A 72,089-nucleotide genomic window follows, 5' to 3' on the forward strand; every position below is an offset into this window, starting at 1 on the left:
TTATAGATTACAAAAGACGAGCTCTCAAACTTGCCTCACCAAGTTTTCTACCTTTCTCTCTTAATTAACCTAGAATATAGTCAGGTCTTTATATAGTATTATTTCACCCAAAACTATATACCTAAACTAATTAGGAAATTAAACAAAATAAAATAAAAGATGAAAACCTCACGTATAATGACCAAAAACAACTTCCATAAGGAAAGTGGGAGGCCCAGTAATTTCCTAAAAGCCAAACCAAAATCGCGTAGCAAAGAATGAAAAGCTGATGCCATATTCCAGGCATACGTTTGATCCGCGTACTCGGACTTTGCTCCCTTATTATTTTCTTCCTTAATCTATTTTTGCTCCATTTTTTAATCTCACTCTCACATATCCAAAACCGAACACGACTCCGACGAGTCATATTCAAACAATCTCCACCTTAACTCGGACAGTCGGATCTACGAACAACTTCCAGTCAACTGAGCCCTCCACCATAGTCACACTATGATTGCCGATACCAGTCTCAAACCATGAGACACCGTGCTAGCTCCACCTTAGCCAAGATGAGCTACACTATAGCCAGAACCTGACCCACGCCGGAGTCAAATGCCTACGCCGAGGCATGGACGCCCCCGTCGGGGCTCCTTACCTGTGCTCGCGCCGGAGCACTCACGCCCTCCCCAGGGTGATCCCGCATCCTCACCCGGACGCGCTAGCTAACTGGTGACTCCCCATAAAATCACCTCTCGACCCAACATCTTCTGGCTTAGACTTGTTGTGCGAGACAAAATAACTACCTTTTAGTATACAAGGCTCGAAATTTCCATACCTTATCACACCACTCCGCAACTGAAAGACTCTTTATTGTTCTTCTTGACGATCTGTTTTATCAACCCGACCTTTAGGAGTATCCCCTAACTATACATTCCCGTTGACACAATCATCCTCAACAAAAGATGAACTCTTCAATTCGGTTGTTGAACTTCTTCTTGTTGATTCTGATCCATCGACCACTAGAGCCTCGACAAGCTCCACCTCACCTTCGACATCATCAACTATCAAACCAGAAGCAAGATTCAACCCCTTTGGACCAACATGCCTAGTATGACTCACCTCTACATTACCACAATGATTAGATGGTGACATCCCCCTATCCAATGTGTTACCTTGTAAAAGAAACAATTTACCTGCACATGACTTTACACCACAAAGCAACTCCCATGGACCCTTGAACACACTCAATACTCCACCTTTTCCTTGAAATCGAAAACCCATCCGGTCTAACATTCCAAGAGAAATAAGATTACTCTTAAGTTGTGGAACATGCCTTACACCCTTGAGATATCTAACCTTTCCATCATGCATTAAAAACTTCACGGAGCCTACTCCAACAGTGTAACACCCCCATACTCCAAGTGCCTTACCAGGACCACTCAGGTATGAGGATGTCACCATCTCGGTTGCCCGAGGCATGATAATCATAAGACAATGAAGAAACATACTTTATTAAATAAGTTTAAGTGATTACATTACAAACCAACTGTAAGCAAAATACAACTATTCTCAAACTATAAACCAACTGAAAGGAACTGTTCTAATAAACACAGCGGAAGACTAAAGACTCTGATGTGTGATGACTCCATCCCTGACTAGATCCCACGCGTATCCAAGATATACCGCAAGCAATCGCTCACCACCCCGAATGGATCACCACAGTTTTTAAAACATTTAAACGGGGTCAGTACTAATCACACAATTAACATACATGTCACAATAAGATAAGCGAGATGACTTAAGCGTCACACATACACAACCAACCCAACTCCAATCATCTCAATCACCGATCGTCCTTTGGACCAGCCACGCCGATGGGGGACCGCAGCCGTTCCCACCTAAGCCCCGCTCATCATACGAGCGATAACCCCGTCCCATTAATGTGCACATCCCCTTCCGTGGCGGGTTCCACGAAGGGCGAAACTAGGGCGTGAGATCACTCCCGCAAGTGACCCCACTCAACCGAGAACGCATCTCGAGAACCATCAACAAACACAACCACAATCACAATCACAATCACAATCATCATATCAAACAACTAACTACAACACATCACCAATATCCCATTATGGGACTAATACCGAGTAGGAAATCCTACCTGGAAAGCACAACACGCAGACGGTATCTACAATTTGTATCAAAAACGGCTCCTCTACGAATTCTCCTCCTACCATACAACACATAGATGCTACCATTCAAATACTACTCATAAAAACCCCAATTCCTAAATTAGGGTTTCATCAATCTTAACAAAACATTATAGAAATTATATTAAAAGCTTACCCTCGACGCAAGGAATCCAACGACACGAACTACGATACGAACCGACCGTCCGAACTCGGAATTGTCAAGAACGCGATTAGGAAGAAGAACTAGTTGCTTTCTCTCTTAAACGGGTTTTAGGTTTTGTAAAAAGTGATTTAAAACAATGACGAATATGTTTAAATACCTTAATCGCGTAATTAACAAAACCCGAGAAAACTCCCCCGTAAAAACCGGACACTCGATCGAGTACCCAAGGTACTCGATCGAGTACCCCCTACTCGATCGAGTACCCCCTACTCGATCGAGTACCCAACAGTCGAAACTATTTTATTTCGCAACACACCCTTACTCGACGAGTAAGGCCTACTCGATAGAGTACCCCAAGACTTATAAATACGGAGTATTACGGTCTTCCCTCCTTAAAAAGAACTTCGTCCCCGAAGTTCAACCCATACACTAAAAACAACCATACTAACTCGACCCAGACACAACAACATAACTAAGAACTCAACAACTCGACCAAACATAAAACATGAACTCTTAACACCCACTCCACCAACTATGTTTACTTCCTTAACATGACTCACGATATCGTATCCACCACATATATATCTCTCACGACACCAACTTCATACATAACCAACCACCATCCACTAACACTGATAGCTCCATAATATCATCCACTATCAAATCCAAAATCAAGACACTCCTAGACATCAAACGGAATGTTACATTCTACCACCCTTAAAAGGAACTTCGTCCTCGAAGTTTACTCGGACTCTAACATCATCCTTCAATCGTCAACACTATATAAAATATTCCCACACTCTGAAGCATCACACTACTACAAGCACGGCCATGGCCTTTTATAAGTATTGTCCACAAAACAAATCCCTCCTTTACTCTACGCTAACATTCTACTTCCAATTATATTACCGCATGCACCACCATGAAACTCTCTTTTATTGCATCCTGCTCCTCTTAAGACAAATGTTACGTCCTCGTAACTCACTAATACTAAACCCTTAGCTATATTATCTCATTATCCTCATCACCACCATATGTCAAAGATAACTGCCTATAACCTCATTTCTATAACCAGTCCTATTTCCAAGGCTCTCTTACTTAATCAGTCCTCATACTTCAACTCATTCGGTACACCACCTAACCTATACCATGAAACTCGTAGCAAAAACACCATACTAATTCTCCATTATTACTGCAACACACCATACCTCTCTATGTAAAGCACCTATCTCCCAAAAGCATAACTCACGATCCACACTCGTTACGTTTCCTTTCACTAGATCCTCAAGTTCTTTCCTTCATTACCGCAAAACTCATATATAACTTAATATGACACTAATTCCCCCAACACCCTACCCTCACTGTCTCAACCAAGGATTATAAACCACCTGCATCTTTCAGGTCATTACCACACATGCTCCACGAATCATTTTCCATTACCATGTCTACTAAAGCCTTATCTAGAACAAGATCAAAATTACTGTAACAACCTCTAACAACCGTGTCCCATCAATAGAACATCACTATACCATGACAACAACGAAAACATATTCAACTCTATTTCATATCATACTCTACCTCATTCTTAACTTAACCTGGTAAAGAAAACATCAATAAGCAAGACAACTGTCTACATGTTCAACCAAAACTCACAAAGAACAACAGCAAACAAAACAACAATCTATGTATAACTGGTATGCACTTTCGAAAACTCGTATCATAATCATCCCGCCTACTCCACCACAACCGGTGACGGCATCACAACACCGCCACCAACAGCCACACCACAATGCGAAAATACCCGCATCACAATACTAAATACCGTGCCCGGATCACCACCGGAGGCACCACAATCACATCGATAGACATCACAGCTACATACAATTCCATAAATACTGACTCGGAAATAAACTTTCGAACAAGAAAACTTACTCAAATCCACTTTACTCAATCACAACGCAACATATTATATGAATTAAACAGATAAGCATCTCATGAACATCATCTCTACCATTTCACGGAATACACATGTGTTATTAATACACATAAAATTATAACTAGCCATGTCAAATTAATCAAATTATTACCTTTTTGGATATCATTCAATTAAACTGTCGTGTCCAACATATATATTACAAAACATTCATAAAACAGCTTTATAATTATCACACCATACCACTCCTTGTGAGGTCAGAACCTCACACAAACATTTACACATATCATAGACCCGTAATCACAACCAACTAGTCAATCCCGACCACGTAAGTTACCACTCAACAAAGGTTACCTGCTGTCCGAGCTTAACTCGCATGCCCCTCATCACATTCTTCCATTCGCATCACCAAAGACCTTCTCGCCATACATAACCATACAGCTAACACTCATTATGAGAAACCACCTCCTAAGACTATGTCTTATACTTCCTGACAACCATACTTTTATCAATTCAGTCTTTACAAAATCAGCCTCTTTAGAATTGCCACTTTTCTAATATACCCTTAACCTTAACCACTAGTCAAAGACCATAACACTACCACTTTGTCCAGGACATCAAACCTCTTCACTCATCTCTAAACATCATGATTTCTTTTCTATCTTTGGTTAACATCCCAAACAACGAACATCGAATCCATGAACAAAATTGCCTCAACATTCTTCCCAATATTTTCCTTAATTGAATCATCATCCATTTTTCCACCAAAATCTCATATCATCCAGATATTCTACTAACTTCTTACTTTCCTTAATTTCTCGAAACTCATTATTAAACATGTTGTCCTGAAGCTCCCATATAACCATTAACTAACATCCTCATGATAATATCACACATTTCGATGATTCCTTACCTTTATATCACATAACTCAGGTGAATATTTTCCTCACTTACTTTTATCCTTCTTTTCTCTTTACACTCAATAATACCAATTAATAGTTCAACTCCTTATTCCTTCTAGCTAACTCTTTAGAAATCCAGTTACCCTTTCGTTGCTCCAAAACTCAAATTCCATTATTTTCTACCGACATCATCCCACTCTTTCTTACCATGGATCTTCTCTTATTATGCTATCACTCACACTTGCCACTAATCTATCCATAGAATCAACGTTTAATGTTCAAACAATTGCATCTCCCTTTTTACATCTCTAGAAATCATAATTCATTTAATACCGTTAATTACCCAAGGAAATCACACAGTAGTTTCGTCTCTCGATAACACAAATTTCCAAACTCAGTCACTACCTGCAAATCCACGTCGCGACATGTCCCATTAAGTTCGCTATATACCACTATTTCCAAACGATCTTTCATTACATATGTTCTTACTCAACACTATTTCTAGCCATCTCCCTCCATAATTTATTATACATCTCAGGTTGCTACTATCCACATCCTTTCTTTCAATCTTTTCATTCTCACGTTCCTTAAACTTACATCATGCCTTGCCCACATTCACTTACATTTTCGTTACTCAACATATAATCATGTCACTCATCTCGTCTCACACAACATGCTCTATGCCTCAATTAAGTCTTACTAATCCCAACACATATAAATCATGTCCTCCCCACCGAACTCATACTCATCATAGGTGCCACTCTTTACACCACAAGATTGGGTAACTTACGTGTCAAGACCAACATACATGTAAAACAATGCATAAAGAAGCAAAATAATAACTTTGAATTAAACATAATATGCAACGAAGTCAAAAGATAAGCATATGACCCAAAACAAGGGTCACTAGATCGAGTACAGGCCACTCGATCGAGTAAGGGACTTACTCGATCGAGTAGGTCAAGATCAGAAGCACGTAAAACAAATCACCAGGGCTACTCGATCGAGTAACTAACGTACTCGATCGAGTTCCCCCTTACTCGATCGAGTACCGAGGATACTCGATCGAGTGTACCCCAATTCTCAAGACTTTGTCAGTTTTTCGTAAAAGCAGTCATAACTCACTCATTTCTTGGTCGTTTTGGACGTGTGACCTATCGTTAGAATCGTAAAAGAACAAGCTATCACCTCCAATTGGAATCACATTAAAATCGTTTACGCATCTCAAGTTATAACAGTTTAAAGACAACTTTGCTGTAATCAGACGACATAATTATTTGATTTTTACTTCCAAACAACTTAAACAACAACCAAGTTAAACGAAAACAACCCAAAACTCATAAAACCAGTATTCATAATCATATGTTACTATTTTCAAAAGCCAAACAACAACATTCATCATGCACTGAGCTTATCTAACTTGCCAATTATGACTTACCCACATGTTTTTATTCTACCACTTTTCGTAAACAAAATCACAAATACATGACATCAAGTCCCCTATTCAAATGTTACTACCACGATGATTCATCTTTTCCACTAATTCATCCATCATACCACATATTTATCCACCATATACGTTCAACATATTCACCCAAAGACATGTTCAATTCATACTCCTAACCTTCGTACTTTTACTCAACACGACAACAACAACATGTATACTTACACATCGCTTTATATATATATATATATAGACAAAACACTTTTCCTTGCGTAATTATAACATGTCAAATTACATGTATCAATAATTATACTTTCATGCTTTACAATCAACCAACATACAATTCACGTCATTATCATCTTTCATCCATCAATTCATACAACATACTACTACATAAATACACACAGCACACAATAAGCACATAACGATCCCGACACATATCCCATGGTGACCGGTTCAAAATTGTAGGGCGAGTTCGCGACTTTAGGACGTCTCCCAAGTCTTTGCATTAGCTCCTACAACCTTTACCCCGGGTTCATTTTAATTGACTCCCTAGATTCATTAGATTCATTGGTTACAGGTTTCAGGATCGTCGCTCTGATACCATTTGTAACACCCCCATACTCCAAGTGCCTTACCAGGACCACTCAGGTATGAGGATGTCACCATCTCGGTTGCCCGAGGCATGATAATCATAAGACAATGAAGAAACATACTTTATTAAATAAGTTTAAGTGATTACATTACAAACCAACTGTAAGCAAAATACAACTATTCTCAAACTATAAACCAACTGAAAGGAACTGTTCTAATAAACACAGCGGAAGACTAAAGACTCTGATGTGTGATGACTCCATCCCCAGCTAGATCCCACGCGTATCCAAGATATACCGCCAAGCAAATCGCTCACCACCCCGAATGGATCACCACAGTTTTTAAAACATTTAAACGGGGTCAATACTAATCACACAATTAACATACATGTCACAATAAGATAAGGACATGCCTTAACTGTCACACATACACAACCAACCCAACTCCAATCATCTCAATCACCGATCGTCCACTGGACCCATTACGCGATGGGGGACCGCAGCCGTTCCCACCTAAGCCCCGCTCATCATACGAGCGATAACCCTGTCCCATTAATGTGCACATCCCCTTCCGTGGCGGGTTCCACGAAGGGCGAAACTAGGGCGTGAGATCACTCCCGCAAGTGACCCCACTCAGCCGAGAACGCATCTCGAGAACCACCAACAAACACAACCACAATCACAATCACAATCACAATCATCATATCAAACAACTAACTACAAAGACATCACCAATATCCCGTTATGGGACTAATACCGAGTAGAAATCCTACCCGGAAAGCACAACACGCGAGACGGTATCTACAAATGTATCAAAACGGCTCCTCTACGAATTCTCCTCCTACCATACAACACATAGATGCTACCATTCAAATACTACTCATAAAAACCCCCAATTCCTAAATTAGGGTTTCATCAATCTTAACAAAACATTATAGAAATTATATTAAAAGCTTACCCTCGACGCAAGGAATCCAACGACACGAACTACGATACGAACCGACCGTCGAACTCCGGAATTGTCAAGAACGCGATTAGGAAGAAGAACTAGTTGCTTTCTCTCTTAAACAGGTTTTAGGTTTTGTAAAAAGTGATTTAAAACAATGACGAATATGTTTAAATACCTTAATCGCGTAATTAACAAAACCCGAGAAAACTCCCCCGTAAAAACCGGACACTCGATCGAGTACCCAAGGTACTCGATCGAGTACCCCCCTACTCGATCGAGTACCCCAGCTACTCGATCGAGTACCCAACAGGTCAGAAACTATTTTATTTCGCAACACACCCTTACTCGACAGAGTAAGGCCTACTCGATAGAGTACCCCAAGACTTATAAATACGGAGTATTACAGTCTTCCCTCCTTAAAAAGAACTTCGTCCCCGAAGTTCAACCCATACACTAAAAACAACCATACTAACTCGACCCAGACACAACAACATAACTAAGAACTCAACAACTCGACCAAACATAAAACATGAACTCTTAACACCCACTCCACCAACTATGTTTACTTCCTTAACATGACTCACGATATCGTATCCACCACATATATATCTCTCACGACACCAACTTCATACATAACCAACCACCATCCACTAACACTGATAGCTCCATAATATCATCCACTATCAAATCCAAAATCAAGACACTCCTAGACATCAAACGGAATGTTACAAACAGCCTCACAAACCGCTCTATCACCCATGGTAACGGTGCTCCTATGATGACTATATGTCAGAAACATCCCTCGTTTAGAACACATGTGAGATGTGCATTCACTATCAAGAACCCATCTATCACCTAGATACTTCTTTTCTTGGACCACAAATGCTACATCATCCTCAGAGTCGTAATCACTTTTTGATTGTTGTGCAGCTGCAAAAGAAGCAAAATTTCCCTTCTTTGGCTTAGGACATTCTAACGTCCAATGACCCTTTTCCCCACAGTTATGACAATAATCACTAGAACTTGGTCCCTTTGACTTAGGCCTATAAGACTTCTTCTTTTTCCCTCCAGTATGAATCGTTTCCTTTTCAGCTTTAGCAACCAATCCCAAAGCCCGATTATCTACCACAACATTAGTTGCCTTCTGGCGTAACTCCCTAGTGTGAAGCGACGACTTCACCTCCTCTAGGGTCAAAGTCTCATTACCCACCACAAGTAACTCTACAAAGTTCTCATATGATAACGGTAAAGAAACTAACAAAATAAGCGCAGCATCCTCATCTTCTATCTTAACATCTAAATTACGTAGAGCTAGTAAAATAGAGTTAAGCTTATCTGGATGATCCCGAAGTGACATACCTTCTTGCATTCTGAGGCCAAACAAACGTTGTTTCAATAACAATTTATTGGTGAGTGTTTTAGTCATATAAAGACTCTCCAATTTTGCCCATAAGCCGGCTGTAGTTTCCTCACCTGCAACTTCTGTAATAACGTCGTCTGCCAGACATAACAAGATTGTAGCATGAGCCCTTTCCTCCATTGTTACCAACTCAGGATCCTCAGTCACCGTGACTGACGACTCAGCACTTGCCACCGCCCTTGCGGTAGTCTTTAATTTGTCACCTTTGTGGAGAAACCCGACGTCAACAGTCTCCAAATACACTGCTGCTTAAGCAAAGCCTTCATCTTTATCTGCCATAGTCCGAAATTATTCCTTCCTGTAAATTAGTCGATCTTTGTAGCTAACTGTTGTGCCATCATCTCTCCCAGATCAAATAACCTAGCTCGGATACCAATTGTTATGAGCGGAAGCGTGTTGAGACGATGCAAAAACAATAGCAAAATAAAGAACACAAGAATTTACGTGGTTCACTATCAATATGATAGCTACGTCCACAAGGCCAGGGAAATATTTCACTATGTAGGGAGAGAATTACAGATTATAAAAGACGAGCCCTCAAACTTGCCTCACCAAGTTTTCTACCTTTCTCTCTTAATTAACCTAGAATATAGTCGGGTCTTTATATAGTATTATTCCACCCAAAACTATATACCTAAATTAATTAGGAAATTAAACAAAATAAACTAAAAGATGAAAACCTCACGTATAATGACCAAAAAGAACTTCCACTAGGAAAGTAGGGGGGGACTAATTTCCTAAAAGCCAAACCAAAATCACGTAGCAAAGAATGAAAAGCTGATGCCATATTCCAGGCATACGTGCGATCCGCGTACTCGGACTTTGCTCACTTATTATTTTCTTCCTTAGTCTATTTTTGTTCCATTTTTTAATCTCACTCTCACAAGTGGTATCAGAGCTCAAGGTTCTACTTGGGCTATACATGGAGATTTATCAGTCAGGACCAAGACTTGAAGGTGGACGTACACTATAAGGCGTGGACCTCATATAGCTCGAGGGAGAGCTAATATGTTCGCGAGAAGCGATATGGTCTCAAGGCTTTGAGACGGCAGGCCGTCCAAGAGAAGATCGTCAGCGACCCGGCGAGGTGGGCTGAGGCTTAATGGAGGCAACAAAAGCGGTACATGGTAAGTCCAATGGCGGTTCCGGGCCGACGCACTGAGGCACTGGATACGGACCCAGTCCAAGGTATATTGGATGCAGAGGAGTTTGGTACGCAAGTGTAGCACAAGCCCCATGAGACACATGGTGTGTCGTTTAAGGGGAGGTTATCAAGACTTGGTGATACGATTGTTAGGGTGCAAACTCATGTACCACATCGGTAGAATAAAGATGGAAGCTCATCTTTATAAGTGTCTACAAAATATAATAGTACGAGGCCTTTTGGGAAGGAGCCCAAGAGTAAATCTGTGAGGGCTTGGCCCAAAGCGGACAATATCGTACTATTATGGGTTGTGGACATAGATGCAGCAGAGGCCCAACACAAGGTATTCACGCTTCCGCACAACAAACTTAAATTAAATCCAAAAGAATAGGGTCTTAGTGGAGTTGAACTGAACTGAATGAAGCTAGGCTGAACTGAACTGATTGAATAGGAATTGAACAAAAAGATCAGGACATTACTCGTGTAATTATTGAGATTTTTCGATAAGGGACAACCAAATAATAATCAAATTTGCAAACGTGGAGTTGTACGGCATAATGAAGAGAACCATAAGTTGTGACTTGTGAAGGACCCTCATGTTTATTACTTAGATACCCAAAAAAATAAAGAGAATCCAAAGTGTATTCAACTATACAGTGATAAGAAGCCCAATAAGCAGAAGGAAGTGGCCCAAAAAGTACACTAAATTGTCGGCATTACCAGCTTTCACCTACACTGACGGATAGTCACACTACAAATAAGTGACCTTTGTGGTACAACTTCCATGACTATGACCACCATAAACCCACCCTTGTTCCTTCATTATTATTCACCTCTTCACTCATGAGTCATGACTACCCGAGAGACTTATTAAAGTGGATTTCATAATGTCGTAACGATTAGTCGACTAGTCACGACCTGGATTCAAATCCAATTGGTATCAAAAATGGTTGTTACAGCTCGCTATACCTCTAGGGGGAAAAAGTAGATGATAAGTGTCATTTAGCGTATATGTAAAAGTTAATGACTCAGCCATCATGTAGAAATTTGACTCATAAATGATTTATTTTTAATCTAAGCGCATCTAAACGTTAAGAAAATATCTCGATCTAGACTTTTTAGGATCACATTCAACAAATTGTGATCCTAGTCATTCATGTGTAATGTATGGGTGTTATAAATAAGACTCGAAACATGATAAGAGTTTTCACATAAAGTTGTTCTTAAATAATAATATCTCGAAATGGGGTAAAAAAGAAAGGTTGACACTTACCACTCAATCGGTCTACAATGAACATACCATGTGGACATACGGTATATATATTGAAAAAAAGAGAGCGAATATTTGAATCCATTTTAATATCTAAATATCACACATTATTTATCGAAATTTGTTCCATATATGTCAGCCACATATAAAATGCTTGTACATCATAGTATCATACATATTGTACAAGTAACAAAACGAGTGTCACCTATGTTGTAAATATATACTCCCTCCGACTTAACAAATTATTTCCAATTTTTAACACAAACCAGTTGAGTGACATGCAATGTATGGTAATGTAGTAATTAGTGAGGTTGGCCCAACTGAAGTCTATCAACATTTAGGCCCAAATATTTGGGCCTTTCTTTAGAAAGTGCTAGCGTTCGTACATACATTAGTGGGCTAACTCAGACTGAAATTAATTTTACAGCAACTCTCCTATAATACCAAACATGGAATTTGGGCCATGGGACTATTTGAGCCACTGCAGTTAGAGGCGTGCGCCGGCCAGATCAGGCTGGGCAGGGCCAAGGGCGGGCTGGTCTGGGTGGGTACGGCTGGAAGTTTGGAACAGCACTAAATAAGGGTCGGGTTGGGTCGGGCCAGTGTTAGGCCAGTTTTGAATAGCACTAGTCCGGCTCACTGAATAACAGGCCAGGGTCGGGCCGGGTTGTGACTTTATATGTATTTTTTTATTGGTGTTTGGGTTGGGCTGGACCGAGAAAGTTGAAGCACTAGCCCGACTCGAGGAGATATACGGGCCATGCCGGGTTGGGCTTAGTGCTGGTCGTGCTGCTAAATGTTGACCCAGGATGCCGATCTAGGTCGGATTGGCCCGCTACGTTTAACAACTTTACATGCAAATAAGACTAAGGGGTCTTTGGTTCACAATGGGAAATTGCAATGCGCAGAAAGATCCAATTACTATGTTATTCTATTTCATGTGAATTTGGAAAAGTTGGTTGGTTGCATGTGGGAACTCCAATTCCACAGGAACTTGCACTTACCTAGGGGGGTCTAGCTAAGCAACTTCCTCCATTATGCAGGAATTAGAGTTACTAGGAAGTTCCAATTCATGTGAATTGAGGCAATCAAACAACTAGTTGTTTTTACACTTCTCATGAATTACAATTTACGTGTTTTGAGGGCAACCAAAAGTCCTACTAATTTCTTCTTTTTTAATTTTTTTTTTTTTTTTTTTTTTAGAAATTGTAACATTTACTTTTTGAAATCAGCAACTCCTCTGTAAGACAATCACATAGCATAAAACTGGTTCAAAAGTAATATAGTGAAAAATTAAAATTTAATTTGATTTATATTTTAATTCTATTTCGATAATCTGACATTTTATAGTAAATACCAACATATTTAGCTATGAAAGTTGGCAATATAAAAATAGTAGATTTTAAAAATAAAATATGTTAATACATATTTATTAACTAATTTTATGGGCTTTTTTTATTGGGTTAATCTTAACTCTTATGTAGAAAATGATCTTTACAAAACAATTTGTGTTTTGAAATTCATAAAGTAGTACTCATACTCCCTTTGTCTTAATCATTTTTATTTGTTTTTTTATTCTTTGTGAGTTTTTTTTAATCAAAGGCAAAATAATTAGGACGAAGGGAGTATCATTTTACCCGCAAAAACATCATCAAAGTAGAAATGTTGCAATTGTATGAATTGACCAAAGAAAGGAAAATGTTACTCCTTCAGTCCCGGTCAATTGTTGTCCTTTGTTTTTTGGCACAAAGAGTAAGGAAAGAGGAGGTGACCTATTACTAAATGACAAGTGAATCAAATTGAGTGTGAATGATCAAATTGTTCATCAAGTTCATTCTTAGAATAAAAAGAATAACAATTGACTGAGACACTCCAAAATAGAATGGAATGGAATCCCCCTACTACTAAGAGAATAAAAGCTCTCTAAAATTTTCCCGCTCAACTGAAATGCTCTATGATTGGTCCTCACTCTACACAATATATCATAATTATATCATATTAATTACATACCATAAATAAGAGATATTAATACTAATTTTTAATTTGTAAACACACATTATGTCATTGCATTAATAATATGCATGAGACATCATATGCTACATAGTTTTATTGTATAATTAAGTCATATTTATTTTTGTAAATGTAACCGTATAATAATATACTCCCTAATGTATATAATTAGGTTCAGTTAAAACGTCAATCTTATTTAGTGTGAAAATTATCAAATAATCTCTCTGATTACACCGCTTAAACATGTTACCAATTAGATATATAATATTTAATGTCTTTTTACATTATTATCTAAAAATCCGCGCATTTGCTCGGGATCTACACTAATAAGACAACAAATAAACAGGACAAAGAGAGTACAATCTTAAAGAATTGGGAGGGAATACATTAATACGTGGCTATTAACTTTTAATCCATTATTAGTTAGGTCCGTTAAGTAGGTAATTGGGCGTGACATGGTGATGGACTGATGGTTAGACAAAGCTTGAGCAATGTCATTGAAAGTCCAACCAAAAACAATGAAATCATAGGAATGGATTGAAATGAAATGAGATACCATGAGGGGATGGATTTAGAATCCCATACCTAATATTTATTGTTTGGTTCAATCTCAAATCATATAGAGGGGAAATGGAGTTAGAAACCTGAGTGGAAAGGTGGGTATGAGATTCCAAGGGGTTGGGATGGAATTAGAATCCATCAGGATTCTAACTCCATTCCAAAATGCCCCAACCAAACACTAGAATCACTTAAATCCATTCCATTCCAACACTCCCAACCAAACACCGTATCAATCATTTGTTTGCCTTTAATTAAAATATCGCTCACAAAAAATAAAAAAGGTAAACAAATGATTAAAATACCGCTCATAAAAAATAAAAAAGGCATTAATATGTTTCTCTTCCACCTTAAATTTGCCCCTCCCCACCCTTGCAAGTTGCAACCACCCCTTTAACCAGTTCGAAACCGCCCCGCCCCAAAATAACGACTTAGTGACTCCTAGATTGACGAGGCATTGGACCCAAACTTCGTAAACGGGTCTCTTAAGAAATTTAATACGAGCTTGGGTTTTCTTGAATATTGGGTCGCTTCTAATATAGGTCATTTAACGAGGTTAATACGAGTTTGGTTAATTCGAGTATTGGGACATGTTCTATTTAGCAGGTCATTCTACAAGTCGCATCAACCTAGTCATCTCGGATTGGACATTTTGGTCGGGTCATCTTGGCTTGACTCTGAAGTCTAAACTATGTCTTTTAGCTTTGGTCGGTTTGAGTCGGATGGGACAATAGTGACTTGAGCCGGAGATGAGACCCAGACTCCCTGAAGTTAAAAGACGGGAATAATATTTGCATAATACAGTAATAAGCATTACGATCATATCTTATCGCTCAAATATTACAGCAGTACGAGTTTACGACTATGAGCAAGGTTTATACTCCATAGACCGCGCTGAATGGAGCGCACTGAAAATTAGCAGAAGCTTAATTACTACACATGGATTTCTTCTCAAAACAACATAAAACGAGATTCTACTAACCGAATTACAAAGGTAATGATACAATAGTTGTTTCCACGCGCTAATTTAGCCTGTACATTGGCACTGACCGATCTCTATGCCAGGAAACACACGACAACTGAAAGGCCAGCATCAAAAAGTTTTTTCAGATGAAAGAACTTGCATGTCCTGATGATCAGCAAAAAGTGATCGTTACTTCTCACGGCTTCAATAGCTGATATCGGGAGATAGAGCTCCTGTTCCACAGAAATAACTAGTGACGAGGATGGAAAAAATCACGTTTATTATAATTTTTGGCTCAAAGTTGACAGGAAATAGCTTATAAGTCATAGACGGTAAGTCTAATAACTCGTAAAGAATTTTTGGCTTCAACTCTCCAAAGCTGCGTCCGCCACTGACAGGACGCCAGAGGTTTTTAAAGGACGGGACTGGGAGTAACTATATTAACACAAGCATGAACTAACCAACATTCAGAAAAACAAGCTATTATGAGTAAATAAATATGAAGCATGAATACCTTGTTTGAAATTCGGAGCGAACGTATTTGACACAATTAGCAGAAGCTTGATGCTAAAATAACCGTGACTAGGCTTCAAGCGGTAACCCAAGTGGTGAGAGTATATACAATTCTGCCCTTCCATCCCATTAATAGCCAGCGGCCATCTTCATCAACGGAAAAATCTTTGTGATACACCGCTTTGACCCTCTTTCTGGCCATATCCATAATTTCCTGTTTTAAAGGCAGCTGCTTAAAACCTGCCCTTTCAATTCGCACCTGCCACTGCTTGTATGTCTCGGGCCGTTCTATCCTTTCTATACCTTCACAAGCTATCACATTCATTGCTTGTCTCCCAAAAATGTCTCTTTCAATAAGCATCCTTTCCTTAGCATCCCGGGGTAAATTGACCTCGAGCATATCGAATAATGTCGAAAAGTGGAAGAGAGCCTCCCGGAATCGAGTTATGAAAAATGGGGAGTTGAAGGCCCCATTGACTGCACCTTGTATAAAGATGGCAGGCTTTATTTTCCTAATCAAGTTTAGAACCATATCTCGTGGGCATTCAACCATGGCAGTTTCCTCGGGAATATATTTGAACCTAAACAAACAGTTAACAACAAGCAGTTCATCTTCATCGATGTTGAGATCATCAATGGTAACTGTTTCCCACTTCTTTGCTATAGCTTGGAATTCAAACGAGATACCAAATGATTCCGCATAGTTTTTCAAGCGATTCAATGTTTCCTCGAGTCTTTTAGCTGGTCGAAATCCAGGCTGTGGAAGATCAATACCAGTAATCCGAATTTTTGGAGGCCCACCAGGCCTAGCTGAAAGACGCTGAAATAAGCAAGGCCATTGGAAGCCATAGACTATACCAATATCAATAATATGAAGTCGGGTTGCCTTCTCCGCCACCATGGAAATTGATCTGTTGGAATAAAAGTTGCCAATTTTTTTAAATGGGCACATGGCTATGAACATGTGGTAAGCTCTCAAAAAGTCAACAGCCGAACCCGGTCCAGTCAGAAGACCCTTATAGATAGAAGTTCCGACACCAGCAAGACGTGCCTCAAGGCCATCGGCAAAATAGCATGCCATTCTTTGATTACCGTCTCCATTTTGAGAACAATGTTGCCTAATTTGCTTAAGGAGGTCATTTGCGCTCCTTTGATCGTTGGATGCAACTGCTTGTGCACATAGGCTTAAAAGGGATCTTAGATCGACAACGTCCCGCTTGCCACCTTTTTTTCTACCTCGACCTCTACCTCCATTAGACGCCTTTGCTTGAGTATTTTGCACATTTGTAGTAAGTTCGCTTTGCAAAGATTCCCGAAGCTCAGCATCATTTTTGCCTTTACTGCAAAGCAACACTCTATCAAACATCTCGGATCTCATAATGGCCTCATCGGGGACCACAGAAACCGCTGATTGCTTATTACCCGGCTCCTCCAATCGATGTTCTTCTGGATAACGGTGTTTCTTTCCCCGGGTACCCTCTCCCGAAATACTGTTTTCGGGATTAACAGGGACAAGTATGGGTCCGGTGGGATTCAAACCCTCATAGAAAAAACTCTTCGGAAGAAACTTACTGGCTTCCTCAAGTCCTTTGTGAAACTGCAAGATTGATTGACTGTCATTGAATATATCAGACACACTAAGAGCACTCACAGGAGACTCTGCGGGCCCATCCACCGACCCAATAGCATTACTTGTTGAGCTAACAGAAGTCTCAAAGCTAATGTATGAAGCATCAATCGCTCTGCCTGAGTTGTTCGATGAGCTATAAGACATCTGAAGTGGCGGTTGTGAGGATGAAATATCAAAGTTCACTGATGGTATAACATCGTACCCATAAGGATTAGAATACCGGGTTGGACCAATGACCCTGCTCACACTACTGTCTCCGCTATACGCACAAGGAGCACAGCTATCGAAACAATTACCATTACCATTACCATTACCATTACCACCGCTACTTTCATAGTTACTCCAACCATCGTAACTAGCAATGGGAACATTATATTGGTCTCTAGAAGGAGGATTCATATCCCCGAGCACGTCATAAAATGATTTCTCCTTTGCTTCAAGAGCCGAAGCCTCGTGAGATAGATGGGTTTTGTCTCCCCCATCCTCCTCCATGAGAAGTTCATTGATATACTTGAGAACAACATCATCATCACCGAAGTCAAATTCATCATGGAGTGGTCTCTCAACCTCCAACGCTTGAACTTGATGACCTAGTGACGGTACCACTAAATCGAAATCTGAATTTGGGGGCCTCAATGGAACAGGGTTTGCAATACTTGGATTTGAATTAAAATCTTGCATTTTCATCATATTCCCATAATTATTATTACTTGAAAGAGTTGATCCCATTTGATCATTGAACTTTATTCGATGCAACGGCCCGTATAACTCTTCTAGTAGTGGATCCATTTCTAATCAACAAATCCAAGCAACTAACACCACCAACAATGAGAAATTAATCCCTAAAATTTCAATTCAAAAACTCCCCAAATCCTAATTCTAATCAATCAAAAGCTCAATAATCAAGATTATACCTTTTAATTCACACCCAAAAATGAATGAATATAGCTATGGAATCAATTAAACAAATATCCACAAACAAATAAATTGAAGGAAAATGATAGCGCGCCATCGGGTGGAATGAATTTCAATACCACCTTCTCATGTAGTTTTTTTTGGTGTATACCATCCGGTTTAGTCTGAATGCAAGCCATGTGAGACCACTAGGGTCTAGAGCGGTAAAGTTCTCCCTCATTTGTTAAGCTAGAACAACCCCTTACCAGTTGATTTAAATGTTCATGGGTGCCACCCTCTCATATATGGGACGAGAGGGGGTGGTACCGGATCACCAGTAACGTCATCTCATTTTCCTAAATCGAATCATATAACCACAATGAACAAACCCATGAACACAAAATCATAAAAGTTGATTTCTTTAGACAAATCTAAGCTCAAAACCCAACAAAACATACATCATATTAAATGAAACAAAAGTATACAAAAAAAGATGAAATAATTCATAGAAAAAGGTGGGAGAAGTGAAGTACCCGAGCATAAAATGATAGAGAGAGTGAAAAAGAACTCTGTAAGCAAAACCCTTATGTGAGAAAGAGAGAGAAGAGAGCTAGAGAGAGATAAATCAGCAGCGAAAATAATGAACTTAAAAAACGGTTGTATTTGACTTGTAATCAAACACCTGGGATTCTGGGAACACAATCAGTTCTTTTAGGTGAAATTAATTGACCCGATAATCGAGACGATTTTATATGTGAGACTATCCTGTGCATCGTAAATTAGACGAGTTAAAATTATTTGTCTTATTTTTGTATTTCATCTCTTATACAATGTTTTTTTATCTTTCGATATATTATACGGAATATTTCATAAGAATAAAAATGATCTTTTTTATTAAACTAATAATGGGACAGAAGGAGGGGGTTGACTAACTAACTCTTGAACCAACTCTAACAAACTTTCTAACTCGAGTTTAAGAGCTAATTAAGTTGAGTTAAGGTGACTTAATTGCTCATATTCCAGAGGATAATGGTATATAAGATAAACACAACAGAAATAGAGAAGTCGCATTAAAATTAGACTGCATTGGACTATACTATAAGAGTATTATTTTATATCGAACTTATTTAGGTAGCTTATATTGGACTACATACGCTGAAATGAGAATTATACATTCAATTAATCACTCACATTTAAGTGGTTCCATCTAGGGTTATCCACGGGTCGGGCAAGGCTGGAGGGTTACAGCCCAGGCACAGCTCAAAATCCGACTCACTGAGTAGAGGACCAGGGCTAGACCTTCCTTGTTCTCTTTTTTAGTGTTGGGACCGGGCTAGCCTGGGCGGAGGAGTTGCGGCCCTAGCCCGGCCTAGCTATGAGGTTGTGCCGCGCTGGGCCAAAAAAAAACCGGCCCGCATGACAAGGTTGGGTCGGGTTGGCCCGACCATTGTTGTACACTCCTAGATCCATCAATACATACCGTGAAATTACTTGATTGCCTTTATGTAGGATAATCTCATAATATAAAAGCTTTAAACGCTATGGCTAGTATTGTAAAAGAATCATCTCAACCAAAATCCATATGAAAATAAGTGGCTTATGAAACACTTGGTATTAGAGAAATATACTCCCTCTGGCTTTTATTTTTCTTCCCATTTCTCTAATATATGTGAAGAGTATTATAATAAAATGGGAAGAAAACAGAAAGCCAGAGGGAGTAGCTTTTTATATTTCTTTTTAAAAGATTTCCTTATTATATTTGAACTTTTGATTAATTGAAAATAAATGTTGATAGTACAATGAGTGGGATTTGTAAGTTGTTGGGTAAACCAAAAGAGAAAGGTCTAGGTCCTAGGATAAAGGATTAGTTATTAATTTAAGTACACTCACTTTCATTATTAATTAAGTACTAAGTACTTTCTTATTGCTTAACCACTAATTACCATTAATTAGTTATTAAATCGAGATTAAGATGTTGTTCTTGTCTGCTTCAAAAGTCTAAACAAGTTTTTTTTTTTTTTTTTTTTTTTTTTTTTTTTTTTTTTTTTAAAAAAAAGAAAACTAGGTTGATCCTCTAGGGTAGGACCAACCTATCTCATCCTTTCGAATGAGGGAGGTAAGTTGAAGCCACCGGCAAACCACCTCGAAAGAGTTGGACATGAATGTCCAACTGAAGCCATGAAGTCAGCAACCTTGTTGGCTTCACGAAAGCAATGTTTAATTATCACTTCATCGAAAAAATGAAGGTCTAATTTCACATCCTTGATAATACTAGAAATTTCCCACAAGATGATTTGCTCATAAGAAGAGAATATCCTTTTGTTTTAAGTTGTAACTAGTTTTAAACCCGTGCAAAATTGCACGGGTATGTATTTAGGACGGTATGAATATTTTTTGATGAATATTTTATTTTTACATTTCTATTGTAATTATCTAATAGTTCTATATTAGTGATCTACATGTTTAATGTAGATCAGTGATCTAACTGGAAATGAACATTCTCGACATTTTTTGAAGAGTAAATTTACTCGGTAGCCTATTATTGTCACCTACCATTTTCGATGTGCGTGGCTAGTAGTTAAGTTGCCGAGTTTTTAACTATAAGTAAATACTCCGTCATGATTTTTTTTTCAAATATATCATACTATCTAGTTTTAAAAAATTATGCTTGTAATTTATTCGCATTATATGTAATTCAATCCCATAATTAAATATAACTCCTTCTCGTAATTATGTAATTTTATTGTTATTCAATTTTTTTGTAAAATTATGTAAATTCTATAATTTGTAATTAGTTTCATTTATTCCGATTTGTAATTCATACCGCTTATATGCCATTAATTTCATTTATTCGGAATGTATAAAATTATTTCATAGTATTTGTTCTAAGACGGAATTTGTCGCATGTTTGTATTGACAGAATTCTGAAGCAATAAATACTTTGCACACTAACGGGTCCCATCATAACATGAATTTCTAAAAAAAAAGGTTGTATTAATGACGTGCCACGTCCTGGATTGAGTATTGTCTTCTGAATTAATAAAGATAAGATTGTATGTGGTCATGTTTAACTAATCAGCTATCACATATTGTGTATCCATTTCTAATTGGTTCATAGTAACGATTTGATAATAATGGAAAGAAAGTAGCACGACACTTAGATAAATCATTTATACTTTTGTGTTTGTCGGAATCTACATTTGAGTATTTTATTTTTTGCTGTTTTTTTTTTTTTTGTTTTTTAACATAAAGCTTGTCACAATTTATTTTCAGTATATCGATAGTCGTTTACCTTTTATATTATTTTCGAGACGTATTTTACTTAAAGATAAATAAATAATTGTGATAAAGGGAGTATTAGTAGAGATTTCGCTTACTTTTTCATTTCCGTTTGTTTGTTTTTACTTTTGACATAAAAACTAAGGACAATTGATGATATGTAGACAAAAATGCAAGTATGTGATTGAAATAAATCAAAATATTTTCAAATTTAACAAAAAATAAATCAAAATGATTGAAACACATCAAAATATAATAGGCAAACAAAAATCAGAAGTTAAAACGGAAGTTTTTTTTTTTTTTAATTCATGTAGATTCTCTAATTGAAACATTTTTTTAATTATAATTTAAAATCAACAAACTAGCACAGAGTAGTTTATGGAAACCGCTACAAAAATTTCTCCAACGACACAAGTAGTTCATTATCATTCTTTAATGGAGTGAAAATCCCTCACTAACTAATAAATGTTGCGTAGTCTCTACCTCTCAGTCAATTATTTACCTTTTATATTATTTGTGAAAAATATTTTAATTACATGTAAACCAATAATCAATGAGGATCCTTTGTCCTATTTTTGTGTCCTATCTTCTGTCCCATGGTCTCTCCTTTTGACACATAGACATAAAAACCACATATATGGTATATTTATTATTTCCTATGTTGATGTGTCAAGCAAAGAGTAGCGTGCGACAGGAGATGGGACATCATATGGAACAGAGGATCTTCGGGACAGAGGGAGTTCATATTTGCAATTTTGCATATCTCGTTAGTATATAATAAACTACTCCGTATATAATAAACATCTTATCCATGAATGAAAATACTAAAGTATAATAAATTAATAACCAATAATATGAGAGGGTGATATTGAAAATAAGTATCACCCGGTGCCCGATAGCGGGCTATCTCATTTTGCTAATATTAACCCCCTTTGTGTTTATAGTCTAAAAAACACTACAAATAACAAACCTATTTGGATCACTGCATTTGTATACCAATAACGTACGGGCGTATTGAAATCGCCAAGTAGAAAACCAACCTAACAGGCTAACATGTCCGCAAATTAATTCTGTGTTATCGCAATCATCAGTTTGCGTGTTATTAATACGAGCATTTGTAAGAAATAGGTTACTTAAGTTGGAAATTAAGTTTGGTTTTGCATGGAAATTTTGTTCCTAGACGACAAGTAATACAATGCATATCCACACTATGATGCGTACAAGTTTATGCCGCAATAATTCTTGTATATTTCGTTGGTAGTTTGTACACAAAGGTTAAAATTATTGTAAAATCGTCAATTATTTTATTTAATTACTCCCACTTCCAGTCCTCTACACAAATGAGACTTTGTGATTTCAATCATGTACTCAAAAATACATTTTACCACAGATTATTCCAGTGGTATTTTTCTCGCAAATAGTTTGATTCATTTCTTTTTGAATTAAATTGTTTTTAATGTATTTTGACAAGGTTCTTATTATTAGCATAAGTCGTTTTGTTTTATAGTTGGTCTTGCTTAACTTATTAAGACCTCTCACATTCTCCTTTTATTTCCACCTCTATTTTAAACGGTTCTAAGAATTGTATTAAGTTAAGACCGTCCTAAATAAAAATTGGTAAACTGTCATTACATGTATTTCTACAGGTCATGATTATGAACGTTGTTACAATGTAGTTGGTCTTATTGTATTCAATTACATTTGGTGGATCAATCTTACATCTACTTAAAGATGTTCAAGTACTCCCTCCCATCTAGATCAAAGGTAATATGGACTCATTTTTTTGTGAGAAGAAAACTGGGTCCATGTTACTCTTGTCTGAATAGGAGGAAATAATTTTATTAAATGAATATATTAATAACTTCCTTTTTTGCAAAATATACGTGTTACTTCCGATCGAGTAATTTTCGTGTCATTTTCAGAGTATGGGTCACTACCGAGTGCCCTTTAGTGTCAATGATGATTCAACCATCGTTTTAATTATAATTTGACGAAAAAAAAGTAGTTTATAAGTGCAATTTTAAAATAGTCATTTGAGGCTTTAGAGAACTTGGGTCACTATATTTCATTTCGAATCAAGTCAAACAGGGATAAGGTTGCCCTGAGTCAGGTAAATTTTAGGTCTAAAAGAATGTAGGTTGGGCATGGTTATATGTTTACACAAATTCTGTTATAAGTTTACACAAATTCTTGTTACAACCGTTATAAACAAGAATAATTTATAATGAGATTGAGTATAAATCCACCCAAATCAATACCTTTTTCGAGGGTGATGGTGCTTTCTATCCCTTTGTTATAAATTACAACCGCTATAAACAAGACTAACTGGTATGTTTAATTTTGTCACTTTCACACTATATAATATTTGTTGTCGCCTCAACCTTACCAAAATTGAATCAGATTGCAAAGTATACCATAAAATGTAAATTTTTATTTGAGGTAAAGGAAAAGTATCACCTATCATGGACATATTGGACTTAACATCACCTTAACAACTAAATTTATGTAAAATTCATATAATATTGTATTTCTAGTAAATTATTGAGAATATTTAAAACCTAATTGCCTAACGAGGCAATAATGTACATATGTTATACTGGAATACTCCATTATAAATTTGAATATGAGTACAAAATTAACATTATGCATAAACAAACTACACTATACTACTAAGTATTACGTACTTTATTAATCCTAGCCAACAAATACAATACATATGGCTACACAAATTACTACGGAGTACGCGATTTATCCTATTTAACTGTCAATACATAAATTATTATTTTGTGTCGAAAATTACAAAGGATGTTGATAAAAAAGAAATATGAAATGGTGTCTTTTTGTTATGAAGTAGTCACCCGTCACTTGACTAATGAGTCAATTCATTAGCAATTAAAATAAATTACACAAAATGAGTTATCTTTTTTATAAATTAATACGATGCAATTATATTAAAAATATTACCCCCGTTTTTTTTTATAGTGTAATTTTAAACACAACCTGTGCGAGCACGGGTCCAAAACCTAGTATTACAATTACATTAGGGTCCAATATGTACCAAAAAAACAATTACATTAGGGTCCAAAACCTAGTATTACAATTACATTAGGAACATCTAATGAATTTAAACTTAGTCGGAAAATATAAATAAATAAAAATCATAGTATTAGGGTTGGCCTGGACTTAGAGTCATAATTCTAGTTAAAAAAGATTTCCTCTTCTTTCTTCTTCCCCAGAACTAATTCTTAATTCAAATTTCCTGATTTTTATGCAGATATGGCGATGTTTAACGCGATCCCTGGTCAACCCCTCTCTCGTCTCACTATGATAATCTCTTTTCTAATTATATTGTGTTTGTTGCTTTTTCGACCAATTATTCTAAATCCTAATTCAAAGTTCCTGATTTTTATTTTTGCAGATGCGCTGAACAGGTGGATCCCTGGTCCGTCCCTCCCTCGTCGCACTACGGTGATGGCTCTTGCTGTTGGAGGACTCTTCGGCCATTTTGTGGTGTACGTATTATTATTATTATTATTATTATTATTATTATTATTATTATTATTATTATTATTATTATTATTATTATTATTATTATAAAAAGGATGCCCGCAACTTTCATTAAAAGAAAAATAAAAGTTTACATGAAATTGGTGGGGGAGCCGAGAGACACCCTTAGCAACAGCAAAGCTAAATCTAGTAAAAAATGTAAGCGGCCCCCGCATCCTGATTATTTTCAATCATTTTCTTGCAGCGTTCCGTTGTTTTTTCCTCAATGGATCGTCGCCAGGGAAAGGAGGCTAAGGGAGTCGATGGAGGCTAATTTGGTTGAAGGCATTGGTCCAATGGAGAAAAACGAGTAGTACTTCTAATTAGTACCACCACACCATGTTGGAATATAATAAGAACAAACTAACTAAGTTGGTTACAAGTTAGTTAGAAACCAACTAAGTCAGTTAGAAGTTTGTTATTCCCTATGTATAAGTCCTATATAAGGACAGAAATCACATCATTGTAAAATCAATTCATTCAATACAATTTACATATTACTCTTTTATAATTCTCTCTCTTATATCTCTTATTCTCTCTCTCTCGTGTTCTTACTCATCTTCATCTTCATCAAAGACTTCATCACCATGAACTTCTTAATAGTTCTTCATGGTATCAGAGCAGGATCAAATTTTTGATCCTGTTTCTGCTTGTTCTTTTCATTTTTCCGCTGCAATTTCAAGTTTTCTTTTAATTCAGTTCATTGTTTCTTCATCAAATTAATTCTCACAAAAAAAAAAAAAAAAAAAAAAATGACAAATCAAGAAAACGTAGAAAATTCTGAGATCGATGTAAACAATCCTCACTATATTCACTCAACTGATCTCACAGGAGTGAAGCTTGTTAATACGCCTTTTGATGGGACGAATTTCGCAAACTGGAGAAGATCAATGCTCATTGCACTCTCTGCCAAAAACAAAATTGGGTTCATTGATGGGAGTGTTACCAGACCTCCTGCAACTGCTGCAACAGCCAGAAATTGGCAACGTTGTAACGACATAGTATTTTCTTGGCTCATTAATTCAGTTTCTCCAGAAATTGGGGATTCTATTCTCTACAGTGCTACTGCGCAAGATGCTTGGGAAGAACTTGAAGAAAGATTCAGTCAATCCAATGGTGCACAACTCTATGGGGTTCATAAGAAGTTATCTGATTTTTCACAAGGAAATGATAGTATTGGTACTTACTATACCAAGCTCAAATCAATTTGGGATGAGATTAATGGTATTGGAATGAATCCTAAATGCAGCTGCAATTGTAATTGTGGGGCAAAGGAAAAACAGTTGAAGTTTCAGGAAGACAAGAAAGCTGTTGAATTTCTGATGGGCTTAAACGAGTCTTATGCTGTGGTAAGAGGCACAATCTTGATGCAAAATCCTCTACCTAAAGTAGCAGTCATCTACAACAACTTGTTACAAGAGGAAAGGCAAAGAGAGATACATAATATCGTCAATGTTCAAGCAGATTCTGCGGCTATGATGAGCAAGAATGTAGGATACAAAGGAAATTCTTACAACAACAATAACAAGCCATTTTATAGTTCTGATAACAATCGTGGAAACTACAACAACAATTTCAGAAGCAACAACAACAATCACAGGACAAATAACTCTCATATCTCAGGGAATGGTTTCACTCACAATACCAACAACATTCATTCTCTTGGCAGAGGTCGGAATTACAAAGGCAAGGCACTGTAGAGAATGAACCCGAGAAGCCTAAGTTCGTGTCTCTTTGCAAAAGGAACAATCATAACGTGACGTTGTTTTCATCTAATCAATGAAACGGAAGAATTCTTTGGTAATGTGTTCAATGATCAAGATCTTGGTACATCTTTTCGCACTAGTGGTTTTTGAAGAACAAATTTGGATGATGATGGTTTTGATGTTCTTTGAAATTCAAGCCACCGCCGCAAACTTTCTTTGGTAACATCTATTCTAAACCTCAAACTTCTGTTTATCTCAATTCTTGGATTTTAGATAGTGGTGCAAGTGATCATTTTTGTTCTAATAAGGCACTTTTCTGTGAATCTCATGCTATATCTAAACCATACACTGTGTCTTTGCCTAATGGTCATGTTGTTACTATTGATACCATAGGTACTGTGCAGATAAGTTCGAATTTCTTCTTGAAAAATGTGCTATATGTTCCTAGTTTTAAGTTTAATCTCTTGTCTATTAGTAAATTAGCAAAGCAGTTAGGCACTAAGATTAGCTTCACACATGATGTTTGTTATTTGCAGGACTATTCCAAGAAGCCCTTGGTCCTTGGTAGGAATTATCATGACTTGTACTTGCTGCACTCAGATTTAACTAAGCAATCAACTAGTAGATTTGATAAACATTCTGTTAACTTCAGTTCTGATGTAATAAATATTTCTTGTAATATCTGGCACACCAGATTAGGCCATTTACCAGTTTACAAAATGAGACAATTGCATTTGTGTACTGATTTCTCTGTATATGAAAAGGATTTATCCATTTGTTCTACATGTGCTAAGGCCAGACAACACAGAATGTCTTTTCCTCTTAGTTCTTCTTTTTCTTTAGTTGCTTTTGAACTGATACACATTGATCTCTGGGGACCATATCACACCCAGACTTACAATGGATACAAGTATTTTTTAACCATTGTTGATGATTTTACAAGGTGCACTTGGACACACCTCTTAACCTGCAAGAGTAATGCTTTCTCCTTTATTAAAGCCTTTCTAAAGATGGTTGAAGTACAGTTTAATAAAAGAGTTAAAATAATCAGATCTGACAATGCTCTTGAATTAGGGAGTAGTACTCTCATTGCTCAATATTTTGTTGATAATGGAATAATTCATCAAACTTCATGCATACACACCCCTCAACAGAATGGGGTAGTGGAAAGGAAACATAAACATTTGTTAGAAACTGCTAGAGCTTTGAAAATTCAATCTAATTTACCCACCAAGTATTGGGGTGAGTGTATTCTAACTAGTACTTATATCATTAACAGAATCCCAACTAGGTTACTTCAAAATATGTCTCCTTATCAGTTACTTTTTGGTAAGGCACCTGATTTATCTCACATGAGAAGCTTTGGTTGTCTTGCTTATGCATCAACACCTAAACCTGGTAGAGACAAGTTTGCACCTAGAGCTACACCTTGTGTCTTTATTGGTTATCCTTTTGGAAAGAAGGCCTATAAATTATTGAACATGGAAAACAAGTCTATAATTGTATCCAGAGATGTGGTATTTCATGAAACAGTTTTTCCATATATTTCTGACAAACCAGGTTCTTTTATGCCTGTACCTGTTTCTGATGAATTTGTGCCAACTGTTTCTCCATCTGTTACTCAACCACATAACAACACAGAGGTCATTCAACCTCATACCAGTAATATACATACAGACTTGACTTCTGGTGGTTCAAATCCTGATTCTGTCCACCAAAATGTTTCTTCTACAACTGTTGGCCCTGTTAGACAGTCCACTAGAACATCCAGGGTTCCCTCTTATTTGCACGATTATGTTTGTTCAAAGAAAAATGCTAACTGTCATGCTATTCTTCCTGCTGAATGCTGTAACACTTTGACATCAACTTATACAAATGTTGATGTTTCTTCTTGTTATTCTGTTACTACTAACTTTTCCTTGAGTGTAAGTAGTCATGTACCAATGCAAGAGCCTAACACATATAAAGAAGCTTCTATTTACCCTGAATGGCAAGAAGCTATCAAAGCTGAATTTCAAGCATTGGAAGCCAACCATACTTGGACCATTGTTCCATTGCCACCAAATAAGAAATCAATTTCATGTAAATGGGTTTTCAAAATCAAACACAAAGCTGATGGTAGTATAGAAAGGTACAAAGCGCGTTTGGTGGTCAAGGGATATACACAAAAAGAGGGCATTGATTATACTGAGACTTTCTCTCCTGTTGTCAAAATGACAACAATAAGGAGTCTCATTGCTATAGCTGTTAAGAAAGGATGGGTAATGTCTCAACTAGATGTCAATAACGCATTTTTGCATGGGGACCTAGATGAAGAAGTTTATATGAGCATTCCTCCTAGTTTGAATGTTCAAGACAAGCGTCTTGTTTGCAAGCTACAGAAATCCTTATATGGATTAAAACAGGCATCCAGACAATGGAATGCCAAATTGAGCCACTTCTTAAGAACAAGGGGGTATAAGCAGTCCCTTAATGATTACTCTTTATTCAAAAAGAAGCAAAATGGAAAAGTTGTGTTCATAGCAGTCTATGTAGATGATATATTACTGGTTGGTGATGATGTTCACGAGATCAATAAATTAAAGCAATACTTGGACAATACATTCAAGATCAAGGATTTAGGCACAATCAATTATTTCCTTGGAATGGAATTTACTTCTCTGCCTACTGGTCTAGCTATTACTCAATCTAAGTTTGCAAGAGAACTCATAGCAGAGTTTGGGGGTGAGAATTTCAGAACTGTCAGTTCTCCTCTGGACAGTACTCTCAAGCTTGATCCCACCACAGGAGAATTAATTGATAATCCTAGTGAATACCGTAGGCTAGTAGGGAAGATGAACTACTTAGTCAACACACGTCCTGATATTGCATTTGCCATACAGCTTTTAAGCCAATTTATGTCAGCACCACGAACTCAACATTGGACTGCTGCTATTCATGTTCTGAAGTATGTAGCCAGAGATCCTGCTCAAGGTATTTTGTTAAACAAGACACAATCCTTTGCTCTTGAAGGATTCTGTGACTCAGATTGGGCAGCTTGCCCACATACTAGAAGGTCGGTTAGTGGATTTCTGGTATTTATGGGAGGAAGCTTATTGTCCTGGAAATCTAAGAAGCAACAAACACTCTCCTTGTCGTCTGCAGAGGCAGAGTATAGATCTCTGAGACGTCTTACAGCTGAGTTAGCATGGCTTAGCAGGCTCCTTGCTGAACTAGAAGTACCTGATATCACTCCTATACCTGTCAAATGCGACAGTCAAGCTGCCATACACATTGCCAAGAACCCAGTGTTCCATGAGAGAACCAAACACATAGATTTGGACTGCCACTTTGTTCGGGAAAAGCTGCTAGAAGGGTTGGTTAGTCTGTCATATATTCCTACTCAATTTCAACCAGCAGACATTCTAACTAAGGCACTTGGAGGTCCTCAACATGCAGTTCTTCGTGACAAGTTGGGGATGCTACCACACCCTCCAACTTGAGGGGGGGTGTTGGAATATAATAAGAACAAACTAACTAAGTTGGTTACAAGTTAGTTAGAAACCAACTAAGTCAGTTAGAAGTTTGTTATTCCCTATGTATAAGTCCTATATAAGGACAGAAATCACATCATTGTAAAATCAATTCATTCAATACAATTTACATATTACTCTTTTATAATTCTCTCTCTTATATCTCTTATTCTCTCTCTCTCTCTCTCGTGTTCTTACTCATCTTCATCAAAGACTTCATCACCATGAACTTCTTAATAGTTCTTCACACCACGTCAGTTTTATTTCCGTTTCATAATCGAACCTATGTTGTTTCTCTGATCGTACAATCGTCTCCTCTTGTGCTGTGTTTTTGGATATTGAGTTTTATTTCCCTTTAATAATCGAACCTATATATGTTGTTTTTGTAATCGTACAATCTTATTGTGTTTCGGATATTGATGGCACAAATTTCATCATTCTAGGGTTTCTTAACTTGTATAGTCAAGATTAATGTAGATGGACAATAGGGTTTGCCAGCATGGCAACAACTTGTCTAACTCACGTACCTCCGCCTTATCTACGACATTACTTAGGCGCCTTTACTCGGCTTTGCACGCAGGCACACCCTTGTCGTTGCAAATGACGTAGTTTTAATTTGGTCTTTGATAGACGATGGAGATAACGTTGGACTCTAGACTCGTCTCTTCTAGGTTGGTAGACCTTTTTTTTTTTTGGAATGAAGAGAACTTAAATTAAAAACCACACACAAGAACAGGGTTTCAGTTTACATCAAGGAGGGGGGTCGGGAGGAAGCGGCTCAATGGCCGTAACAAAGTCAGTAGTACATAAACGAAGAACGAAAGGAGGGGCAACGTCCCAATTAATACAACCATTACTAGGACCACTATCAACTAAACCAAATTTTGCAAGAGCATCCGCGACGGCATTGGCCGACCTCTTCTCAAAAACAATCTTCAACCGGGGGGAGCTTCCCAAGAGGTCCCTACACTCAAGAATAACATTAGCAAATTGGCCACAAGGCTGAGCCTTGCTCAAAATAGTAGTAACCGCATTAAGACAATCCGAGGCAATAATAAAACTATCCATGGACGCAAGGCCAGCTCTTAGACCCTCCCTAATGGCTAAGACTTCACTAACAAAGGGGGAAGGAGCAAGTAACCGACAAGACCAACCCCGAACCCAAGACCAGAATCATTCCTGACCACACACCCAATACAAGCAAGGAGGAGAGGGGGAGAAAGCCGCATCAACGTTGATTTTAAACCAACAAGGCGGGGGAAGGGCCCAACTACAAGAGTAAGAGGCAGAGCTAGTCACGGGAAGGGTGGGTGGTAAGCAATGGGACGAGGCAGAGGTCCAGGAAGAAGCAAGAGAGGCCGTGGCATCTCGAAAGAGGAGGGGCGGTCTGGGAGGGGTAGCTTTAAAGGTGGAGTCACACCGTTGGACCCAAAGACGCCACAAGACGAAGGAGAAAAGGGTAGCCCAAGACGAGTTACGAGAGGTACAATTCTCGTGGATCCAAGGCTGGAGATCAGGGGAGAAGAAAGAATGGTCAACGTTAAAGAGGGACCACACGGAGGTCGCGGCACTACAATCACGAAGGATGTGGATAGAAGATTCCTCAAGGGAAGGATTAGGGCACAAAAGGCAAGACGGGGAGGGGATGATATTCCTTTGGAAAAGAGTCAACTTGTGTGGTAACTTGTCCCACCACACAAGCCAAAGGAAGACTTTGATTTTTGGAAGGGTAGGGAGGTCCCAAATCCACTCAAGGGAAGGAGTGAAGGAAGGGGGATGGTTGTTCAGGTTAAGGAGGGAGGAGTAAGCAGAACTAATCGAGAATTTATCTTTAGGGGCGAGGGTGGTGGTGAGGAGGTCAGGTTTGCAGGCGGAGGGGAGAGGAATGGCAAGAATGGCGTTAAACACGACAGCAGGGAGGACAAAGTCAAGGCTATCAAGATTCCAAGCGCCATTAGAGATGATAGAATCCAGTTTAGCAATGGAAGAAGAGGAGGTGAGGGGGCCATGGATAACCGCACGGAGGGGTCCAAGGGAGGACCAACAATCAGTCCAGAGGCAAATGGAAGCACCATCACCAATGGACCAAATGATGTGGTCACGAAGGAGGGGGAAACCTACGCCCACATTTTTCCAGATGTGGGAGCCTTTACGAAAGGAATAGGGAGAAGGAGTCGGGTACTTGCTTCGAATAAAGAACGGAGGCCACGGAGTTCTTGTTCGAAGGAGGTTCCAACTAAGTTTAATAGAATAGGCATCGCCGAGAGGCCGAGCGACCTTGACACCAAGGCCCCCATGGGTCGGGGAAGGGTCACCAGGTCCCAATTGGAGAGGTGAAGTTTTTTGGAGGAGGATCCCGACCAAAGGAAGGACCTAGTAATCTTATCAATATCACTGAGGATGGAGGAGGGGAGGCGGACACATTGCATGGAGTGGGAGGGAATGGCGTTAATAGTGGAATTGATGAGGCAAAGCCTCCCAGCTTTAGATAGGAAGTTGGCTTTCCAGTTAGAAAGTTTGGATTGGATCGCATCAATAATGTGTCTGAGATCAGCTTTTTTAGGTTTGGTCCCTTTGAGAGGGAAGCCCAAGTAGGTGCCCAGATTAGAGGTTGCTTTAATTCCAAGGGCAGTTTCAAACATGTTAATATGATCGGTTGAGGTGTGCTTGGAGAAAAGGAGTTTGCTTTTGGAGAAATTGATTTTTTGTCCTGAGGAAGAGCAGAAGGTGTGGAGAGTGTCCTGAACGGCGCAAAGGTTCTTTTCGGAAGCCCTTATTACTTCAAATTTACTCCGTAGAATCTTTATAACCGTATTCGACTTGAAGCAAGTTCAAACTAAATCACACCAGCCTAAAAACTAGGCATGATGAACCTCAGACCTTAAAAATCATAGTATTATTAGGTGGCAAGGTCGGCCTGGCTCAGAGCCTCAGACCTTAAATCGACTCAATTCAACGTCGGGTAGGGCCGAGCCTACTAGACTGAAGCAAATTTTTATTTTTTTTTCCTTTTGACATTTTGGGTTGTAAAAGGTCAGCGAGCGGATCGTAGCGAGCCATGCCACTAGCAACCCGACCGCCAGGTGAGACAGAGGTCCAATTGCCACCTCTAAATTTGTAATAAAGGATCTTAGGTAATCCTGAAATAGAAATAACTTCATACTACTTTTTAAAAATATTTTATTTTCATTGTTTTGATGATATGTCCTAAAATATCCTTTTATTTTAAGTCATATCCATTAATTGAAAATCGAGATATCAAACTACTCCCTCCTATTCTCCATTTTGTTCCCCTTTGTTGTGGGCACAAGATTTTAGGAGGGGAATAAAGTATGAATTGTGTGAGTTGGATGGGGTTTGGTGATAGGAAAGATGAATGAATAAATAGGAATTAAATAAGGAATTGTGAGTTGGGTGGGGTTTGGTGATAGGAGAGAGGAATTAATAAATAAGAATTAAATAAAGAATTGTGAGTTGAGTAGGGTTTGGTGATAGAAGAGAGAAATAAATAAAATAAGAGTAAAAGTTTTCCAAAAAAGGAAAGAGGAAGAAAACCTGAATAATCCGTTTAAGGAAATAGGGAAGAAAATGGTGAATAAGAGGGAGTACTTTGTAATAATTTTAATAAATTGTACTTCCTCGATCTCAATAATTTTTTTAACATCTTTTATTCACTATAAAAAGTATTTTAATACGAAATAAAGGTAAATAAATTAGGTCGCCGAATGGAGTAGCTAATTTTTGTAGCTCACTTAGCTCGTGAATCGTGATCAGCTGACGGAGTCTATCATACCGTGGGCCTAGACCTGGTAGTGCAGTGTGAGCATATACTTTTGTGGGCCAATTAGTCAGGCTTAAGCCCACACAACTCACCAATCAAACATTTAATCTATGAAAATAATGTGCAAGCCCATTGGACTGTGGTACTTGTATCCATTTTTTTTCTTCACTTGACTGTTTCCGACCCATATTGTCATTAGCACAAGTAGACCTATCAAACGAGCCGGGTTTCGGATTGAGTTAGAATACGGGTCGGGTCAAATACGTGGCAAAGGAAGTTTATCGTGTCTTTTATTTTACCATTTTTCAGCCGAAAAACATACTTTTTAAAATTAAATCTATTTAATGTTATAATATAATTATATTCATTACTTATCGTACTTATATTAAGAAATTTATAAAAATAAAATGATTTTAATAAAGGATTAAATGATATACAAATTATATAAAATTGATTTTTAAATTAATTTTTTATTTAAATAATTAAAATAAATATTTTTCTAATAATATCTTGATTTATCTTTGACCCATCGGGTCAAACGAGTCGGGTCAATTTTGACCCTAAAATAACGACTCATTTCGAGCCGCGAGTCAAGATTTACGGGTCATTGACCTTGAAAAATCGAGGGGTCAGGCCGGGTGAAGTTTTGACAGGTCTAAGAACAAAGGGTGTACATTATAATAATTGAAAGTAGATGTGGTATTGTATATTAGTCACTTAAAATTCTTTATGAACTAATGAATTTTGTAATTAAATAACATGTGTCAACATAATTTTATTTATTAACCGTACCCTCAAAATCTGAAGTCATTTTGAAATAATGAATCCATCTTGAATCATTATAATTCATCTGCAAATCTAAATTTCAGTTTATTTTTAAAATTGTCAATTCGAGCACTGAGCAGACCAACTAAAATCGAGTTAGTTTTTCTCCGGTGTACCACAGGCATTAAGGAATAAGGATTGTTGTGACTTGTGGCAAACCTTTTTTTTTCTATAATAGTTATTTGAATATAGGATTATTATCAGTGGCGGAAGCAAGAATTAACCCCAGCAAGTAATGATTTAAAAGGAAAACTGAAAGAAAGAAAAAGTTAGAAAATTTTAACTAAAAATATTGAAATTTTCGAACGCCAATGAGGCAAGTGCCTCTACTAATTCCCCCTAATTCCACCACTGATAATTATCCAATAATGAAAATCTATCATAAGATATTAACACTAGTAGTAGAGATTAGAATGTGATTCTAAGATGCTCTCTATTTCTTTCTCTTCATTTCCTCTATAATATAATATACTCATATTTTAATATATTTTCTCTCTTCATTTATTAACTTTTTTTTTTATAAAACAATTACAAGTATTGGATCATCACAAGAATTGATCTAAGTTGTTTATAGGAAATGAAGGTCCATTTTTTTTTTTTGAAGAATGAAGAGAATCCGGACCACACTCACATACACAGATACACTAGGTCTCGTAGGTATATACGAGTTGTCTAAGAATGCAAACTAAATTAGGTTGGAAATGAAAGAAGCCAGACTGTAGTGTTGTGTAACTAGCTAAAACTAGCGTGACATCCTTCTTAATTAGGCCAAAAATAAGGTTTTGCCATTTCCATGTGCTATCACCTGATTTGCTTATCTGGTTTAGTTTACGTTTCATTTTCTACAACCAACCAATCTCACTTTTTTCTACTATGTTTTTGTCTTTCCTTTTTTTTTTTTCTTTATAAATACACTAGCATAAGTAGAATATGTAAAAAAGTTGATTAGGACCAAGAGAGTAACAAACATTACACTGTAAATCCGTTGTAATAAACTAAATCTCATTGAATTGTTTATTGGAAAACGATATTTATGAAATTTAGGCTATGTTCTTTTAGATTGAAACCATCTGAATTCAACTAAATAGGCCAAATCGAAACTTAATTTAAATTACATTGTGTTAAATAGAGTGGGATCTTAATCAGTCAAGTTTTTAAGCAAGTCATTTCTAATATTTTAATACAATAGCTTCATATTATATTTTAATTCACTCAACTCATATTAGTAAACATATTTTATCATTTTCTTAAAAATATGATTTCGTACTTCCTTAAATAAGAATACTCGGTAATAACCAATTGCAATACCACTATTTTACATGTCTTTATATAGACCCATCATTTTATCAATTTTCATCATATTGTATGGTAGAGGGTGGTACCGAAACTAGGTATAGAAACATCATATTTAAAAAAAAATAGTAATGCATTTTCCTTAAACAATATAATAAGTATAAAATGCATGATGATTAAGAAACCTCATTTTACAAGAAACCTCAACATGGCCCACTCCCTTGGTTCCTTCTTTAAGAACCAACCAACAACCAAGACAAAAAACATTTAAAAGCATATAATTAATATACAAAAAATGAACAATAAAAAAAAGGTGAAAAAAACAAAATAAAGAGAGAAATGAACATTTAATAAAGTAGAAAGAATATCACATGGCGTAACATGGTAAGATAGAGAAGTATAAAAAAAAAGAGTATGAATGCAAATGGTATAAGAGCGGTGATCTCATGAATTCATGGTAAGATGCTTAGCTTACCAGCTAATTGATCACCAACTAACTTGCCTCTTGATAGTTTGTTGCCCTTTCTTTTTGGCTTTGGTTAAAGTTGTTGCACCATACCACACTCTAAAGCTATTATTATTACCTCTTTCCCATCCTTTACTTTGGTAGATATTTGAGAGTTCTGAAGTTAGACATGATAAACGGGTCAATCGGATCGAATTTGGATAAGGTTATTTCAGATCACGAATTCTCATTGAAAACGGATGAAGACGGATAACGATCCTCTCACAAAATGCAAGTGGGTTTGTGAGAGGGACACTATCCGTCTTCAGCTTGTGACGGATAGTGTCTGTCTTCAATGAGACGGACTGATTTCAAATTCAGGTCATTCTCGGATTTATTGCTACCAAATTTTTAGGATAATGGTCAATTTACAACAATAAACATTCAGATCATATTGGTTCTTCGGATTATGGGCATGATCGGGTCCTCAACTCGGGGGTCAGGCTGAGTTATTTGGGTAGGAATTCTTCGGATTGGGTCAATTTTGACAAGTCTGATTATTATTCATGTGTAGCCAAGTAAAAAAGATTTTGTTTACTAACAATTAGATTAAACAATAACTTCCTTGAGCTACAATTATGTCTTACTAACTCCATTGAAGATAGTAAAGCAAATTAAATAGCGGTAATTAAAAAATTTAACAGAAAAGCCCTAATAAAAACGATGTTAGATGCCTAATGGATAAGTACAAGCAATTTAAATGAAGCCAATATAGATTGCAGATCTTAATTTCAAACTTATATGAAACTAATCTCTTATTTTACTTGCTATCACGTATATTCAAAAGGTAACGATTATTTTCCTGGGTAAAAAACAAGGGTTATATTTGACATTTGATTTTTCATTTTGGTACACCTAATATTTGCTGATGGAAGGAAAATTGGTACTTTAAATGAGTTTGACTTTTACCTTTGTGACATATAGGGTTCTTAAAACAATAATTAAAACAACCTTGTAATTGCAGTTACTTATGCAATACTCCACGCAGTTGACCGTTAAACCCACAGGTGTTTAAATTAGAAAAGATTACTTATTTCTGTACGTCAACTCGGTTTCTTATTCAATGTTTTCAAACACAGAATCTGCATCTTCCCTATCTCCACGGGATTGCTGCAATCATTCTTCAAAAACTCTATAAAAAGACCAAGTATCATGGAATTAATAAACGCGTAGTTTATTTTAAGAGACGAGTTTCAAACCAGGTCATGCACAACTCATAGAACTTTAGAAATATGATGAAAATTACATTAATGTGGACAAATTCATCTTGTTAGGTTGTTCGGGACAAATTCCGTCAAATTGACTAAATAAAGCGGAGTAATGAGAAAAAAATCTCAACTTTATTAAAAAAAATTCCTAGTCTTTACAAAAAAATAAAGAACATGGGATTTCCGATTTGGAAAAACCCCTTATTCTATTACAAATCATTTACAAAAGGGCCGAACGGCTCCCACACTAATGGAGCCATCGACAATGAATAATGGTGAAATTAAACCCCCTGTAAGAACATTAGCTACATGAATATCGCGTATACCTTTTTTTCTACAATATTTTCCTTATACCTCCAATAATTCTTATACCTGTCACATTTTTTTTTTTCAATTTCTACATAAAAATTAGAAACCTAAGAGTAGCTATAAAAGAAAAAAAGAATTCAAGCTACCGAGTCGGTGAGTTTAGGAATGATGGAGTGTTGTTTCCCATTTTGCTTAGCTTGATGGTCAGACCAGTAAGCTTGAGCAGCCAATACCCTGTCTAAAAGCTCTTGGGGAACCGGCTCTCCTCGCCTTTGCTGCGGGGCGATTCTTGCCGTGTGGACCAAGGTTTTCCACTTATCCTGGAACAAATCATAAAGGAAAAAACATCAATGACAGCCACAGGTAACAAAAATACAACTCAGGTCATGTGATCATAAAGATAAGCCCTTAATGATCCAGGAAATCATAGGATTAATTGTTTATTCGGTATGATTAAAGCGATTTACAAGATCAGTTTGGCTAGAGAACAATTAAACAACCCATGTGGATCACAGCCTTTTCCTTCTCAGAATATTTTGGAGCCATGTTTAGATTCATGTCTCCCCCTAACATATAGATATCCCTTTGTTTTACCCATTTGTTTACTTTTGCTTCCCTATCGGTTTTTTCCCGGTTTGGAAATATATACAAGCAATATGTTGATGATCACGGAATTTGATCCCTGGTCATGACTCATGAGTACCATCTCTCATGACTTTACCAGCTAATTTAGCTGATAAGTGCTGATGGATAGATTAGAGGGTGGTAATGATAGGGCCTACCAATCACATGGGCATTGAGAACACGCCAAAAATAAGGGCAAAACCGTCTTCTAACACAAAACGAACTACTCTATTCTATTTTGTAAGGGGAAATAAGGTAAACGTAAACTATTGATGGGGACAGAAGGAGTAAACAATAAACATAAACAAATGGTAGGGACGCGCTAAAAGGAAGACGTTAACAACAAACGATCGAGATGGACGGAGTAACGGAGGAACAATAAGAGTTATCAACCACAAATATTCAACAACATTAATGTGTAAAATATTGTTATGTTATCTTGTCAGAAAGGAGCTAGGCCATCACTGTCAACATAATGAGAAAGTAATGTGCAAGTGACCTTTAAGGTATAGTTCCAATCCCTAAAGGATGGAACAACAAGTGAGCCAACCAAACAAAGATAACTATAGCAATGAAAACAATGTTAGGACTTATGAATTAGGACCACACCATTTCAAGGAGAAGAATAAGGTAGATTCCCTTAGCATAATAAAGAGTTAAATTTATGTGGAAGGTCTTTGTTTACAAAAAATACAAAGCGGTGACAATGAGTTTTTCGAAAGTTTTCGAGAATAAGGTACATCACATCAAGAAAATAGAATGAGAACAAGAACAACGATAATAATGGCGAAAGGTGGTTGTTACCTTCAAATCCACGTAAGTTCGATGACCCGCATTCTCGAAGGAACATAACTTAACATCGCGCCACCTTCAAAAAGGGAAAAATTTTAGTTACTTGATGAAATTGATCGTCTCATACAAGACTCGCTAAAAACACGTGGCGAAAGAAAACATAAAACTTGTACAAGATGGTCTATGTAAGAGTAAGACCGTCTCATACAAGACTCGCTAAAAACAAATTGCAAAAAAATTGTACGAGCAAGAGAGAGAGGAAAATTAGCTAGGTACCTTCCAGTTCCGAGTTTCTCCACAGCATGGACAAGTGCTTCTACCTCAGTAACAGAAAATGGTCGCCTAGTACGGCGTTGTCCTATCTCGGAACGCTTAGTCCTCTGATTCATAGGCAGTACAGCTAATGCTTTCATGGAAGCATCAGGAACCGGTACCAGAGCCTTAGAATCAGAGACATTTTTCTCTGGCAATTCTACAGCAGGAGACGGAAAAATGCCCCTAGAACTTGCAGTAGGGCTGTTTGAATCAGTCACTGAAGGTTTATCTAGTGAGCCAAGTAGAAACACGTCTTTCTTATTGTCGAACTCGGACCTGAAAATAAGTCAGATTGACAAGACTAAAAGTCAATAACATAACACTAAATAATAAACACCTTCAAAAAGAAACGACAGCGAAGTTGGTTACAAGCAGGCACCTTTTTGAAAATTTGGGTGAGTGGCACAAAAGTGAAGAAGAAGGTTCTTTAGGGCTTATTGGCGGAGAAGGTAGCTTAGGACTATTTGGTTCCAGCATAAACCCAACAGTATCCATATTGTCATTTTGGGATATGCCAGCTTGAAGCAAAGTTCTGTTGTCATCTCGGATTTTCTTTCCCTGAAGAAGTACACCAACACGTAATCCGCCGCCCAGTATAGATGTCACAGCCTCTAGTACAGTTCTCTGTAGCGGAATTTAGTAAGTTAGCAATTATAAGTAATAAAAAAAGATAAGCATTTCACAATCGTTATTATCGGGAGAGAACAAAATAAATATACTTTACAAGTTAGGGCAGTGATCATTCAGAGGACGAAACAGAGAAGAGCCAAGAACTTGAGAGGACATATTTAAATTCCGATTTTGAGCAATCAGCAAACTAGGCCAAATCAAGCAGACTATCGAAAGACAATGCCACAAAAATAAATGGGTTGAATACCTTAAGTGAACCAACGGTTGTACTCTCCGGGACCTCCACGAAAAGCTCAGGGACTTTAAAGGACTTTATACTAAGCCGCACTGCAAGAAAAACATATTTCAGATAAGAAGTTCTAGATTGCCAGCTGAATTCTTCTCCTAATGCAACAAAATATACAGAGTTTATCTGAAAATTCTAACAGTACCTTGAGAATTTGATGAATTGCAAGAATTCAGGCTCTTTAACCCAGGAAAAAGCTTTCCATTTCCTGCACATAAGAAATATCGACTCATCCAATCAGAATTCCCTTGCTACAAAATCTCATTCAGGAGCACTAATAATGAAGAACTGTTGAAAAAATTATACCTTCATCAAGCTTCTCAGCAATTGTATTATTGTCGTCATCCCTACTCTTCTCGGGTGAGTTAGAAACACTTTCACAACTAATTCCCCCATCATAAGTCACAATTGAGTTTCTATCAAATAATCTCCTCTTCTTGAAAGGAGTGTTACGCTGAGACCTGTCGATTTCATAACAAGGTCTCTTCTTGTGGTAATCGTGCTTCGCTGCACCACCTATAGATGAAGAAAATATAAATCAGAAACTTAGTAAAGTTCATCAACTTCAACAAAAGGCCGAAGACGCTACACATCAATCGCAAAGCATTAACAGAAGCGCACCAGTGTTAGTCTGTTCAAAGTCCTTCAGTTTTGGAGCTGTCTTCCAGTATTTGGATGTTAGCATCTTCCTGAATCTGCGGTCTCCAATATGGGTCGGAGACCTAAATATCTTCCTTGTATTGTTAGGTTGAGAGCAACGAGAAAGAATTTCGTCATCATCGTTACAACTTATCTTTACATCATTCACATTCTTGAGAAAAGAATTGTTAGGAGCAGCGTCCCTACGAGGGGAGAACTCAACCGGAGACTTGTTAGCCATAGTTAAATCTCCAGAAGCACCCCGATGAATATCTAGTTTCCTATTCAGCGTATTCTCTACATTAATGTTATGACTGTCATTTGAGTCCCCGCTTAAGGGGAAATCCCGTGTAATTTTATTAGAAAGCTTTACAGTATCATCATGATTTTTCTGAGCTACCAATTTGGAATCAGGATAAATTTTCTCAGAACACACCGAACTTGCGAGAGGAGAGACATGCTCTCCATTCACAGCTTCGAGTTTCTCCTTACAAATACCCTTTGAATTTCCCGAGAAATAGACACTACCCTCAGAGCTACCCTGATCATCATGCTCTCCTCCCATAGGTTTATCTACATCTTTCGGCTCCTTCTTTATAGTACCATTATTCCCAATGCCATTTTTGTCGAATCCCACATTAGCGCTACTCGAAGCAGAAGAGCATGCACTCTCTTCCAACAATTTCCCAGCCACAGTGGCCAGCAAATCAAATGCACACATTTGGGTACCTTCGATCTTTTTCTCACGCAAACTCCGCTTCTGAAATAACCAATGCCGGTCTCAATTATTACATAAAACTTCAAAATAAAGCAATGTCAATCAAACTACCAAAATTTCAGAACAAAAACTAACCCTTATGGATCTGGGAGCTCTAGGTACGACAGGCGAACGGTATCCATTCAATCTATTATCCAACATTCTCTTTACCAACACCATTTTAACAACACATGCCAGGGGAAAAATGCTACAGAAATGGTAAGGGTATCCTGCATAAGAATAACAATTTCATTCAAACCCGCGAAAATTTACAAAGATTGCTTGATAAACCCATAACTTCAACTAAGGTTTAACCCTAGATCCTAAATTTGTATCAAATCCAAATTAGGAATCACTAATTAAGCTAATCTAACAGAATTAACCTCAAAATCATACTTGATCATTACTATTTCATTAAAATCAACAAATGATTAACAATTCTATTAATTCTCAATTACAAATTAGGGTAGAAAATCAACAAACAAACAATTACAACAAAACAAAATTCAATTTTTATCTATGATCATACATATAGAATCACTCAAAATTCTTGAATTGTAACATAATCATACTACTTGCTAAATTCAAACATAAACCATGATTAATACACCAAAATTCTAGATCATAACATCATGATCATCATTTCCTATGATCATATCATAGTTGGGGGTTCGATTCTCACCCGAGACATAAGTGCGCTCATTTCCTATGATCATCAACCCATAATTACAATAATTAACATACATACTAAATCAAAAACCATAAATTCTAAACACCAACATAATTCCACCAAACTTTCACCAAAAAACAAAATTCAAAAACCTTAAAGATCACAACTTTAACAACAAAAATTACAAAAACTCACCTGATCAACAAAACCCAAATGATTGATCTTCAAACAAATTAAACCCAACTTGTTAAAATCTTTAAATTCCCACAAATTTATCTAAACTCTACCTATCTATCTACAAGTATATGATTAAAAATATCAAATTTATCTACAATTCAATAATAAGATTTAAATATAACAAATACCCAACAAAAAATGAAGAATTATTTGTCATTTTTCATTGTTTTTACAAAGAATTGGTGAATATGTATAAATGGGTAATGATGATCATTATCAATCAAGTTACGCAACATGAAAAAATTGTATATTTTTTATTTAAATTTTATTGCCATTTTTATTTTTGTTGTGTGTGTTTCTCTCTCTAAAAAGTGTATGAATCTCTCTCTAGATTTTGTTTTTGTGGGGACAACACAAACAAAAACACAACACAAACCTTCTCTTATTACAAAAACCCCGAGGTATAAGGAGGATTTTATTTTTATTTTTATTTTTTAATTTAATTATTTAATTATTTTATCTTTATTTTTTAAAATATATTTTTATTATTAAAAAAATAACCCCAAAAACTGTGCTTAAACCCCAACCAAATCTCTCAGCCACATAACTGGCTATAGCCGGTTACCAAAGGTAATTTATTTTTATTTATTTTTTTTGTTGGAAAAAGTTAAAAAAAAAAAAAAGTTGAAATTTTATAGAGGAGACGTGTGAGGTGGAACTTGGGAGGGGTAGTAATTGTACTTTAGTTAATGTTAAAGTTACTCAAAATGGGTTAATTGAATTTTTTTGATTTGATAATATAGGATTATAAGAGTATTAAATACAACTACTTGATTGATTAAATAGTTAATTATGATCTTGTGTCATGTTCCCTTGTCCACCTACCGTATTTTATCTTTCTTATTAGCATCTAATCTTGTGTATAACACATTCATCTTTTCTTATTTATCAAACTTATACTCCTCCCAACTTTTCAAAGTATATCGATTATACTAAAGCTGGTTTCGATTTCGGTTTCAGTTTAATTTCGATCGAGTTCATTTCAGTTAGTCATTTTTATCAGTTTGTAATGTTTCGAGTCGAGAACGAATGAGATCGGCTTAATATCATCAGTTCAACTGAGTTTTAGGTCATGTATGTCTTAACCGAGGGTAAAAATTTAGCATATTAACCCTCATACTTTTCATTTTGATTGTTAATATTCAAAGTGCTATTAGTTAAATAAAGAATCAATGAAATACCTTTGAAAGATAGAGGGTTTGTATAAGAAAATAAATATCTTTTATTCAAGTTAGTTTGTTTCCCGTTTATTATCGATTCAGATGTATTCATGCTCGGGTATCAATCGGGAAAATTGAATTCACTTGGATCCAGTTTGAAACAAGTTTCTGGTACTATTCGGGTTCAATTGGATGCTCGATTAGTTATCAATTCAGATATTTTTTTTATTTTTGAATTCAGGTTTATTTTGACTAATCCTCCCCGCTAGGTTGGTGATCACATTAGAGCGTATAACAACTGCCTTCAATCACCACACAATAGCATGGTTGTTCTGATACCATTTATAACCATTCGACCCCCCACCGTATCTTAACACAACCACAATAAGATGAGATGTGCACCCCTAAAGCCCATTATTTTTGTATTGACTTAATACGCCAAAAGTACAAGACCTTGCTAAGTTGTTACTAAGTGGTGGTCTAGATTATATGATTTAAAACATAATTATATATTCACCATAAAAAATACCTTTTTCAAGGTTATAAAAATTGGGACAAGGGAGTGTAATTTGATGTACTAATAAAAAAAAATAGGACATTAATGAAATTGTATTCCCAGAATTCAAAACATTTCGAATTTTGGCTAATAATTACGAGTACTAAATTTAAGTTAAAATAATAGACTGATGAATCAAACAATTATTAAGGGCAGTGACAATGGTAAAGGTTTTATACCATCTTTTTCACTGTCACATCGATATTGCTTGCCAATTCATGGATTATACAACCAGTGGTATATGTTGTACGGTGTAAAATCTGAGTTTTGTGATAAAGTATGCGAGCTTTATGTTAAAGAATATGAGCTTCATTAGAAAATATTGAGCTTATTCATTTACACATTAAAAGCATGATTTGAATTAGCTCAGAAAGAATACATATAAGCTCATATTCTTATACCTTAGTTGTACAATGCTTATGATACAACTGGATGTATATTTGTGATTGCTTTATTATGTATGAAACTTTTTTTTTCTCCTCAATGCTAGAAGTTCCATAACACCTTCTTATGGGATCCATTATTTTCTATTTTAGATATGAAACCGGTTCTCTATATTAGAAACCAAGGAATATAAGGAGTTATTTATTATGTAGAACAATGGATAAAGAACTCCTTATAAGATATGAAAGTTTTCTTTCATCATATTGCTTTTGCTGTAAGAGTGCTTGACAAGTAGTATATTTTAATAGATTAATGCAACTCTACTTTCTTTGTATAAATGTCATGATATCTATTATTTACTAAACACATTTAATAAAAAAAATGTATTGATCAAATCTGTTATAACTTATAAGAATTCACTTAAATGACTAATATATAGGAAATATATATCTACATTACAATTAGCCTTGGGAGATTGTTGAAATATATTATAACAAACAAATTTAAGGTTCCGTTTGGCAAGATATTTCAGGTACCTGATTTGGTCAAATTAGCTTATTTGACCAAAATTTCAGATTACTTATTTTTTTGTAAGCGTTTGACAAGTAACTTATTTAACCAAATAAGCTACCTGAAATGAAATGTTACCTAGAGTAGCATTTGAGATTTCAGGTACCTGATTTGGTTTGATTTTCCGTTTTTACCCTTTAAATCTATACTATTAAATAATTATCATATCCTTTTACGTCATTTCATCAAAAATCAGTTACCTTTTCAGTTAGTTTGGCAAACACTTTTTTATATAATCAGCTACCTTATCAGTTCCTAATTTTCAGCTACCTTATCAGTTATCTTTTTACGTTTCAGTTAACTTTTCAGTTTTCAGCCACCTTTTCAGGTTTCAGCTACATTTTGGCTCTGTTTGGTAAAACGGACTGAAAAGGTAGCTGAAACCTGAAAAGATACCTGAAAACTGAAAAACTAACTGAAACCTGAAAAAGGTAGCTGATAAGGTAACTGAAAATTAGGAACTGATAAGATGACTGATTATATAAAAAATTATTTGGCAAACTAACTGAGAAGGTAGCTTATTTTTTTTAAAATTACATAAAAGGATATAATAATTATTTAATATATTATAAATTGAAAGGGTAAAAAAGGTAATATTACCTAGAATCGGGTACCTTCAGGTAGCTTATTTGGGCAAATAAGCTACTTGCCAAACACTTCCGGAAAAATAAGCTACCTGAAATTTTTATCAAAAAAACTACTTCAGTCAAAACAGGTACCTGAAATGTTTTGTCAAACGAAGCCTTTCAGTTAGTTTTACCAAACAGATCCTAAGTAATAACTAGGATTAACAAAGCAATTACAACAAGTGTGGTTGTAGTGAGGCCCAAGCATAAAGAGATCTCATATGGAAAAAAATTTCATTATTATATATGAACAATATTTTGTAAAATTTATACAAAGTATATTACTGGCCTCAATCATTTGTTTACTTTTGTTTTTGTAAATGTTTTTTTTTTTACAAAGGTAGCGTTGTGTATTTCTCGTCATCCGAAAAGGTTATACTCCGTATTAATTAAAGATAAATACATGATTGAAACAAAGGAATATATTAACCCCGAAGGCTTAATTAAGTACACACATATTACCGAATTAAAAAATATATATTAGAAATTGAGAGGAGAGAGTTTATAAAGACGATTGTTATTGCTAATTTTACACGACATATCCGCATATGTCATATTCCAAAATTACATGTCGATATTTCGTCATATTCCAACAATAAGCATAAAGTTTTTAATTTAATCTCTTACTTAGTTCTTAGTTCATCCAAACATAACATGTATGATGTTAAAATCACATATGAAATGAAGATAGTTTAAACTAGTATCTTTGCATGCATTTCATTAACAAACGATGGGACCAAATAAGCTATGAGTCTTATCATACCACCTTAATTTAACAAAACATGACTACACTAAAGAAAATGATACTCCCTCCTATTCAGTGTTTTCTTCCCTATTTCCTTATTCGGTTATTCGGATTTTCTTCCCTATTTTTTTTTTTGGGATGATTTGTGTGGTCCAAATTCAATGGCATGTGGGGTAGTATGTTTTGTGTGGTCCAAATTCACTTTCTTATTCCTTGTGCAAAAAGGAAAGGGGGAGAATATAGTGAATAAGAGGGAGTATGATTGTTTAGATTAAGAAAAAGATAGTCATAATTAAATTAAATAAGTTGAGAAATTGACACATATGTCAACCTAATCAACTAATGACTATTACTAATGGAGAATTTAGTAGACATTAATTTAGCAAATTAAAAGTACCCTTTTAATCGACACAAAACGAAAAATCTCGAGATTTCTTTTAATAATTTACCACCTAAGAAATTAATTTTGACAAAAATAGTTAATAATTTGAGATTAATAATGGTAATAATAAGAAAAAGTAGTGGAAGGTAATGACAAAAGTGTAATGCACCACAACTCCTATCTTATCGGCTATCCTTTGTTGATTGGAATGCTATATGTATGTAAGGCTATGGTCCATCACTTTTAAAGGAGGGAATCTTTGGTATATGCTACTCCTATATAGAAGATTAGATAAGGTCAACTAATTTATGGTTTTTCTCTTTGCATGAAATTAAATGTCTAACGTTTATTGGTTAAGTGTTTGGATGAGTTTTTTAGCATGTGGATCTTAGGGATTTTGTGTATTTGATGCTTAAATCCCTCACCTCTATATTAAGGTAACATTGTAATTCTCACGACATAAGCTCAAAGTTATGAAGAAGTTGTCAAAGTGTCAAACATTTGGTCTCATGATGGTACAAGGGTTTTTTCCTTTTAAGAGGAGGTCAAAATCTTTTTGCATCTAGTACATCTCAAAGAATATTATTTAAAAAATAAAAAATAAAAGGACCAATTTTAATTTTATTTTTTTAGATTAGTCATTCTTATGTAATTCCTTGGGATTATTATAAATGGTACTCACATTCACCTTGAAAAAATAAACTTTAACTAATTACATTATCTATTTATCTGATTCGCTTAAATACGAGATCATAGTCAACTATTATAATTTGAAAACAATGTATACCTACATAAACATAATTGAATATTAAACAACAAAAAGGATAAACATAGCAAGCTGCATTTGATAACTAATCATGGTAAATGTCTGTTTAATTCAGTGATCTCATTTACTCCCTCTGTGCCGGTCATTTGTTTCTTATTCTATCTCTATGTGTCTTATTCATTTGTTTACTTTTCTTTATCAAGAATATACTTTCAATGAATTATTGGATCTTTCGCATCCATTATTCTCCATGTAACATCCAATGACAATAACCACAAATGGCCTCATCTTCTTTCATTGTTCTTTGTACCAATAGTAAAGGTAAAACATATACCGAGACTGAGGGAGTAGTGAATATCACTCTCATTTACGACTGAGCAAGTTTAGGTCCGGCCGAAAAATGAACCGGACCGCACCATTTGGTCTAGACGGAATTTGGACCGGTCCTCAGTCCACACTTTTTAAAGTTTTTGTTTTCGGTCAATTCTGGTCCAAGACCAGTAAATTTCAGTCTGGACCGAATGGACCGAAATTTTAGGTGTCGTTGTATGACTATTTTCGCCACTTTATAAAATGATCAAGTATCTTATCTTCAAAACAATATTATAGACTTAATATAGATGGTTATTTATACTAAACATACTTTAATTAACTACAAAGTAGTTAATTTGATTTAATAAAATTAAGTTTAGGAGACGAAAAAAATATCAGAGGACTAACATATAGTATACGAAGTACTAAGGTAAATACGTATACGAAGTACTAAGGTAAATACTATAACACTATTCTGAATGATAACGCCATTACAGTTTTTGTTAATGCCATAATAATATAAGCTAAATCTAAGGGCATGTTACTATTCACTGTCTCACAATCATGAGTGACAATAGTAATTTCGAATTAGCGTTATGCCTTCCCTAAATATCGGCGGCTAAATACATGAGTATACATCTCTTAGAATGTCTATTTTACCATGAACTTTAAAAGATATAAATAGACATAAGAGTTGCGAAATAAACACATTTTAAATCAAGAAAATGCCCATTTGGTAGTAATCGTGTTGAATGATTTCTTGCGTATTAACAAAAGCTATTCCCTATATGGCCATATGCCTACAAAACGAGTCCAAAAAGGAGGCAAGAATATAGAAGTTGTCAACGAGTAACGAGAATTCGGAGAAGATGGGTTTAATACTATTTACACAACTTTTGGGTGACGGACGGAGTCCAAAATAATAGCAGCCCAAAAAGCTCTCACACCTCTTATCTTAATAAATACAGAAACATTTCATGCATCCACATTTATTCACGTCACCTTATATAATTTTTTTTTGTTTTTGTTTTTGTCTTTACCCATAAAATAAATCGTGGGCCCCATTGCCAGTTAGTTGAATTAATTTCTTTTTCATTATAGATTTATCATGTTTATATTTTGATAAGCTATACGCGCCAAAAAAAAAAATCTGATAAGTAAATATGTTAATATAATGATTCTTATTTCTTTAATTTTACAATTTTACAACTTTAAGAATATTAAGTAAATAATATAATATAAAATATCAATACAATGTTCCCAAAAATTAAACAAATTAAAATTGATAGAATAAGGGCTTAAAAATTGATAGCTATAAAAATTTACAGAGTAGTTACATCAATCTTAAATAATTTTTTAAGCATACAATTACCACATTTACATATTTTCTAATTCTAAAAAAAAAAAAAAATTTACCAATTGATTCTCATTCTCATGAAGTATAACTATTACCAAAAAAAAAATAACATAATTTTTTCTTTTTATGAGTAATGAAAAATAATAAAAAAATCTAAAAATAAAAATTACTTTAAACGCTAGAAGGAAAAATAATGAATTTCATCACTACCGCTAAAAAAAATAAAACTAAAAGAAATACGTAGAGTATAAAATATTCATGTATTTTGGTTAACATTTTTTAAATGTTAATCATTATATCAATGTTCTTAAAAATATACTCGTGCAATTTTGCACGGGTTGAAAACTAGTTATATCTATTTTATGTTGAAAATTAGTTACCGTAATAAAATAAAGGTAATGATAAATAAAACCGTTAGGATTGTATTTAAACATTAAATTACTTCTAAATTTGGTATTAATTTAGAAATTAAGAACTAAATTATACATTAACCAATGCAATTAATGCATATAATAGTTTAGAACCCATGCAATATATGCACGGTATTTATAAAAAATTATTTGTTAGTGTACTCCGTATTATTTATGGATTTTAAATTGACAATTCACTTATTTCTTATGGTTCTTCACTTTATTTTAATTTGAGCAATAAAAATGAAAATTGTAAAAAGTCATGAAATGAGTATTTTAATAAAAGTTTTCTTTTTATCGAGAAATTAATGATGTTATTTTTAGAATATTTTTACTATTAATATTTTTTGTGCAACTTCTTATCATTAAAAGTCAATTAATCTTCATCGTGCAATTATATTAAAAAAAGTATCATATAATAATGGAGATACATGTTTGTATAATGTAAAGAATATAGAATGTTTTAAATATTAAATTATTAAATTATAATATATGCTAAAAATACTACGCTTTATTTTAGAAAATGTGATTTAGGCGGGAAAAATAAGAGTTTCACCTATTCATTTAGTAAATAGGGGATTAAGAATTATGTGAACCTTGAGAACAAACCTATTAGAGGTTGTTGTTGGAAGGAGGTTTGTAGGTAAATGAGTTTGTATTTTAGTTTATGTGACATAAGAACAAATATATTAGAGGTTCATCACCGCGGTCGCGGGTGCTCTCACTAAGAGATAAACGATTGGTCAAAGAGTTTGCTCATTTCCTATGGGCAAGGATCGAACCTCTGTCCTCCTGATTATAATGGATGAGGTAAGCAACCATTACACCAAACCCTTTTTTTTTTGAGAAGAAAACCCGAGGGCTTACTTTAATAACGATAAATCAAACAATACAGCTTCGTTCGCGGACGGAAGTAGAGTATCCGACCACTCCATTCTAATAAAATACGAGAAACTGAAGTTTGAGATAATCTTACCGTAACACCAATCTAAGGTGTTTGTTTCGTGCACGGGTATGGGTTTGGAATCAGGAATCATACCCGGGTGGTATGGGTTTGGAACTTGATTCCTCATACCTTGTGTTTGTTTCATTTTTAAGTGATATGGGTTTGAACCTCAATTAAGGTTAAAAAGCGTAAATTAAAATATCGTAAATAATAATTTTCAATATTATAAAATCATGAAAATGATTATTTAATCAAATAAGTATATAAAAAATTAAATTTATAATATGCTATAATTTGTTTTTTCATATTTTTGTTCATTTTAGTTTGATACCCATGGGTATCAATCTCATACCCACCCCCTCCTTGGGTATGAGAAACCCATACCTCATGGGTTTGAGGTATGGGTATGAAACCCCCAAATTTGCCAAACAAACACTTGGTATGGGTTTGGCTCATTCCAAACCCATACCTCATACCTTTTTTGTGTGAACCAAACACCCCCTAAATAGGTTTTCATGATACGACTATCTTTTGTTCCCTTCTTCAGGTTTCTTCGACACTTAATTTAATTAAATTGACTCGTCTTATGCTTTTGATTACGGTAAAACTGAAGATTTGTAAATGGTCCGATGACTGATCCTAACAGGCCTATCATAACAATATGTAATAATAGAAATTGTTCTATAAGATGATCTCATATGAAAAGATCAATTCAGTCACATGGACTTGAATTTATTTATCGAGTAAAATTTAACAATCTGATACATTATAATAACCGATTATCGGCCAACATTTATATAGGTCGGTTATCATAATAGGGTACCTGAAATCAAAACCAAAGACAAAAAAAAATTTAATTTTCATTATCTTGAACTACGTATTATATTCTAGGAGACGATAATATATTCACAAATTGTTTTATAGAACCAATTTATCAATAAGACCAACCCAACCCAATAACCCAAAACCAATTAAAATAGTTAATATAGTTGTACAATTTTTATTTATTTTAATAACATAATATTATATTTTGATAACTTACACTTTTTAACATGTCTGTATTCATCTTAAAATCTCAGATTATCAAAATAAAATTAAAATGTAAACAAAATTAAATATTGAGTGTGGACAATTCTCCTATTGAGCCAATCCCATGATATAGGACGCTCTCATACAAAAAGTTGCCGTAATATATGTTTGGGTTTGAGAATCCCGATTTGTAAATATCGTCGACGTTTTAGTAAATATCGTCGACGTTTTCATTCCAAAAGACGATAATGCCCTTTGCATAATTACACTATTTTCTCTCTCTAAACAATTTTCTCTCAAATTCTACTAAAAACCAACTACATTTCGTTCTCTCATCGCATTAAACCAATTAAAAGATGTTAGAAATTAACACATATCGACTAGAAAATTTAAATAAATTTAAAAAATCGGCAAACAAACGTATTAAACACGGTTTTTTTTAAAAAAAAATGAACTATCTCATGGACTAAATGTTGAGATTCAACAATCGACCATGGACCAAACGTTGAAAACCAACGTTTGCCATGGTCCAAACGTCGTCGTGTAAGTTGTGTAAGTCAGATTTACTTGTCATGGAAACGATGGAACACATGTTTCGAGACTGTCCTGTGTCTCGTAGGTTGTGGGCTAGCTCTGATTGTGGTATTCGTACGAGTATGGATTCGTTTATGCGTATTGACCATTGGATTATTGGCTGGATCTCATTTTTGAAGAAGTTGGAGGATGCGGAAATGAGGCTAATTCGGTTTTTGGCAATGATATGGTGTCTGTGGAGCATTCGGAACCGGGTCCTTTTTCATGAACTTGATTTTCACCCCATTGGTTTCTTTAATTTATGGGCACAAATTGTGAGTACGGCGGATCAGGTCAGTTACAGGGCTCAACAGGAAATTGGCACGGGAGACAGCAATATAAACTCGTCACAACAGGAGAGCTTTCTTTGGATCCGTGAAAGTAATCCTTGTTGCCTTGTAGGTGAGATAAGACATTGTGATGTTGTTCGGGTGATGGTTGATGCGGGGTGGAGAGGGAAGGATATGGCGGGCGTGGGTTGGGTCACTTGGTCGGCAACTGGTGATCAACTAATGACAGATGAGGTAAGAATTACTGCTGAATCTGCTCTGCAAGCGGAAGGGTTGGGAGTGCGAATGGTTATTCGGTGGGCGCATGACCATGGTATTCGGCATTTGATGGTCTCGTCTGATTGCTTAGGGCTTGTTTGCCAACTGGCGGGACTTGACCGTCCACATCACCAAATAAAGGCGGTACTGGCCGACATCCAGTCTTTCTTTCCTTTCTTTCATTGTTTAGCTATTAGTTACATTCCTAGATCTTTTAATAATGTTGCTCATAGCCTTGCGTGTAAGGCTATGACTCCTTAGCTAGGTACGCCTTCTTTTACAGCTGCCAAAAAAAAAAAAAAAAAAAAAAAAAAACATAGTGACAAACTATGACTCTGTTTCATGTTACAATCGCTCCCGAAAGCATGAGTAACTAAAATCTAGTGCATAATACTTCCTCCTATTCTATACTATCTTTTACATTGGTTTTGGATCAATATTTAGTGGAGTGGTAATATGTAGAGGAAAATGAAAATAAGAGAGAGAATGTGACTAGAAAAGGCTGACCCAAGACCCGAAATTGACCCGAACTACATCATCCGAATGTGACTCGAAACCCGAACTGACCCCACCCGACCCGAACATGACTCGAGCTTTCTTGACCCGTATTTGACCAGACCCGAAAATGACCTGATATTGAGAATATGAGAAGTCATTACCAATCATTTCCTAGTGAGTGTCACTAGATGATTATCATGAGCATTCTCGAGTACTTGACAAGCACTGAGAATTTACTCTTGTAGTTTAGAGGAATCTGTGAATTTCGTGTAAAAGGGTTACACGATTACATTCTTATGCTTATAAGATGTTATGGGCCTCGTTAAGGAAGGGTTAGCATGTAAGAGTGCTATGTGCATAAAGAATAATATGTATAAGAAGTTATACATGTATAAAGCAAACATGTATGAGGAGTCATACATAAAAGATGTCATATGAAGGATGTGTATGTATAAGTGTTATACGTACAAATCATGAACGAAAGCTAAGTACATTACAACATCCGATGTTGTAAGAGAGATAGTTGATAACCGGAATTTAATGGGACTAGAGTAGTTCTGTTAGCCGAATATCGTATCCCAAGAGACTGTGAAAACAGTGGGAGTGTTTGACTGGCTTTAGAACCAGAGTCGAAAAACTTGTTTAGACGTGTACTTAGAAATGCTCTATGTGATGAAAAGATTGCATAGAACAAAGGAAAATAGCAATGGAAATTAGAGTGATGCAACTGATGCTTATCCTCTAACCAAAGCCGTAGGCATAAGGTAGACATGATGGTTATGTCATCTCAATGTGAATTGAGGAGTATACCTTAATTGCTAAAGATCATTATGTAAATATTGGATAGAGTATTGATATTTAGATAAGTGATGATCGCATTCATTGTTAGAGTTTCTTTAAGAACTCAATTATTCAGTTTGACTGAAAACATTGAATACCTTATTTATCTGAATAAGTTGTGGAGACAATGTTGAACACTATTCAAGTGAACAAGATGAACTTTGTATTTTGTCCCTAGTCACTTAATGAGGTGACGTCTCGGAGTGACTAGATTGTAAGTCGATTGATGGTTGTTCAACACCATAAGGTCATACATGATGACTAGTCGATTACATAGGCAGAGTGTGTGACACTTTGCTGGACAGTGACCATTTAGAGAGTCCCTAAGTTCTACTATAGACGCCTGGTCGTGGCAGGGATCTCTAAGAAGTTCCTATGAGTCGATTCTTTTGACTGGAGACTATTATCTGAGCAAGTGCAGTTTTCGAGTGACTTTGGTTTTTGTCCTAGGTCGTGCTGTGAAAGGAGGCCAAAGGGCATTTACTAGGTCATGGTGATCTGTACTGTGCAAAAAGATAGATAGGGCAGACAGGAATTGTCCACCCACGTTGGGTAACTATATCTCAAGGCCACTCGAGGAGTTAATGACTACAAATGCGCGGCCACGCTCGGAAGTAATCTGTGAGAGATTTTTCCGATCAGGTAGTCACACTCCCGATCGAGAAAACCACTCGCGATATGTTCATGTGCAAGTGCGACCTGAAAGACACCTTGCATTGAGTGAGAGATTAAAACGGACAAGAGAATTGGTAGCGCACACCTTGTGTCGGACAAGTGGGAGATTGTTGGAGTTAGTGTCCTCCACAATAGTGCGTTTACATAATAAATCTCATTAAAGGAATATCATCAGATATTTAATTATTTGATCCTTGTCAGTTGATTAACGTAAATCGATAACGGTTGGTCGACTAGAGTTTGACGTTATTGTCGTGAGACGGCGGTGATCAATACCCCTTTCGGTCACACCTAAAGGAACGAACCCCAATAGAAAACTAATTAATTGTATGAGATACAATTTATTTAGTCCCTTTATTTATAAACTAAAAGGTTAGTCAATTATTTTAGAGAGATTTCGAGTTGCGAACTCGAGGAGCGGCAGTTATTATTTAATTACATGTTAATTAAATAATAAGTTTTATGAGACGGGTTTTAGTTACTTAATTGTTAATTCACTAAAATTGTACTAATTGATTAATGCGATTAATATTAGTACGTAAATAATATGTGTAGCGGTACACGTATATTTAAGGAGTGATTTGGACGAAATTAATTATGGAAGCATTTAAACATGAAACGATGTTTAAAATAAAATTACACGTATTTGTGCGACAAATATAAGAACCGACATGGACCCGTAAATGGGCAAGTGGACCGTGTAAATGAAGTTAGTGGATGATCATAATCATTTCACTTTTACTTGTTTTTCTTCCATAAGTATCATATGATCATTGTGCATGTCATAATGTTTTAAGACAAAAATTGAAACAAATCCACTCCTATACACTACCCCTCCACCCGCCACTTTCCCCATATACTCTCCAAATTGTTGTTCATTTTGAGACACTTCACTTGTACGTTTTGCATGTGAACAACAATTTTGTCTTCCTCTCTCTAAAATTAATATACATCTTTACTAAGAAGTTAGTAATCAAATTTTATTACTAAGAGTGTTAGTAATATTACAATTATTATCAAGGGAATAATTTTAACAAGTTTCTAGTAAAATACTTGTTAGATTTTTGGGTTGAGTTCTTGGGTGCATCTTGAAGGAGATCTTCTCTTTGAAGATTTGTTAGGAGGATCATCCTTTTGTTATAAGCTCAAGAACAATCAAGGTAGGAGATCTTGATTGTGCCCAAATAACCATAATAATCTATGTAAGAAAATTTTTTTTCCTTAACTTTCATTTTTATACTTTTATATTTGCATGCATATTACATAGATCACCAAAATGATAAATTATGAGATAATTTAATTTTTATTAGAGAGTCTAATATGGATCTATGATCTTTCAGTCCCAAATGGTACCCTACAAAAATCAAAAATAACAAAGAACGCCAGCCGAAGTTTCGGCATTATGACGGCGTAAAATGGACAAATCCAAAAAAAAGAAACAACCTGCAAAGCAAAACAAGGGCAATCCCGCCCACAACCCAGCAAAACAAAACAGCCACAAAACAATTCACGAAAAAAAATAAAAAACGCAAAAAACGACTCGCCCCTCTTTTCAAGCAAAAGACGAGTCAAAACGACCACAAAAAAACGGCATTTCAAGACCCATACGAGGTCCGCCAACAAGCCAAAAATACATTCCCAATGCAATGGAAATTTTTTTCTACGGCTCAAAAAGGCAATTCATACGCTAAGTTGAGCGCAAACCGGTCAAAAATTCAAAAACGACCGCAAAAAAGGCAAACGTGATTTTATCACGCCTCAAGGTGACCTAAACTACCAATAAGGTCCATTTCAAGGCAAACTGACTCAATTCAAGCTCAAACAGACGCTTATTTTGTCAGACATAAGACCGTCACAAAAGGCAAAAATTCCAATTTTGCCCACAATACCCAACAAAGGTCCATAATGGCAAATATGGTCTTTCCCGACTACAATGCAACCTAGTGGGACCCACTACCCAAGCAAATAAACTTGGCATTGTGAAATGAGACGGTTCCTTCGCCTCACTCACGTTTTTCGAGCATAGGGAGCGGGAACGGGGACCAAAATGCAAACTAAAAGCACCCCCTATACTCCTAAACGAGTTTCTAACCTAAAGCAATCATCAATTTCACTCGAAATTGGCTGAATCAAAAACGCCGAAATCGATTTTCTAGGGTAAAATTTCGCCCTAATTTAATTAAGCTAAAAGGCCAACAAATTTAAATGGATTCGAGAGGAAATGCATACCTTGAGATGACATTATTGTTGATGGCACGAATGGAAGCTAGCAAAAGTCTAACAATGGCGATTCTTTGCGGGTTTTTGTGTCGAAGGTTGAAGATGAATGAGGAATGAAATGCAGTCAAACCTCGCGTCTTTTTACAGAAAAAAGGGAAGCCCATTTGGTTCGCCAGGTGGCTCGCGCCTCAATCAGGCGTCCCTTACTCTTTCAGCGAATTTTGGGCTTTGGCCCAATTTCCACATAACAAAATTCAAATTTTCATTGACGATATTAAAGATCGTCATTTTCTCAAAGAGAAAAATAAATGGTGAGAATTTAAATTCGCTATTTTCGAAAATTTCAAACAAACGGCGATCAAAACCGCCAATTTCAAAAATAATAGTGAAAATTCAAAATTCACTATTTTCTTCAAATGTCAAAATAATAGCGAAAATTCAAATCGCTATTTCTTCAAATTTCAAACGACGGTAATTAAAATAGTCAAATGTCAAAATAATAGTGAAAATTCAAAATTCACTATTTCTTCAAATTTTCAAACGACGGCAATTAAAACCGTCATTTCCAAAATAATGATTGGAAATTAAATTCCACTATTTTCACCACACATGTCAACGGCGGCACATAAACCGTCACTTCAATTAATAATGAAGATTCCAAATTCACTATTTCCATCAAATGTCAACGGCGGCACATAAATCGTCACTTCAATTAATAGTGAAGATTCCAAATTCACTATTTCCATCACATGTCAACGGCGGCACATAAACCGTCACTCCAAGCGTGATAGCAAAATTTAAAATTTGCTATTTCCTTCAAAATTCAAACAGACGGCGATCAAAACCGCTACTTCAAAATTCAAAAAAGAACAACAAATGGTGAAGATCCCAAATTCACTATTCCTTCAAATACCAGCAGGGGGCTTCCTCACGGAACCCGCTCATTTCAAAAACAGTGATAGTGAAAATTTGACGTCACTATTTCCACGACGGCATCATGAGTTCGCTACTTTCACGGTCCATTAACCGACCGCACCATGGCTGGCGAGCCTTATTTCGCCTCATGGCTGGCCAACCTTACTACGCACCATGGCTGGCGAGCCTTACTACGCACCATGGCTGGCGAGCCTTACTACGTACCATGGCTAGCGAGCCTTACTACGCACCATGGTTGGCGAGCCTTATTACGCCCCATGGCTGGCGAGCCTTACTACGCACCATGGCTGGAGAGCCTTACTACGCACCATGGCTGGCGAGCCTTACTACGCCCATGGCTGGTGAGCCTTACTACGCACCATGGCTCGCGAGCCTTACTACGCACCATGGCTGGCGAGTCTTATTACTCCCTATGGCTGGCGAGCCTTATTACGCCCCATGGCTGGCGATCCTCACTACGCATCGCGGCTGGCGAGCCCTCCTTATGTACGCACCACAGTTGGCGAGCTTTTGTCCGCAAACGTGAAAGGACATATACGAAGATGCCTCAGGTATGACTCCTTCCTATGGCTGGCGAGCCTTTATACGTAGTCTAATGAACTTTAAACGACCCGCACGGATAGTCGACAGACTCTAAACTGTTCCCGACGCCAGATCCTTAACTCGTACTCTCGAGTCGCCTCGGCGTCGCCCTTCCCGACGGCAGGTCCTTGGCCCGAATCCTTTCGAGCCGCCTCAACGTCGTTTGGTTCTCTAGGTTGTAATCTTCGATTGACCTGGGGGCTCTACTTTGACTTTCGCCCTGTCCAAGCCTCAGTCAAAGTGGGGGCTCTGTAGATACCCAGTATCTGCTGAGACTCCAACAAACACCCGATGATTATCGGACTATAACATGTTTTGGAATCACGGCGTTTGATCGACAGTTTGTGTACAACTTTACGTCGAAAAACTTAAAACGATTTCGAAAATAAAATATTTCAAAACATTTCAAAAATACCTGGAGTGTTTAATGCACGACGACGGGGTCGCAATGACACTAACTAGAGTCAAAACCGACATCGGACCAAAAACCGACTCAAAAATTCAAATCCCGACTCCAACAACGAGTCAAACCGAGTCAACCACCAAAAACAAAACATTTCAAACATTCTACCTTAAGTTTTCCCGGATTCATGAATGGTCAAGTACCAAACATGTGACTACAAAACCTAGGATAGAACAAATCATGATTGTTTTTTTGTGAAAGCGACAAGACACCTCGAAGAACCGCGACGTGGCTCGCGCCTCTTTGAGCAGCCTAGGTGGCCACGTCGCTCAAAACTCACACAACCACTCATTTTCCTATAAATACCCCTTAAATGCCCCCCATTTGAGACTTACGCGAGTGTCCGCCCCCTCTTTTCTCCCTTAAAATTCTCGACTCGACTTCTTAAGTCACAATCCGACGCGTATTTACGACCTACCGATCGTAAATACAAGCCTTACACATTGTTTGGTACCGTCATCGTGCATTAAATCATTTGACCGACCACTTCGACCACTACACCGTCACTAATCTTAAAACACTCTTTTTACTTATCAAAACGGTTTTAAACAGAATTTTTTCCGACCAAACGAGTTGTTACACTTACGTCGGTCACTCGCCATAACCAAACATGTAAGTATGAGGGTGTAAAAATCCTCTTTTTATCATGTTTTTATTTGTTTCATGACTATAACATGCTAAAACTTGCATAACATGAACCAAAACATAGAATAAACGAGCCAAAACTGATTTTTGGCCTGAGACAGAAGCCCCTTGGCTCGCCGGCTTGCCCGCGCCTAAATGGGGTGTCCAGGTCAGAACTCAACCGTGTTTGTTCTCGTCATTTCCCGTTAATCCATTTTCATATTTGTAATCGGTTTTTACCATTTCAAATATTTTCAAACCCTTTTTTACTTTATTTCATTTGTTTTAACCATAAAACATTTTTCACCCTTGGTTCCTCATACCATGACGGTTAAATCCGTGCTTCGGTGATAATATTTGGTTAATAACATATAAAAGGTATTTTAAAGCCTTTTATTTCATTTTTGGGAGGTATTTTAAAGCCTTTCAACATTTCTTTACATTTTCAAAACAAGCATATTAGTCACCAACACAAAGTCATACTTGGTTCCACATACCATGCCGGATTTTAACCCGGGTACGATGATGAGTATCGATTAATTACATTCAAATGAACTTAAAACAATTAGTTCATAATCATTTTCAAAACTATTCATGTCAAGCTTGTCAAGTCGAACCCGACAACGAATATTATCAAAATAATGATGATTATTCGAGTCTAGTTCTTCAAATCAACAAATGCGGTCTAAACGACTCTTTCAAACCAAATCGGGTTCAAATACCCATTTCTCAACACGTTTTATAACGTTTTCAAAAGGTCAGAACACGGCATATAACCGTAGGCTGACCCGCGCCTCAAGCAGGCCTTTTCTGTCTCCTTTTCAAAACCAGGGGGAGGCCCTATGTACCACCGGTTGGCTCGCGCCTCATGTAGCCGTCTGGTACAGGGCCTGTTCCCTTTCCAGCATTAGTCTAGGACGATCGCGACTCCGGTTAGCCCGGATATAAGACGGATCAGATGACTATTTGTTTATTCAAAATCACATTTGCAAAGTGCCTTACTAAGACAAATGGATCACGTTATGCACCGTAAACCTAATTTGGTAAATGGATGTTTAATTTCCGTCTTGCATGCAAATCAAGCATTAATCCAACTCGACATCTTATACTTGATACGTGGATTAAATCAACCGACTTAGAAAGCTCTCACATGTTAGGTTTAAATCATTGGATGCGCATTCATGCATTTAAACCGTTTTATCAACTTTTGCATTCAACCAACCAAGATCGATCAGAGAGGCGCTCGCGGGTGGATTGGGTGTCCGATTAAAGGGCTTCCCAATACGTACCTTCACCTCTTACTCAGAAACTTTGGATAGTGGACGACCTTATCCAGGGCGTACGAGAGTCATTCTAGAGATAGGATGCTAAAGAGGGACGATTTCCTTATCTTTAGTACCTATGTCAAACGCTGCTTTGTGCTTCGGTTTGACCAGGGTATAAAGTGGAATTCGAACGGGTTCCAAGCATCCCACAAATGCTTGGTGGTGACTCCGAACATCTTTAATCGTTTCGAGACCCTTACCGAGACGAAACCGACCGATCTAAAACGATCCGGTCGAAAGCATTTTTACGCCACCGAGCGTGGCTTTCAAAAGACCGTTGTATGTCCACAGATCGGTGGGCTTGCAGGTGGGCCATGTCCACAAGCTTACTCTTGGTTGTTTACCAACCCGTGGTATCACAGACAACCTAGGGAAACCCAAGTTGAAGAAGAACCACTATCGGTAGACCCCATTGAAGTAGAATATCCTAGAATGGCAAACGATAATAGAACCATTCGTGAGATAAGGGCAAGAAACTACGATGAACAACCATTATGCATCACATACCCTCCTTTGGGAGCAAATGCCAACTTTGAACTTAAGGGTTTCTTCATTCACAACTTACTCAAATATCTTGGGCAAGCAGGAAATGATCCTAACCGGCACTTATCAGAGTTTCACATGATGTGTGAAGGAGCCATCCCAAACGGAGTGACGGAGGACCAATTCAAGCTTTGTGCCTTTCCGTTTTCCTTGATGGATGCGGCTAAGGATTGGCTTTTCTATCTCACTCCGGGGTCTATAAGTACTTGGAAAGAGATGAAAGCAGCCTTCCTTGAGAAATTCTATCCCGACTCGCGTCACAACCGTGCAAAGAAGGCAATCACCACCATAGAGCAAGATGGTGAGGAAACCATGTACGAATATTGGGAAAGATTTAAGAGGTTAGTGGCTCAATTCCCATACCATGGGTTGAGCGAGGATGGCCTTCTTGTTAACTTTTATGAGGGTTTAGGCCAAGAAGATCAACGGATGGTCAATTCCGCCACTGGGGGAGGTTTGGAGAATTTTTCCATAGCGGATGCTAAGGAGATCATTGAGAGACTTGCCTCAACCACAAGAAATTATGGTAGGAGTCAAAGGGGATCAAGAACTGCATCTTCAATGGACACCACCTCCTCTTCTACTCAAAATCTTGAGCAAAGTGTGAATAACCTAACTCACCTAGTGAAAAACATGATGGGAAACACTCCAAACAAGGAAGAAAGTCAAAGGAATCGAGTGGAATAAAACTACTTCCAAGGCCCTCATTTGGAGGAAGCTTGCCCCATTATGATATAAGAAGGAATTGGGGTGGAAAATGTGAGTGCAATGGGTTTTGGGAATTACAATGCTAGGAATCCTTCCGGGGGAGGATATTACAAATATGACCCTAATTGTAACACCTACAATTTTGGAAGTAGAGACAACTCTCGTCTTGGTTGGGGTGGTGACACTTCCAAGAGCTTTGTTAATGGCCAATTCAATCACGTGAGGGACCAAAATTCAAATCCTCCAAGAGACCAAAATTTCCGACAAGGCCATTTTCAAGGAAATAAGAATGGCAATTCCAACAACCAAGGTCGAAACAAAAGCCATGGTCAATCATCCCAATTTGGCAACCAAGGCAACAACACCAATTCTCAAAAGGAACCAAGTGTTCAAGACTTGCTTAAGAATATTTTACAAGAGCAAGGTAAAACAAACATGACGTTTGATAAGATTGATGCTGACAAGGGTGTTAGTGATTCCAAGGTTACCAACCTTGAGGTCCAACTTGGACAAATTGCCCAAGAACTTGCCAAACATAACCAACGGAATTCCACTTCTATTCCCTCCACTACATTCCATCCTAGGGAAAATGCTAGTTCCATGACATTGAGGAAGGGGAGAACTTTAGAATCCCCTCCAAAGAAGAAGAGAAGGGCCAAGTCACATGAGAGGATCATTCACATTAAAGAACAAATTGAAGTAGAGCTTGTAGTTGAAAAGGAGAAAGAGACACCCTCTAAAGCTAATGAAGAAGAGGAGAAGATTCCCTTGAGCAAGGACAAAGAAAAGCAAGGAAGCAACAACACCAAAGCTCAAATTGAGGAGATCGAAAGAGAATACGTTGTGGATGTACCTTTTCCTAATGCTCTCACACATTCTAAGAGGGCCGAAAGAGATGGGGATCTCTATGAAACTTTTAGAAAGTGTGAAGTAAACATCCCTTTGCTAAATCTTTTGAAAGGTATTCCGAGGTATGCAAAGTTTATTAAGGAACTTTGCACGCCTAGGAGAACCCCAAGGAAGGGAACCCACAAAGTAAGGGTAAGTGAACATGTCTCCGCCATTTTTAAGAAATCACTTCCAAAAAAATGTGGCGACTCGGGAATGTTCACCATACCATGCTCTATTGGGGGGGGCAAGAGTTTCACTTATGCTATGTTAGACCTTGGTGCATCAATCAATGTTATGCCATATGCCCTCTATGAAACCTTGGGACTTCCACCATTGAACAAAACCTGTAACACCCCCATTTATTTAAGGGCCTGAACTAGGACTCCTCAGATAAATGACGGTGTTACCATCTCGGTTTTCCGAGGTAGTGAATAACAAATTAAACTCCAAGGCAATCTATATAATATTTTAACTTAATTATTACAAAATTCTCCTTTTAAATTAAATTACAAAAACTGACGTAAATAAAAGTGAAGTCTTCTAGATGATGATCTAGCTACTAGGTCGTCTGATCCAGTGTCTCACGCCCATCAAGCTTCCGTCCTATCTCTTAAACCTGTCAAGTCTGCTCCCCATAAAACGGTTCATCACAGGTGTTCACGAATACACAGGGTCAACCACGAGGTTGAGTAGGGAAAACAATGAAACAATAAACATGATATGCATGCTCCTCCGTCACCTCCATCTCCAACTCAACTCATATCTCATATCTCATAACCCGGACAACCCAACCATACCGATCCCCGGTAGACTATATATATATATATCGACCGAAGTCGATCCGCCAGCTCAACAGCTGAGGACACCAGGGCAAGTCCTGCAGAACCCGCCTGGGCCTTATCACAACATCACATCATATCTCATCATCGTCACCACCACACCATCCTCCAACTCCAATGCATATGCAATGCGCAACAGTAATCAATGCAACATGATATGTATATCAATGAATGAAATCATGCCAGCTATCAAAATAATGAAATAACATAATCAACACGAACGATTCTGTCAACCACACTCAAAGTATATGAATCATAACATAAATTACAACCACGCACAAGTCATCGATCACAGCTCGGCCACATGTAACACAACAACTCAACACAATTTAACAACACCGGTAAGTCAAGTGTATTTCCCTACCTCGATTCAAGTCAAATAGTCGGGTGCTCGTAATATTTCCACAACAATTCGCCCTCCGAAAGGTAAATAAATGATAATTGGTTACTTAACTATTCTCGTTCCCAAAATAGAAATTACTAAAAATAGAAACTTTCCCGATATAGAAACTTTTCTCTTTTAACAAACCCGACTCAAAATCCATTTCTAATTATATTAACTAATTCGGAAATTACATTAATTATTTATTTAGAAGACTCGGGAATTAACTAATTAATTTAAAATACGACCCGATACGAAATATAACAATTAAATCAATAAAAACCGTTTCGAACCACCAAAACAGCCCGTACCCCCTTCGCACTCATCCACACACCACCACAAAGCCACCGTGAGGCCGTGTCAACCACCAGCCCCAACACCCACTTCAACCCCACCACCAACAACCACCACCAGCCTGGTCGATCGCCGCCGGTGAGTCGAACAGGGTGGCAACGGCGTGGTTCACCGTGCATCATCACCAAACCCCCTGTTTCTCTCCTTTCCTCCACCGCAACCAACACCATAACCCCGCCTAACTACCACCGTCTTTGCTCGCCGTCGCCCCACGATCCAGACACCGTGGCACCACCACTTCGACCTCCCCGAGTCCACGGTGGTGCCACCCCAAACCTACCCGTCTAAACCCGTCTGAAAACCCGCCTAATAACCCGTTTGCCACCCCCGTCGCCGCCCCCTTTTCTGTCACTATCACCACCAACAACCGCCCTAACCACCACCACTACACTCGTCACATACCCCACTATTCCTGTACCCCATCAACAACCACCAGGAACGCCTCCCATAGACACGAAACAACAAACAACCCCTCGACGAAAAACAAAAACGAGAGAAAAGACGGGTTGCTCTTACCTTCTTCCTGCCGCCACTACCGCCACCAGGGCCACGCACGGTTGTCGACAAAGGTCCCTAGTTCATCCCTGCTGCGTAGACAACAGCCACACACTCTCTCTCTCTCTCGAATTGCGTGAAAATGGGGATTGGTGTTGCTGAAATGAGGGTGGCGGGTTGAGGGAGTAGGGTTTGTAGTCTTAGGGTAGAATTAGGTTATAATTAGGTTAAATGGTAAAATGGGTCATGGGTAATCGTGTCCGGGTAAATGGGTAAATGTCATGGGTCAGCGTGGTTGGTAAAAGAATTAATTATCGTGACTTCGTTCAGTTAAACCCGTCTCAACAAGTTTACGAATAACTCGATCTTATGATATCAAATACGACTAAACAATTACTTGACTCAATTAGCGATATAAAATACGGGGTATTACAGTCTTCCCCCCTTAAAATGAACTTCGTCCCGAAGTTCGCTCCCCCATACTCAAACATCGAAAGGTATTGTATATCGTACATACGGACGTCACGCATTTCTAACACGGTTAACACACACTTTTGACACATCAATTAAACATAACAGACACGGAATGTTACATTTCGCCCTCCTAAAAATAAACTTCGTCCGAAGTTAACTCATCTTCACTTAACCCCACTAACTACAACTAATAACTACCTGAGAACACAAATGTATAACAACTATATAATCATCTGAGAACACCGTCATCTTCCATCTAAATTCCGATCTCGAACTCAAGTAACTAAATAGAACACAAATGTATAACAACTATATAATCATCTGAGAACACCGTCATCTTCCATCTAAATTCCGATCTCGAACTCAAGTAACTAAATAACCATGGTCACTCTGGACCGTAAACGTAACTCGGCACAAAGGCTCCTCAACCCAATACTAGTGGTCAATCTCAATCTCAATATCAACAGTTACTACACTCTCCTTTTACACATCCACCAACTAACAGAAGTAGGAACAAACATATAGAACTCATTTGCATAGGTACCCCACAACGAAACATCAACTTGATCAAAACTACAATCTACAAATAAGTGCAATATAAACATTAAGATTTTACAATCCTACCCGACTAGAAAACATGGTTACACCCTCGTAACCTCTTCTCAACTTTCATATTCCAATGTAACAAAACACTGTCAACAACATGTAATCAGAAAAGAACCCATGACCAAAAGATTCGCGAAGACATTAAAGTTGAAAACAAGGTTTTATTATGAAATTAATCGATTGTCAACAAGTATCACTTATTACTTAGTTCATGCTTGACTTAAAACACAACATCGAACTAAAGAACAACAAGAAGGAACCAAAGGTTTACACGGTTTCACAATGAGACCGATCATGGTGTTACTAGCCCTAACCTAACGGTCCTTAGGTCGCGCTTCCTCTGTTTTCGGTGACTTCCACGTCATTCTCTTTCGGTTCACCTCTTCCCGAAGTCCGGCATGGGTGGTTCGGTCGTACTTTCGGCATCAGGTACATTAGCGTAAAATTCGTGTCTCAGGTCGCCTGCTATGAATTCAAAGGTATGCTCGGGCGGGTATTTGGCCCCACCGCAGTAATTAGGGTCACGGAATAGCCTCATGCAATGGGTGGTCAACTCTCTCATATAAAATCGTTTGCTGTCCTTTAGTGTGCCAGAGTCAGGAATAGAATCGATAAGGGTATACGCTCTTACTGAGTATTAGTTAAATACTCAGGGTGCCCATTATGGCCATACATGTCCATGGCAGCACAAAGTCTCTCACAATTTTCATTAAAGTCAGCATCAAGTGACATGTAACAGTCTTGCGGGTGTACATTGTAGGGATCCATCCTACAAAATGGGAAGTTAACAAATTAAGACACAGGGGTGTTAAGACAAAGGATTCATCCTCGAGGTTTAAGTGTGCGAAAGTTATAAAACAAGTTTTCGGGGTAACTGTTGTAATACCAGGGTTTTGGTCAACTCAAGATCATCACAATTCGCATTATCTACCAGAGAACAATCATTTTAGAAATATCAACTGCAAGAATACACGTAAACCAAAGATACAATTTACATTGACCCCACCAAATTCCACTCCCAAGTCAAAACTGTTACCAATTCCGAATAATTGAACAATCCGCTACTAATAAATCACCAGGAGTATTAAAATATGCGGTACATGAGCATTACTTAAACACCTCGAAACCATAGAAAACAAAACGCGTAATCAAAACCTTTTTACTCATCAGACATACAACACGAATTGGCCAACTTGTTTGATATAAATTCTGAAACATATTCGCTAATAAAAGTAACAACATATGATTCATAACAACACAACATTACTTCCATACCCCACATGTGTTTGACATCATAGCAACCATATCGTTCAATTGTGTCCAGCAGCTTAGTACAACTCATTTTCAGCAAAACAAACGATATCGCATAACGAGTTTAAACATACATTCATCATCTTATACCTTGTAGAATTCTAGCTATAGTAAAAGATTAGCAACTTGGACACTTCACTTATTTGCACGACTTAAATACTTGGGCAACTTGTAGACTCAATTAGATGTAACTATATCGACTATCATTTAAACCAAAGCATATCATGTGAATCATCAAAGGATCATCCTATTATAATTGTCAACATAGTTATCATAACAATCTTTATTCTAATATAATTGATAGCAACGACTCGAGAATATAAATATGCCAATTGTCGTGTTATATCAAACAGTTTCCTTTATATCACACTCATGCAATTGCAAGAATCACTTTAGTATTTTTACGATATTGTAATAACGAACATATTCAATAACAAAAATAACAACACTGTTTATTATCATGTTATAGGTTTAGGTTCAACCGAAATAATTTAATGCAATGGAAGCAATAGGTATAACTATAGGCACCCAGGCTCACAAAAAGGACCTTAGGACTCAGATGACATCCTACATGTGGTAATGTTTAGGCATAACCATTACTACCATTTATGTGTAGACATTTAGACCTAATTATTATAATTATTCATGCGTGTATGTTAGAACAGTCAATTAACTTTTAACGCTATCAACTTACCAAGATATGACAATATAGTTTTATATTTATATATATATACCCGACCACTATGCAAATAAGATGCACACCCAGAGACATTACATCATGCCAAATGTATACAAAGTATGCAAACAACTGGACTCGTATAAACATTTCACCCTCGATTAAGAATCAAATTAAGCTATCAAATTTTACTCATGCTATCATGCCAACAATGTTATCAACTAAGCTTTAGTTGTTATCACTTGTTAAGATATATAACTACTGAACATGCGTGCTACTATCATCATATAAAACATTATAATTTCACCTTACTACGGCTCATGAATTAATCAAACAACTGTGTGAAAACTTAGCAGAGAACGCACATTTACAGGTCATGATTCACGTTGTAACTTTCAAAAATCACGAATAAACAGCCGTTCAACGAAAACTTAAGTTATATTACTTTTCATAACATACAGAGAGTTAATAATTCGTGATGAAAAGAATGAGGCCGAAAGTTCAAGAATTCAATTTTTAAAGAATTTTACAACTCAGTTGGTCCAAACAAGTATGTGACAGCAATTGGTCCGAAACTTGGGTCAGTTTGCAAAGCTTACCATTTAATATAGAAACATCAAGAATTTGCGTGGCTTATCAATTTGAAAACGTGTGCGAAACCTCTAGTCAATGGAGTTGGAATTAGGCAAAAATCATTTACACAAATTAAATGAGGATTTTTACAAGAACGTTGGTCAAAACATCACTGCACAGGAACTTCCCGACCACAGCCCACTAAAACATTTATTACTCTTAATCCGTATACCCTATAAACATGAAACCAACGCCAAAAGAACATTAACTCACGAGGCTATTTCTCATAAAATTTTCATCCGTAGAAAATTAACAGGGAGGAAATGACAGCAAGATCAATTACAGGGTAAAATCAAACAAAACGGATTTCAACACTAAATCATTCATTTTCCATGTTCCAAGCTCTTACAACCATACTATCGATACTAACTCATCCTAACTTAAATCTCACGCTTTTGTATTTACGTAAACATTTATCCCATAGAAGTCCCTTCGCCTCCCGACCTACCCCTTACATCTAATCACGATTGCTACGACTAGAAACAAGCAATTCAATGGTGTCTCTCATTACTATCACGATACTATACTAGCATGGCTTTGGGATCACATAACCACATATTACCAGACATAATAGTACTATCAGCACATCATTCAACATCTATCCATATAATTATCATCAATTCGCAATTCTTTTCACGCTCACGATTACCACAAGCCAACACTTCATTGATTATTAAACTGATCACGAAACTTAATTCCCATCTCCACGACATCATATGGTCACGTCATCATTCATACAAAACACTTATCGTAACGCTGTCCTATAGAATGGTTAGAATATATGGGTCTCAGGGTATACATCAACTCAATTATACCCAAGGTTTTCCTTCTAATCGCCCCATTCACTCGTTTTCTCTTGGGTTGCACGGTTCAAAACTGAGAGGGCAAAAGAGCACGTATTAAGGGCGCCTTCTTAACCGCACTGTGAGCTCCTAACAGTTTATTCCCAGGGGTTCATTTTATTTAGACACATCCTACGTTCATTGGGTTCATTGGTTTAGGCCTGAGGATCGTTCGCTCTGATACCACTTTGTAACACCCCCATTTATTTAAGGGCCTGAACTAGGACTCCTCAGATAAATGACGGTGTTACCATCTCGGTTTCCCGAGGTAGTGAATAACAAATTAAACTCCAAGGCAATCTATATAATATTTTAACTTAATTATTACAAAATTCTCCTTTTAAATTAAATTACAAAAACTGACGTAAATAAAAGTGAAGTCTTCTAGATGATGATCTAGCTACTAGGTCGTCTGATCCAGTGTCTCACGCCCATCAAGCTTCCGTCCTATCTCTTAAACCTGTCAAGTCTGCTCCCCATAAAACGGTTCATCACAGGTGTTCACGAATACACAGGGTCAACCACGAGGTTGAGTAGGGAAAACAATGAAACAATAAACATGATATGCATGCTCCTCCGTCACCTCCATCTCCAACTCAACTCATATCTCATATCTCATAACCCCGGACAACCCTGCCCATACCGATCCCGGTAGTCTATATATATATATCGACCGAAGTCGATCCGCCAACTCAACGGTTGAGGACACCAGGGCAAGTCTGCAGAACCCGCCGGGCCTTATCACAACATCACATCATATCTCATCATCGTCACCACCACACCATCCTCCAACTCCAATGCATATGCAATGCGCAATGATAATCAATGCAACATGATATGTATATCAATGAATGAAATCATGCCAACTATCAAAATAATGAAATAACATAATCAACACGAACATTCATCAACCACACTCCAAAGATATGAAATCATAACATAAATTACAACCACGCACAAGTCATCGATCACAGCTCGGCTACATGTAACACAACAACTCAACACAATTTAACAACACCGGTAAGTCAAGTGTATTTCCCTACCTCAGATCTGCAGTCAAATAGTCGGGTGCTCAGTAATATTTCCACAACAATTCGCCCTCTGAAAGGTAAATAAATGATAATTGGTTACTTAACTATTCTCGTTCCCAAAATAGAAATTACTAAAAATAGAAACTTTCCCGATATAGAAACTTTTCTCTTTTAACAAACCCGACTCAAAATCCATTTCTAATTATATTAACTAATTCGGAAATTACATTAATTATTTATTTAGAAGACTCGGGAATTAACTAATTAATTTAAAATACGACCCGATACGAAATATAACAATTAAATCA

The 72,089-nt window shown here is 36.9% G+C and overlaps 2 protein-coding genes across 2 annotated transcripts; both read right to left on the minus strand.

The window, feature by feature from the left end:
• Positions 1-15,323: 15,323 nt before the first annotated feature.
• LOC141612435 (scarecrow-like protein 33) lies at positions 15,324-19,272 on the minus strand. Its single transcript, XM_074431209.1, has 3 exons — positions 19,089-19,272; positions 16,033-18,473; positions 15,324-15,751 (listed from the first exon to the last, which is right to left on the minus strand). Exon 2 carries the CDS (start codon positions 18,448-18,450, stop codon positions 16,108-16,110), a length of 2,343 nt encoding a protein of 780 aa, XP_074287310.1. The 5' UTR covers positions 18,451-18,473; positions 19,089-19,272; the 3' UTR covers positions 15,324-15,751; positions 16,033-16,107.
• A 19,051-nt stretch (positions 19,273-38,323) lies between these two features.
• On the minus strand, positions 38,324-43,856 carry LOC141612436 (telomere repeat-binding protein 4-like). Its single transcript, XM_074431210.1, has 10 exons — positions 43,428-43,856; positions 42,659-42,792; positions 41,788-42,565; positions 41,473-41,682; positions 41,312-41,374; positions 41,128-41,207; positions 40,630-40,874; positions 40,212-40,526; positions 39,948-40,011; positions 38,324-38,839 (listed from the first exon to the last, which is right to left on the minus strand). The coding sequence occupies exons 2-10, from the start codon at positions 42,740-42,742 to the stop codon at positions 38,657-38,659; spliced, it is 2,022 nt and encodes a 673-aa protein (XP_074287311.1). The 5' UTR covers positions 42,743-42,792; positions 43,428-43,856; the 3' UTR covers positions 38,324-38,656.
• Positions 43,857-72,089: the final 28,233 nt, after the last annotated feature.

Source organism: Silene latifolia, chromosome 11 (genome assembly GCF_048544455.1).
Source record: "Silene latifolia isolate original U9 population chromosome 11, ASM4854445v1, whole genome shotgun sequence".
Lineage (NCBI taxonomy): Eukaryota > Viridiplantae > Streptophyta > Magnoliopsida > Caryophyllales > Caryophyllaceae > Silene > Silene latifolia.

Coding starts and splice junctions, on each gene's coding strand:
- LOC141612436 (XM_074431210.1), bottom strand. CDS start 42,742: ATGGTGTTGGTAAAGAGAATGTTGGATAATAGATTGAATGGATACCGT. Junction 40,875..41,127: donor CAACCGTTGGTTCACTTAAG/GTATTCAACCCA, acceptor ATTCCGCTACAG/AGAACTGTACTAGAGGCTGT. Junction 40,527..40,629: donor TCACCCAAATTTTCAAAAAG/GTGCCTGCTTGT, acceptor ACTTATTTTCAG/GTCCGAGTTCGACAATAAGA.
- LOC141612435 (XM_074431209.1), bottom strand. CDS start 18,450: ATGGATCCACTACTAGAAGAGTTATACGGGCCGTTGCATCGAATAAAG.